General features: G+C 60.1%; 3 protein-coding genes across 18 annotated transcripts; all 3 read left to right on the top strand.

The window, feature by feature from the left end:
• Nucleotides 1-8,994: 8,994 nt before the first annotated feature.
• CCDC124 (coiled-coil domain containing 124) lies at nt 8,995-19,375 on the top strand. 2 transcript variants are annotated; one of them, XM_004422964.3, is made up of 5 exons: nt 8,995-9,018; nt 13,821-13,990; nt 17,961-18,150; nt 18,673-18,787; nt 18,935-19,375. In XM_004422964.3, exons 2-5 carry the CDS (start codon nt 13,832-13,834, stop codon nt 19,140-19,142), a joined length of 672 nt encoding a protein of 223 aa, XP_004423021.1. In that variant the 5' UTR covers nt 8,995-9,018; nt 13,821-13,831; the 3' UTR covers nt 19,143-19,375. The 2 variants fall into 2 exon arrangements, with proteins under 2 accessions (XP_004423021.1, XP_087299692.1); XM_087443566.1 differs by lacking the exon at nt 8,995-9,018 and adding an exon at nt 11,081-12,375.
• An 8,389-nt stretch (nt 19,376-27,764) lies between these two features.
• On the top strand, nt 27,765-56,988 carry KCNN1 (potassium calcium-activated channel subfamily N member 1). 11 transcript variants are annotated; one of them, XM_087443558.1, is made up of 10 exons: nt 33,671-33,729; nt 38,082-38,564; nt 39,297-39,392; nt 41,472-41,890; nt 44,708-44,849; nt 47,759-47,869; nt 48,456-48,583; nt 51,781-51,928; nt 53,071-53,140; nt 55,811-55,874. In XM_087443558.1, the coding sequence occupies exons 2-9, from the start codon at nt 38,163-38,165 to the stop codon at nt 53,089-53,091; spliced, it is 1,467 nt and encodes a 488-aa protein (XP_087299684.1). In that variant the 5' UTR covers nt 33,671-33,729; nt 38,082-38,162; the 3' UTR covers nt 53,092-53,140; nt 55,811-55,874. The 11 variants fall into 11 exon arrangements, with proteins under 11 accessions (XP_087299681.1, XP_087299689.1, XP_087299691.1 ...); XM_087443565.1 differs by lacking the exon at nt 51,781-51,928 and having other exon boundaries at nt 33,598-33,729; nt 55,811-56,988; XM_087443559.1 differs by lacking the exon at nt 51,781-51,928 and having other exon boundaries at nt 54,726-55,879.
• A 924-nt stretch (nt 56,989-57,912) lies between these two features.
• Nucleotides 57,913-64,795, top strand: ARRDC2 (arrestin domain containing 2). 5 transcript variants are annotated; one of them, XM_087443553.1, is made up of 9 exons: nt 57,913-58,311; nt 60,905-61,195; nt 61,289-61,355; nt 61,573-61,720; nt 62,228-62,330; nt 62,414-62,670; nt 62,792-62,954; nt 63,220-63,377; nt 63,627-64,795. In XM_087443553.1, exons 1-9 carry the CDS (start codon nt 58,053-58,055, stop codon nt 63,678-63,680), a joined length of 1,500 nt encoding a protein of 499 aa, XP_087299679.1. In that variant the 5' UTR covers nt 57,913-58,052; the 3' UTR covers nt 63,681-64,795. The 5 variants fall into 5 exon arrangements, with proteins under 5 accessions (XP_087299679.1, XP_087299678.1, XP_087299676.1 ...); XM_087443552.1 differs by lacking the exon at nt 60,905-61,195; XM_087443550.1 differs by lacking the exon at nt 60,905-61,195 and having other exon boundaries at nt 63,220-64,795.
• Nucleotides 64,796-67,353: the final 2,558 nt, after the last annotated feature.

Genomic DNA, 67,353 nt, shown 5'->3' with positions numbered 1-67,353 from the left:
TGAACAAGTTCCGGAGGTGGATGGTGGGGATGGCTGCACGCCAATGTGAATGTGCTTAATGCCGCTGAACTGGACACTTACAAATGGTTATATTTGTAATTTTAAGAAAAAAGGATCTAGAGCCTTCAAAGCTCAGATTCATGGACTTTGAGGATTTGGGGCAGAAACCTCACTCTACGTCCCTCTGACCACACTCCGGGCTCTGACACAGCAGGCAGGACCAGTTGTCCATGGCATCCTCTCTGGGTGAGGAGGCAAATGACCCCAGAACTTAGCGGCTGAAACAACACACATTGATCTCGTAGTTTCCGTGGGCCAGGAATCTGGGAGTGGCTTAGCTGGGCACTGGTGGCTTAAGGTCTCTCAAGAGGCTGCAGTCAAGGTGTTGGCGGAGGCAGTGGTCAGCTCAAGGCTTGACTGGGGCCAAAAGATCTTCTTCCATGCCCACTCATGCCACAGGGTTGCCTCGTGACACGGCAGCTGACTTCCACCAGTTCAAGTGATCCAAGAGAGAAGAACACCCACGACAGAAGCCACAGTCTTTTTTTTTTTTTTTTTTTTTGGTGTAAACACATGGATGTATTTTTCTTACGTAACAAGAAGTCCAGAACTAGGCAGCTACTGGTGTCCCTTCGCCTGCTCCACAATGCCACAGACTTTCTTCTTTTTGGCTCCACCATCTTGCGTGTGTTCTTATTCTCATGCTTGTTGCCTTCTAGTTGCAAAATGACTGCCACATCTCCCGACATCACATCCACATTCAAGGCAGAAAGAATGGGGAAGGAGGAAGCCAGCTGCACCTCCCTTTTATCAGGATAGAAAAAGCTTTCCTAGAAATCCCCACAGCATACTTCCAGACATGGACACCTCTACTTGCAAAGGAAGCAAGGAAGTTGGGAAATAGAAACCATCGTCTTTTAAACCTAACCTTGGAAGTGCCATCTCATTGCTTCTGTTGTGTGATATTCACTAAAAGTGCATGGCTAAGTCCGGCCCACGTTCAAGGGGAAGAGATTACACAAAGATGTGAATATCCCGAGGTGGTGGGGGAGGGGGCACTGGGGACCATCTTAAAGGCTTCCCCTCACAGGCCCCAAAGGCAGGAGTCTACAGGACCAAATCCAGGCAAAGACAGCATGCCCCTAATCCAGCGGGGGGTCTGTTCTAGAGACCTGGGGGCTTTCTCTTTTTCTTCTGGTCACAGACAGTTCTACCTGACCTGCAGCGTTACACGGCGCAGCGGGAAGTGTCTGCCGTGGCACAGACGCCCCCGAGGCTGGCTACGAGGAAACCAACAGTGGCCAATGAATTTAAACGGGTTTGTGGGACTTCCGGAGCAGAACCTATGTCTTCACAGGAAGCAGTAACACAGAAAGGTACGGAGTCAAATGGGGACACAAGTATTGTTCACCACAGCAAGAGTGAGCCAAACGCTGGTCCCTCAAGGGGAGAGGTTTTCCCAGCAGAGTTAAAAAGTTCCTGCAAAGTAGGCTGGGTGTCCCTCAGGTGAACACAGGGATTATCAGAGCAAGGATAACCCCAGTACTTTTTTCCACTCTTGACGGGCTGGGCTTGCTGATAGTGTGCTAATGACCTCAGCAGAAGCAATTTGTTGACATAAGATGGAGATCTGATTTTTACAAGATGAAGTTTGGGATTAAGTAGGTGAGGGAAATGTCCATAGTAGGAGGGGCCTCTAGAAGGAAATCAACTATACTAGTTTCCTGAGAGGGCTGTAACATAGTTTCACAAACCGCCTGGCTTAAAACAACAGATATTTATTTGATTCCCTCAATTGGAAATCAAGGTGTCAACAGGTTGGATCCTGCTGGAGACTCAGAGAGGAACTGTTCCGTGCCTCTCTCCTGGCTTCCGGTGCCTGTCGGCAATCCTTAGCATTCCTTGGCTTACAGCAGCATCACTCCAGTCTCTGCCTCCATCTTCACACGACCTTCTTCTCTCGCTGTGTCTGTATTCAAACTTCCCTCTGCTCATAAGGACACCTGTCATTGCATCAGGACCCACCTTAATCGAGTACGACCTCGTTGTAACTCCACGAAATCTGCAAAGAGCCTATTTCCAAATAAGGTTGCATTCAGAGATGCCAGGGGCGAGGACTTGAACAGATCGTTTGGGCAGGCACAAAGCAACCCTCAGCATCTGCCTTCTGCATTGTTTGAAGGAGTAGCTATTACATTTGTCAGCAGGACCAGGTGGGGAAGGAAGACGCAGCAATCAGCTGTCATCCGGAACAGCAGCTGCGGTCTGTGAAATCTGCTCAAGGGAGTTTCTTCCATTTAAGGGGCAGAAGAAAATCACAGGAGGAAAAAAGATAAGGAAGGGCGTAGTGAGGAAGCTTTTAGCCATTTAATAGAGGGTGTCAACACAGTAACAGCCAAGGTGAGTAGCAGAAGGAAGAGAAAACAGGACTCCGGAATCAGAAAATTAATCTTATCTATCTTCTTGGGTCATCAGCTGGATCCCATGGTCTGGGGAGTTGTGGGTGTGGCTTGTGTGCCTCCTGCTGCTGTCTGTTTCTAGAGTATTCTGTGGAAATTAATAAAAGAACCTTAACTAAATTGGAGCCCAGAAGGCCTGTAGGGGGCGCTCTCACCCCCATCACACCATCAATTACATCAAACAGGAAGAGAGTTCGCTTGCATCTTGGACAGAAAGTAAAACTACTTCACTACTGAAGGAAGATTTCTCTCCCCACCCAGCAACAGCCCAGCCAATGGGAAACATAACAGCTCAGCCAATGAGAAATGCTGCAGCTCAGCCAATGAGAAATGCTGCAGCTCAGCCAATGAGAAGCCGTTACTGCCCTGAACTGCAACTTTCCCCCAATGACTTTCCTTTAGAACAGCCCCACCCTACTCCCCATTTTTCTCTATAAAGTCAGCTCCTTCCTTTCTTTTCTGGATTTGCCTATGGTTTGCCACAGCATGCACATCCTGGAAAGCAATTCTTTTGGCTCATCCCAAAAAAACTCAGAATAAACTAGTTTGAGATGGAATAATAGGCAAATTTGCTTTTTAAGTTGGCAATTCCAAGAATCCTCAAATCAAGTCTCCTGATGGAGTGGACATCCAATGATCAGGAGAAGATGCTGTATGCACTTTTAATTGGGAAACACAGATCCTGCCATCAGCACTCTAGAGTCTTACTTTCATCTTGTTAGTCACAGAGCCTGAGGAAGCTCTCTCCGTCAAGACTCAAAGGCGGGTTTCTCCGGAAATCTTTTTCAAGGACACCGCCTTCTGAGATTTCAGACGATGCAGGGACCGCTTGCGGGGACGTTGTGGACAAGCAGCATGCACGTGTCAGCGATAAAGCACAGGCGTCATGTGAGTCTCTTGCAACATTTGGCACATTAGCCTGTGCTCGGGTACACCATAGGACCGGAAGTGACGCCGCCAATTGCACGAGCAGCCTGTTATTAACTCATAATGCCATAGTCTGTGGATCCAAAAGCGGTTTGATCTTATTGGCAACAGTTTAAACTTTGGATGATGGAGGGTTTATGAGATCTTTGCTAGGTTTCGTTTTTATTTATTTATTTTATTTATTTATTTTGTGAGGAAGATCAACCCTGAGCTGACATCCATGCCAATCCTCCTCTTTTTGCTGAGGAAGACTGGCCCTGGGCTAACATCCATGCCCATCTTCCTCTACTTTATGCGGGACGCCGCCACAGCATGGCTTGATGAGCGGTGCCTCGGTCTCCCCCCAGGATCCAAACCTGTGAACCCCGGGCCGCCGCAGCGGAGCGCGCGCGCTTAACCATTGCACCACCAGGCTGGCCCCTGGGCTCTCTTTTTGATGTGTCGGAGTTTGTTTTTTTTTTTAATCCTAAATTTGGTAAATGAAAAAGCTCTCATAACAGTGTGCAATTAATGAAAATTTGGAGAATTCTAAACAAACCCGATCATTCCTATTGTCCCTGCTTCTGTAGGTGAAGGAGCCAATGTCTGCGATACCTAAGGGCATTCCAGGACACCCACAGGAGTGGAGGCATAAAGACATCTTCAGGGCTGTGTCATTCTGAATTTGGAGCCTGAATATGGGAAAGAGAAATGTACAACAGGTTGTTAGAGAGATGATTTCAGTCATAAAGACAAGCAATATTTACACAGCAATAAACAACAATGTTATGAGGAATTTAACGTTTTTCAAAAGTAAAAGATCTTTTCAAAAAACAATTACTTTTTTTTAGATTCACCATATTCATACAGTATTTGTCTCTGTCTGACTTATTGTACTAGCATAATGCCCTCAAGGTCCATTTGTTACTGCCCAAAAAGGGGGTTCGTCTGCCCGCCACAAGACATGCCAGTAGTCAAGAGGCAAGGAGGTAGGAGAGAAAGGGCTTTTTATTAGAGCTTGCCAGCAAGGGGAAGATGGCTGACTCATGTCCAAAAGAACCATCTTAAGGGGCACGAAATCTTACAGCAGTTATATAGGCCGGTGGGTTATAGGGGAGGGAGTTAGAAATGTTGACCCTCAGGTGTTACAGACAGGGAGTGCCACACGAGATCTTTCAGTTTTCACTGATGATGGCTATTAGCATAGACTCTCTGTTCAGGGGTCATCACATTCCTAAGGAACTCAAAAGAACAAAGTTATCTTATCGCAGCTGGGAGGTACGTGCACAAGCAGGGGTCGTAAAATCCACAGAGCAGTTAGATCTCCTGGAGAGTGCATAGCCAGCTGGGTTAGTGTGTCAGAGGTCATTCAAAGTTACAATAGGGCTTCTTTTCTACAACATGGCTTCCCTCATGTCAACCTTGTCTTGAGCAGGTATCACATCTGTTGTCACAAATGGCAGAATTTCCTTCTTTTATGGTTGAATAATATTTCATTTTGTATATACACACAGCGCATTTTCTTTATGCATTCATCTATTGATGGACACCAAGGTTGTGTCCGTGTCTTGGCTATCTTTCTTTGTTGTTGTTGTTATCTTTGTCCCGTGAGCTGGAGTAAACACTCCGAGAATACACACAGAAAGACAATGATTTCTCCTTTAAACCATCTTTAAAGTTTCCCAAGTGAGGAGAAAAGGGAGAGAAAGGGACAGAAAAAGATGTGAGGGGAGGGGGCTTCAGACGTGACCTTTCCACCATTGAAGGATCGCTGTGATCTTTCTGCTGGGACAGGGGAGGCGTTTCAGTGCAGGAAAACCCATCTGGCAGCCGCACACACGCAAAACAGAGTCAGGACACCTGGTTTCAGCGTCGACTTGGGCCCTTGATGATCTCATCAAGCCATAAGATGCAGAGCCAGCACCTCTTGTGGACACCCCAAAGCCTGAGACAAAGGAAGGGGGGTCTTCCGTGTTGACCAAATGGTCTCTCCATTTAGACGGACACAACAGATCACGGCCTTGTGACCGCTGTTCTCTTTCTGCTCTAAGACCACTGGCCAACGAAAGGCCCCACAGCGGCCACTGTGATGTTCCAACTGCATTCCAGATTGTCCCAGTGGGATGGTGCCCACAGAGCCATGTGTGAGTCAGCCTGATGGCAACGTGAGAGAAGCGGGGGCTGGGCCCAGATGAGGCTCAGCCTCACATGGAGAAGCCCCCACGAGAACACGGCAATGGTACCCGTGCAACCTCGCAGGTCTCAGACACAAAGATAGGATCGGAGGAAATGCCCTTATAGGGTTTTCTCTTCTCTCTTTTCCTTTTCAGATTTCAAAATGGTGATGAGTCTGTCCAAAGGATGCTGGTCTGAGGAGACCCTCAGAACACTTCGGTCACCAGCTAACATCCATGCCAATTCTCCTCTTTTTGCTGAGGAAGACCGGCCCTGGGCTAACATCCGTGCCCATCTTCCTCTACTTTATATGGGACGCTGCCACAGCATGGCTTGATAAGCGGTGCGGCGGTGCGTGCCCGGGATCTGAACCCAGGCTGCCAGCAGTGGAGCGGGCGCACTTAACCACCACGCCACAGGTCGGCCCCCCGGCCACCAGCTCTGACTCGAGGGTGACTCACTGGATCTAGGCCTGTCCTCTCCGTATAGGCATTTCCCCTATGGACACACAATGCTCAAGGCACTTGTAACAAGGTGAACAGTGGTCCCCAAAACTGACGTCCACATCCTGACCCCTGGACCCTGCGACTGGGACCTTATTTGGAAATGGGGTCCTTGCAGATGTCATTAAGGTCAGGACCTCAAGATGCGGTCATCCTGGATTTAGGGTGGGCCCTGAATCCAAGGACAAGCATCTTTGTAAGAGACAGGAGAGGAGAAGACACAAGAAGAGGAGCCATGTGAAGAGGGCGGCAGGGACTGCAGTGATGTGGCCACAGGCTGCGGAACGGTGGGGTCCGCAGTGGCAGAGGCTAGGAGGGCTGCACCCTGAGATCCCTCGCAGGTCCCAGCTGGCGGAAGCAAGGGTCTTGTGGGAATCTCACAGGACCTCCATTTCTGTCGCCACCATCCAGCCAAATGCCACGTGGAGCACACCTGTGGTCACACAGAGGTGGGCGCACCGGCCCATCACCAGGGCTCCATGCAGCGCCTCCAGAAGAGGGTGTTGGGGGAGGGCTCAAGGAAGTGGAGTGCGCTCTGGACTGGGCACACACTGCAGGCGGGGGCGTCTCTGTGTGCTAACACCCTCACCTGGGAGGGGCGAGGAGCCGAGTGGGCGAACACTGCACTCACGCCAGCCAGAGACACGCAGGGAGGGTTGGCCGTGTTTCCCTCCCCAAAGCCCCAGTGCGTGGTCGTATATTCTAGTTGGAAGTCCTTCCAGTTCTTCTAGGTGAGCCCCTGCAGCACAGCAACTGACATACGGGTGGTGTGGTTCTGCACCCGGGAACCGAAGCTGGGCCACCGAAGTGGGGGGAGAGCCAAACTTTAACCACCAGGCCATCAGGGCTGGCTTGAGGTTTGGCCGTTTTTGTGGCTTGAACAAAGCCCTGTTTTTGTCTGTGGTCACACAGACGGAGGGTTGTTTTCGTCTCACTCCATCCTGGCCAGACTGGATGCTGATGTCCCGTGGGGTGATGTTCCACAGGAGGACGCACGGCTCAGCTGTGGACACCAGGCCAACTCCCAGCCGACCACAGTCAGGGCCTGCTTTGTTCTTTCTCGCTTTACACTCACCACCCAGCCTTTGCACATGCTGTTCCCTCTACCAGAACGCCCATCTCTCCCTTTCTTCACCCACCTCTTCTTAAGTGCCACCTCCCCCGAGAAGGCCTCTCTGATCAGGCCGGCTTCCATAACCCACTCCCAATCGAGGCATATCTTCTGGCCACAGTTAAGATCATAATTTTTCGTGGGACTTCCTGACTTTGAGGCCGGGAGACCAGGGACCGAGTCTGTCTCATTTGCCGCTGTGTTCCCAGCACAGGCGTGCAGTGGGTCCCTCATACCTACTTGAGAGTGTGGGCATCTAAGGGCTGTAGAACATCGGGAAGACAGAAGCCAAGAGTCCTCAGGACAGGGAGCCGGGCTGCGGTGGGGGTGCCTGGGACGCAGCAGAAGTCAGCCTGCAGACCTGGCTTGTTCCGGAACGATTCACTTGACCTGCACCCTCAGTTACGTCAATACGAGGCAGAGGCTCCCTCCCCCAGGAAGGTGTGACAAGCCCGGCTCTCTTTTTCATTGTCTTTGTTTACACCTGGCTCCTGACCACTGGAAGGTCAACTAGGTGTTGCCTTTGGCATCTCCTCGCCCCTGCAACCGGATACTCAACAACAATAAATGTTTATGTGATCCCCTTCTTCCTGGTGACAAACACCTTTCCAGGGCTCGGGCTCCATCCTCCAGGCCTCACAGCCACGGCAGAGACAGAAAACAGGCCAATAAACAGACGATGTCAGTGGATGGAAATTAAACAGAGGGCGGGCTGGAGCACCAAGCACCCGCGGAGGCCGGAGGTCTTTCTCAGGAAGGGCCATTGGGGCCACGGCCTAAAGGAGGTGAAGAGCTGACCAAGGGAACAGCTGCGGGCAGAGGGAACAGCACTGGCGACACCCCTGAGGCAGGAGCCTCCCTGGCAATTTGGAGACAGGAGTCGGGCGTGGCTGGGGCTGAGGGAGAATGGGGAAGAGGGGAGGGGAGATGAGGAGGTGGGGGGAGTCTGCAGGGCAATGGGGACCCACACTAGTCCCTAGAGCAAGGCAGGTACACTGTCCGACTGAGGTCCCAGCAGTGTCTCCGAGGTTGCCTTTCAGAGGACAGACTGTGGTCAACTCGTCCTGCCTGAACTGTCCCCAAATCCATACCCTGTTCTCTCCCCACAGCCAGGCCCAGCGTGACCATCCTCCGGCCCCTAGTACTGCCATGTTTTCATATGAGAACACTGAGGCTTAGTAAATGCAGAAAATCTAAAGCGTGGTGCCAGGACAAAGTGGCCCCCCAAACCTAACTGTTGAACAAAATAATAAAGTGCAGAATATTGCGAGCTGTGTGTGTTGAGGGAAGCAATCCAGGAGGAGGGATCGGCGAGGTATTCAAGCCACTCAAGGTTACATTTTAGCCAAATTCAACTCGTGGTCTGCCTGAGCCTGTTTCCCCACGTGGACGGCGCGGAGTGCCTTCCTTTCTCTGCCCCCTTCCCTGTCCCCCCTCTCCCCAGCCTCGCAGGAGGGAGGCACAGAACGTGGACGAGGAGAGCGCCCGCACAGCGCGGAGCGCGGGCTGCGGCGCCCGCTGGCCGACGCCGCCGGAGCACCGGTGAGGCCGAGGCCGCCAGCCTGCCTCCGGGCAGCGGCCGTCTTGGTAAAGGCAAGGCTCTAGATTGTAGTTTCTACCCGCCCCTCCTGGCTCGCCAATATCTGAAACAGGCGCAGCGGAGGAGGCTTTATAAATTTTCCGCTTCCTGAAGAGGAAAAGAAACGGCTCACGACCCTAGCCCGCGTTGCAGGCCAGCGCAGCGTTTCCTTTACCAAGATGGCGCCGGCGCCGGACGTCATCAGCGCGCGCCGCCGGGAGCGCGCCGCGCAAGCTCCGCGGTGACGTCACGGAGGCGCGACCGGGCCGGCGCTGAAGGCAGGAGGTAGGAGCGGCCGCGGCGCGGGCGGAGCCGGGGGGCGGCGGCGCGGCTGGGTGGGCCCGGCGTGGAGGCTCGGGGTCGGACCACCCCCGCAGGAGAGCTGGAGGTGGGGTGCTCGGAGACGGAGGCACTCCCGGCGCCTAGTCTCGCCGGCTCTCTCTGGGGCTGTCCCCATTTACCCGTGCGGGTGACTGAGACCCAGAGGGACAGCGTCATGTTCGAGGTCACCCAGCTCCGGCCCTGCCCCTGAGCAGCGTCCAGGCTTGGGGGTGACAGAGATGGATATGGACGCCCCCCGCCTCTTGTAGTGGGATCAGGGTTGGGGAGATGGACGGCGGGCTGGGGGAGCCCAGAAGGGATAGCGGGAGGGCTTCTTGGTGGAGGCGGCGTTGAACGTCATCTGTTTTTTACTTTCACATCCAGTCAACCACTTGCGTCCCGATTCCCCCTTAAATGTACTCTCTGCCCAGCCAGAGCCACTCCCCGCACCCCTGCCTGAGCTCCCTGCTTCTGTCTCTCACCTCGAGTTCACCTCCTCACCAACCCCAGGGGGCTCTGACCTGCAGATCGCCCCCTGGCTCTAAGCCCTCCGCACCTTCCCATCACCCTGGAATACAAATCCCCTCTTCCCAGCCTGCCTCCCCCACACTCCTGGGGGCTCGGGCCTCCCCACTCCTTTAGGCCTTTTCTTAGATGCCTCCTCCAGGAAACCCTTTGAACCCGCCCCCCCCCCCACAGGCTGGGTCAGAAGTCCCCTCCAGGCTTCCCCAGGGCCCTGCGTGTCCCCATGACATCTCTGATCACGGGTTGTCACTCTCATTGTCTATCTCCCAGCCAGCCTGGGAGTCCCATGCGGGCAGAAGGCCCAGTGGTGCCTCCTTTTCCCCAGAGTCCCACACAGGCTCGGTGCTCGGGGCGTGTGAGTGACTGTGTGTGAGTGTTTGCCACAGGGAAAAGAAAGGCTGTCTGTCTTAGTCAGCTTGGATGGCCATAACAGAATACCGCAGCCTGGGCGGCTTAAACAGCAGAAATGTATTTCTCACAGTTCTGGAGGCAGGAAGTCCAAGATCAAGGCGATAGCCAATATGCTTCCTGGTGTGGGCTCTCCCTGACTTGCAGACAGCACCTGCTCACTGTGTCCTCACGTGGTGGAGAGAGCAAGCTCTGACGTCTCCTGCCCTTCTAGGGGCCCACCCTATGATCCCATTTAACCTTTATCACCTCCTCACTGGCCCTGTCTCCAAATACACTCATATTGAGAGTTAGGGCTTCCACATGGGAATTTTAGAGGGACATAAACATTCAGTCCTGGCCTCAAGAAGGGGTCAGAGAAACCCTATCAGGCTTTGGGGTGGAGTTGGGGGTCATGAACAGTGGGCGTGGGAGAAGGAGTTCTGGGGAGAGCCCCGGTGAGTGGGCCAGGTCACAGGAGGGGACGGGAGGGTGGGTCAGGCAGAGGCACAGCAAGAGCGAAGGCCCTGGGGTGGGAGAGGGAGGTTGGTGGGAAGAACGGTGAGAAGCTGAGTTTGGACAGTGTGTGAGGTAAACACTGAGGGAACCCTGGAAATAAACACTGTTCATTCATTTGCTCAAAACATTGATTGAACCCCTACTGTGCAGGGCACTGGGGCACAGTGGTGGCCAAGGCAGTCCTGGCCCTGCTCTCACGGAGCTCCCAGCCTGGTGGGGAAGATGGACATTTGGTGAATCATCATATAAATGAACATAAGATCGCAACTCAGGCGAGTGCCTCAGAGAGAAGTTTGTGGTCAGAGTCAGGGGGTGTCTCAGGGAAGCCTTCCTGGAGGCGGCAACACCTGAGCTGAACCCTGAAGTTTAAATAGGAGTTAACTGGGTAAAAAGAGGAGTGAAGAGCAGTCAGGTGGAGGGCACAGCAAGTGCAAAGGCCCTGGGGTGGGAACCTGCTTGTTATGTTTGAAAAATGGCAAGGAGGCTAGTGTGGCTGCTGCTGAGTGAGTGTGGGGGACAGGGGAGAGGAGGGTGGGGAGTTTCCTCATCTGTAACTTGGACAGTGACCCCCACTTCTTGGCACTCCCCTGGAGAATCCAGGAGGGGTTTTCCTTGGGGTACGTTGTAGACGCTCAGTAGTGAATGCTTGATTTGGGGGCCATGGAGCAGCTGGGAGGAGCGTGGGATCAGGCTGGCAGACCCGACCCCACAACAGCCCCAGCATCCATGACTGAAATCAGCCCTGCATCCCAGATGAGGACACAGGCTTGAGGGGAGCACTTCAGCTACAACTGCAGAGCCAGGACTCACCCCCGAGGCTCCGCCTGGAAGGGGTGCCCCTCCTTGTGGAGTGCAGGGCCCCGGAGGCCTCAGAGTTCTGATCTGCACTGATGTCACTGAGGGGCCAGCCAGGACCCTGGGGTGGGCAATGGTTAGGAGCACAGAGTCAGGACTGAGGGGCTGGGCCTGTGTGGGAATCCAGGCCCCTCCACTAACCCCCTGTGTGGCCCTGAGCATGTCGCTTACCCGCTCAAAGCCTCAGGCTCCTATCTGTAAACTGGGGCTGAGAGCCCCACCCCTGCCAGGGATGCAGCGGTCAGGATGCCCCTGGCGTGGAGGGCAGTGTGCGTTGGTTATTATCATCGCATGGCTCCATCCCACGCCAGACCTCCTCGGCTCTGCCCAGTGCACCTTCGTAATTCCCAGTGTCTGGCTCCCACCCTCAGCCCACGTGACAGCCAGAGGCGGCTTTGGAGCAGCCTAAATCAGAGTGTGGTTGTGCCCTGCTCGAAGCTGCCTAACAGCTCCCTGGTGCCCACGGAATAAAACCCTTGCTCTTCCTCATCCTGTAAGACCATGCCCTGTCAGCCCCGTGCCCTCCCACCCTCTTCCCCCTCCATCTCCTCCTCACTTACCCACTCCAGCCTCAGTGGCCTCCATACTTCCTATAGCGCATGGCCTCCTGCCTGCCCCGGGGCCTTTGCACCTCCTGTGCCCTCTGCCCAGAAATCTCACCTGTGCGTCCTCACAGGGCTGCCAGGACCCATCCTTCAGGTCTCAGCTCAGCTGCCGCCTCCCTGGGTGTGAGTCGTCACCAGCACACTCTGGGTAAAGCTCTTGGCCCAGTGCATGCAGCTGCTGCACCCGGGAGACGGTGTGAGACTTTCCAGGGGCTCCACAATGCGAGCCCCTGCCCCACGAGTCACACAGCTAAGAGGCTGGAGTGGGAGGTTGCCTGGTGGACCTGAGTCAGGATGGCCCCCACACTCTCTCCCCTTCATTCTTGGATGCTCGCTTGGTTTCTCTAAGGTTCAGCAAGGGGGCTGAGTTGGAGATGTTCCGGGTGGGAGAGAACGGCCCAAGACTGAGGGACACCAGCCCGTTTCCCAGGTGAGGACAACTGAGGCTCGGAGAGCTGAAGGCCCGTGCCCTGGAGCGCACGGCGCGTGCGTCCTCAGTCAGCATTCTGAAGGGTGCTCTCAATTTCTCCGCCGCACAGCCTTCCCTTCCGCTCCGGAAAGGCAGGCTTTCCAAGTGAGACTCCAGGCTCAGCCCCTGCCTCCCGGCCGGGTCCCTTGGCTTCTGCACCTCAGAACGGGAATAAGGACCGTCCGCCTGCTTAAGAATTGGGGGGCATTCGATTGAGTTGGCCCATAGAAAGCATTTAGTGGAGGGCCTGGCGTGGGGAGGGGGCACCTGCCGTCTGTGTGTGTCGTCATTGCCCCCGGCACCCAGCATGGGCCTTGCACAGGCCACCTGCCTGCGGGACAGCAGCATCGCGAATCGCGATTGTTAGAGCATCTCCCCGCCACGCCGCCCTGGGCCGGGTCACTGGGAGCGGTTCACGGCAGCTGTTTACCCAGGAGGAGGGGACTTGGCCTCAGGGCTGGCAGACCTGGGACTAAGGTCTCATGGGTGGCAGAGTGGGAGGGGCCCCACCCAGACTGGCCCGCAGGGGTCCACAGCAGCGTGACTCGTAGGAGCCGAAAAGCGGAGACCACCCGGGTGTCCATCAGTGGACAGATGGATGAACACAATGTGGTCCCTCCACACAGTGGAATAGTGCTCAGGCACAGAGAGGACTGAAGCCCCGACACACGCTACAACATGAACGAACCTTGAAAACCTCACGCTGAGTGAGAGAAGCCAGACACAAAAGGCCACACAGTGTGTGATTCCATGTCTATGAAACGTCCAGAACAGGCAAATCCACAGAGACAGAAAGCGGATTAGTGTTGCCAGGGGCTGGGGGAGGGGATGGGGAGTGACTGCTCATGGGGATGGGGTTTCCCTGTGGGGTGATGGGAATGTTCTGGAACTAGACAGAGGTGATGGTTGCACAACATTGTGAATGTGCTAAATGCCACTGAATTGTGCACTTTAAAATGGTTCGTTTTGTGTTATGTGAATTTTGCCTCAATAAATGTGTGTGTGTGTGTGTGTGAGGAAGATCAGCCCTGAGCCAACAGCCATTGCCAATCCTCCTTTTTGCTGAGGAAGGTTGGCCCTGGGCTAACATCTGTGCCCGCTCTTCCTCTACTTTATATGTAGGGACACCTGCCACAGCATGGCTTGATAAGCGGTGCCTGGGTCCATGCCCGGGATCTGAACCCGTGAATCCTGGGCCGCTGAAGCAGAGCACGCAAACTTAACCACTAAGCCAGTGGGCCGGCCTCTCAATAAATTTTTTTAAAAAGAGAGAACACCAAGTCCGAAGCCCTCATTTTACAGACACGGCCATTGAGGCGTCAAGGGGGTCTTGGCTGTGCAGGTGTGAGTCTGGGGGTGCTGATGGTGGATGCCCCCGCTCACTGGTCCCCGCCCTCCTCCTGCAGCCTGCTGAGGGATGCCCAAGAAGTTCCAGGGCGAGAACACCAAGTCGGCAGCGGCCCGGGCACGGAGGGCTGAGGCCAAGGCGGCAGCTGATGCCAGGAAGCAGAAGGAGCTGGAGGATGCCTACTGGAAGGACGAGGACAAACACGTCATGAGGAAGGAGCAACGCAAGGTGGGTGAGCCCTGGGCTCCCATGCCTGTGGGCGAGGCAGGCAGTCAACATGGAAACAGGGTGGAAGGGGGCCGGGGGATCCTAAGGCTTTGGCCGGAAGGGCCTCAGACATGGAGCAAGGGCAGGGAGGGGGGGCAGAAGCAGAGGCAATGGCTCGTGCAAAGGCCCTGGGGTAGCCAGGACTTGGCATGTTTAGGGGATAGTGAGGCAGCCACCGCCCTCCATGGGCTTGTTTCTCTCCTTTGTGTAATACCAGGGTTGGGCGAGACTGGCAGTTCTCACCCTGGAGTCACTCTGCACCCAGGGGACACTTGGCAAAGTCTGGAGACAGTTTGGTTGTCACAACCGGCAGGTGGAGGGTGCTACTGGCATCTGGTGAGTGGAGGCCAGGGGTGCTGCTCAACTCCCTAGAGTGTGCAGGATGGCCCCCAGCACAGACTTGAGTGGGCCCCAGACGGCAGCAGTGCCGAGGTTGGGAGATGCTGATTCGAGCTTCTAACCTGGGGCTTCCAGGCGCTTCCAGAAGTGGGCAAGGATGGCTGGCTGTCCCCTGATGGGCCCCAGTGCCAGGCACACAGTGGGGGCATAATTGGTGTCTGGGGAGTAGTTCAGGGCTGATGCTGAACAGCTGGGCCCAGTAGGTGACACCAGAGACTCGTCTTAGCCCACCCTCCTGGTTCCCTGGGTGGGTCACACACCGCTGCCCGGAGCCCAGGGGCTGCTCCCTGACCCAGGACATGACAGAAAAAATCGGTTTCTCCATTGGGAAACTGACAAAGGATGCGGAAAATCTTGGTGGCGATGCCCCGTCCCTGCCCGCCCAGTTATGGGGCGCCTGGGCGCGTCTGCGTGCGAGGTTTTCCCACTGTCTTTCTGTGCTGGATCCTGCCTTGTTCTTATTGGACACGTCACTGTGCACCCCGCGCCCCCCCCAGTCCATGGGGGTCTTTAAATTGTCTTTATGACGGTCAACATTTTGACAATATGGGAAAGTTGAAAACCCAAAAGGAAAAACAATGTCCACCAAAGATCCATTACCCAGACAGAAAAGCCAGAGAGCTTTTGACAGTCCTAGAGGCAGAAGCCCAGCCCAGGCCTGGGACCCTGGGGTCATCCCCATCCTCCAGGTGAGGAAACCGAGAGAAGGCAGGAAGCCCGGGTCACAGCGCTGGGGGGAGGGCTGCAGCTGGCCGGCACTAGCCCGAGCCCTGGCTCTGCTTCGGGCTTGTTGTGAGCTTTGAGGGCGGCCAGGCCCCAGGCTGGAGCTCAGAGAGCACCTGTGTGCTGCAGTGAGCAGAGGCTGGTGCGCAGCAGGGGCAGCCGGCTCACAGCGCTACCTGGCCTGCCACAGTAGCCCAGAGCCACCATTCACAGACAGGCTAAATGGCCAAAGCAGGTGGAGGGCCAGAGTTGGCCAGCCTCTGCTCTCTAGAACAGTACCGGCCCCTGCGCCCTCCCAGGCAGGCCCTCTTGACTGTTTTGCATGCAGCAGCTGATGGTTCTTCTTCACCGTTAGTGGTTTCCTGGGGTTTGTCTCTCTCTCCTGCTGACAGGCACGCGGGGCCCGCAGTCTACGCCGTACACCTGGTCCCCCTTTCTTTTCTTACACGAGAGCTGCTTTAGAAAGATATTGCTGGGCCGGCCCGGTGGCACAAGTGGTTAAGTGCGTGCGCTCCACTGCAGCGGCCCGGGGTTCGCCGGATCGGATCCCAGGCGTGCACCGACGCATCGCTTGGCAAGCCATGTTGTGGCGGCGACCCAAATAAAGTGGAGGAAGATGGGCACGGATGTTAGCCCAGGGCCAGTCTTCCTCAGCCAAAAAAAGAGGAGGATTGGCAGATGTTAGCACAGGGCTGATCTTCCCCACAAAAAAAAAAAAAGATATTGCTTCTATTAAAAAAGCAACTCCATGCTTGCTCCAAAACACTAAAAAACAATACACCTCCCCCCTGTAACACCAAAGGCCTTTCTCACCCGATGCCTGAAGCCTGTGCCCTCCATTAAGTGGGGTCCCACAGCCATATTTCCCCCAGCCGACAGGCAGCAGCCACAGGCTGGGCCATAATTCAGCGCCCGGCCCCGAGGTTGGCATTTTGTCTCACTTGTTCCATATTAAGCAGTGCAGCGATGAGCACCTGACTCTCTGGATTCCATCTCCATTTTTTATGAGGCTCATTTTTGATGGCTCCAGAATATTCCACCAAATGGACTCATCCTTCACCCATCACCAGAGGCTGCCAGTCGCTAATTGCCCTTTTTTAAAAACTGCAAGTAACTTTTTATTTATTTTTCCCCCCAAAGCCCCAGTAGATAGTTGTATGTCACAGCTGCACATCCTTCTAGTTGCTGTATGTGGGATGCGGCCTCAGCATGGCCCGAGAAGCGGTGTGTCTGTGCGCGCCCGGGATCCGAACCTGGGCCGCCAGCAGCGGAGCGCGTGCACTTAACCGCTAAGCCACGGGGCCGGCCCCTGCAAGTGACTTTTAAAAAAAATGTTGCTGAATGTCACAGCATAAATGCCTGTGCTCCCTCCTCAGTCCCATGTCCCTAGAGACTCATGGCTGCATGCTGCATGTCCTTCCTGAGTTACTGGAGGCTTCTGGAACTCATTCATTCATTCCACACACTTTCACCAAGCACCTGCTGTGTGCTGAACTGGAAGGCAGCTGTTCACAACCCCAGCCAGGGCCTGCCTCCTGCCTTCGGGACAAACCAGATAATGGGAAGACCAGAAAATGGGGATTTTCAGAACACAAGAAAGAGCTGTGTGGTGGAGAGGGTGGATGGGGAGCCAGGAGCTCAGGATGAGCCAGAGTTAACCAGGGGAGGAGGCTGGCAAGGGCACTCCAGGAGGCAAGAAGAGCTAGTGCAAAGGCCCTGAGGCAGGGCCATGTGGGGGCAGAGTGAGCACGAGGTGTGCTGCACCACGGAGGCTCGGGGAGCCTTGGGAGCATGTTCCCTCTGACCGACGGGGCAACAGGACTGTCCAAGGTACCCGAGTACAGAAGTGGGAGCCTCGCAGCTGTCCTCGCACACCTTTGACCTTTAACCACCCCCCACTTTCTTGCCATGCAGGTGAAGAGGAGGTAAGAGGCCCAGTGGGTGCCCTCAAGCACAACATCCACCTCTCTTCTGGGACACTTAGACCTGCTGTGACAGTGTCACAGCAGGCACAGGGGCCGTCCCCGAGGCCTGGGAGGCAGAGGGCAGAGTTTCGGGCAGTGGGAGGGTAGGCAGGGGTACCTGCGGTGCAGGGCCCGTGGGGGCACTGGGTGGGAGGCGCCAGGACCTTCCAAGCCCACAGCCGAACCGCCATAAGGGAACCAGCACCTCGCTCTGCCCCCCGGAGTGGTGGAGGAGCAGTGGCCAAGGACAAGTCCTGCAGGCGAGATGTCTCCTTGTCCCACTGGCATCAGGGCCTCCCTGGGGAGCCAGGGTGGGGTCAGGCCCAGCCCCTGTGACACATGGCTGGGGACTCCAACCGTGCCTCCCCCAAAGTCTCCTGGCGATCAGGGCAAAACCCCTGCCCCAGCTGGTCCAGAGCCTCCTGTGGCCCCTGTGGCCTTTGGAATCCAACACAGACCCTCCCCGGGGCCTTGAGGCCCCTGTGGCCTGGGCTTCGCCCACACCGCCTCTTCTCCCTCCCTGCTCCCTCTCCCCACTCCAGCCACACCAGCCTCTGTGCTGCTTCTCTGTCGTGCCTTTGCAGTCACCACTGCCACCACTAAGGGCTCTCCCGTGCCCAGCTCTCCCGCTGGCTGGCTCCTCCTGCAGCCCAGGCGGCACTTTTCCGCCCACCTGCCCTGGCCCAGGTTCCCTGTTGTTCCCACAGTCATGTGGGATGGGAGGCCCGTGGTGCACCCAGCACGGGGTCCAGCACACAGCAGGGCTTCAGTCTGCGTTGGCTGAGGTGAAACCTGGATGCCGAGGCGGCAGGGAGGGGTCCGAACCTGACCACCCCGTCCCCCAGGAGGAGAAGGAAAAGCGGCGCCTGGAGCAGCTGGAGCGCAAGAAGGAGACGCAGCGCCTGCTGGAGGAGGAGGACTCGAAGCTCAAGGGCGGCAAGGCCCCCCGGGGGGCTGCTCCCAGCAAGGTCACCCGCGCCCAGATTGAGGAGACGCTCCGCCGGGACCACCAGCACAAGGAAGCCCCGGACCCAGGTGGGGCCGCGGCGCACTCTGGAGCTGCCCTTTTACCCGCTAAAGGATAGGCGGTGGGCCCCACCCTCGCCCCCAGAGAAGCTGCCTGGGCTCTGCATGGGGCGGGGTGGGTTGGCGGCGTCCTGGCAAGCCTGGCTCAGAGCACGGGCAACACGGGTGTACACACGCATGTACTCACCTGCTCTGCACCCGACCCCAGCTTGTGCCGCCCGGGGTCGCCAGGTCGTTAATGGGGTGCCCCTAGGCTGAGGAGACAGCAGCCACGTCGGGGGCGCCTCTTGTGTGCTCCGCTGCAGGGAAATTAGGAGGGCAGCACCGGCCACCCAGTAGGGCTGTCGTGGGAGAGCTTCCCAGCTCAAGGGGCGTTTCTCTCCTCCCCGCATCATTCTTTGCCTGCCCGCTTCCTTCCCTCCCTCCCCTCGCTTCTTCCCTCATCGTGTCTCTGTCATCTCCCTGGAACTCTGCATATCTGCGTATCTCTCTCTGTCTCTGTGTATGATTCTGTCACCCGCCCGCCCCCAGCCGAGAAAGCCAAGAGCCACTTGGAGGTGCCGCTGGAGGAGAACGTGAACCGGCGCGTGCTGGAGGAGGGCAGCGTGGAGGCGCGCACCATTGAGGATGCCATCGCCGTGCTCAGGTAATGGGGCGGGGCGGGGCGGGGCTTTGGACCTGGGCGGGGCTAGCCCCCCGGAGGTGGGGCCGGGCCTCCAGGGGGCGGAGCTAGTCCTCTGGGGGCGGGGGCGGAGCCGCCCTCCAGACCCCTGACGCAGGTGTCCTGCCCCAGCGTGGCGGAGGAGGCGGGCGACCGGCACCCCGAGCGGCGCATGCGGGCGGCCTTCACCGCTTTCGAGGAGGCGCAGCTGCCGCGGCTCAAGCAGGAGAACCCCAACATGCGGCTGTCGCAGCTGAAGCAGCTGCTCAAGAAGGAGTGGCTGCGCTCGCCCGACAACCCCATGAACCAGCGGGCCGTGCCCTTCAACGCCCCCAAGTGACCCCGGAACTGAGGGAGCCGCCCCGTGGGCGGTCAGCGTCGTGACCCCACATGCCCTCCCGCTGGGGCATCTCCGAGGGTGACAGAGAGGTTCAGGGCCCCGGTGCGTGTCCTGGCGGCGACGTGGCATCATCGGCCACTCCTGCTCGAGGGTCCCTGCTCCGAGTGACACCTCCCTTCTCACGCGCGCAGAGCCCTGGGCTGAGTGCCCAATAAAGGCTGTCGGTGAGGCAGCGTGTGCGCTTGAAATCCACGTGCGCAGGCGGGGGGGTGGGGAGAGGAGAGCTGGAGTGAGGGAGTGCCCTGGCACAGCCAGAGAAGTCACAGGCCCCCAGCGTCCCTCCTGGCGCAGCAAGCTAGCTGAGAGCCGTGGCTGGCTCCCATGGCGCCCCCTCCTTTGGGGGCGCTGGCCCTTTGCCCAGTGAGGGGCCTGTCCCACTATCCACCGAAGCCTTGCTGGGTTGTTGCAAGTAGGCAACTCAGAGAGGTTGAGGCACTGGCTCCAGCTCACACAGCATTTCAGGGACAGAACTAGAGGAGAGCTGGAGGCGAGTTGTTGGCATCCTGACATTCTGGTTCAGAGTCAGGCAGGGCCAGGTCACATACTGCTTGGGGTCAGGAAATGCTGGCTGCTCTGCTGTTATTCCAACCAGGAGGCATCTGGGGGAGTCCTGGCAGGCTTCCTGGTGGAAGAGTTCTTCAGAGTGGGCCTTTGTGGGCGATGAGTCAGATTCCATCACAGAGGCAGGGCACGGGGCAGGCAAGGGCCTGGGGCTGGAGCAGGCAGGTGGGTCCGGGTAGGAATGAGCGTCCCATCAGAGGCCAAGTGTCTGGGGAGGGTGGGGTGCCATCTGAACTGGGTGCCAGCTTCCTAGAGCTTGGTCAGCCTCACAGAGTGGGCAGAGAGGGCCGCCTCTGGGGGTGGGCCCACATGTGTGGGTGGGGTCCAGGCATTTACCAGGTCACTGCTGTGGCTGCCACTCAAGTGACACCTTCCCTGTGCCCACGAGGTTGTCTCTCCGGCCCCTGGCCCCCATTCTCCCCACTCTCCACTCCCCTCTCAGCTTCTCCAATACAGTAGGCTTGTTCCCCCTTGGGGCCTACACCCTCTTGGTTCCTCCTGCCAAGAACACTGTTCTCCCTGATCTCAGGTCTCGGATGCAGACCTTCTCAGATGGCCTCAGCTGTGTGGGGCCAGGCTCTGCCCCAAGGGAGGAAGGTAGAAGGCATCGTGGAGGGAGGCCTTGAAGGATGCATAGGAATTCTCCCTGCAGACACAAGAGACAGAAGAGACCAAAGGAACCACACGTGCAAAGGCCTGGAGGTCACAACTCTCCTGTTCAAGGAAGGGGTGCCATTAATAATTGCGTACAGCTGAAGTGCAGTATGGAGGGGCCTGAAACGGTGGTAGGTGGCATAAAACTAACCAGCATGTCCTGAGTGCTGGCTTAGTGTGGGGATTACCCCAGGAACCCACCCTGAGACAAGGACCAGAGGCCATGTGAGGCATGCAGGAAGGGCTCCATGGGGGTTAGGGAAGTGAGATGGAGGAAAGGAGCCCCGCAGAGTCCCTGCCAAGGAGTGGGGGATGGGAGCTGTGAGAAGCATCTGCTGGATACTGAGTGCTGGCCTGGCACATGGTACTATCATTTCACTGAGCCCTGAGGCAGCCCTGTGACATACTGCTTCCCTTTACAGATGGGGAAACGGAGCCACCTGCCTGGGGCACACAGCTAGCAAGCGCCCAGAGCTCGGGGGAAGCCAGCAGGGGCAGTGGTAGGGCCCAGAATTGGGGCCGAAGGTGTCAGCCAAATAACAGGAGCAGGAGCCCAGATGGCTCCTCACAAACGGAGGCCTCGGCCTCTTACCTCTGGGGCCTTCGGCCAGGGCTTTAATGGGTCTGAGCCTCAGTTTTGTCTTATATAAAATGGGACCAAAACCAGTATCTAACCCTATGCTATCTCAAGAATCAGCGGAGATGGTGCCTGGGAAGGGCGTATCCTGAAGAAGGGCTTTGTGCCGCCAGCCCGTGGCTTAGCGGATAAGTGTGCGTGCTCAGCTACTGGCGTCCCGGTTCCGGATCCCGGGTGTGCACGGACGCACCGCTTGTCTGGCCATGCTGGCGCAGCGTCCCACATACAGCAACTAGAAGGATGTGCAACTATGACATGCAACTGTCTACTGGGGCTTTGGGGAGAAAAAGGGAAGAAAAAAAAGAGGATTGGCAATAGATGTCAGCTCAGGGCTGGTCTTCCTCAGCAAAAAGAGGATTGGCATGGATGTTAGCTCAGGGCTGATCTTCCTCAAAAAAAAAAAAAAAAGGGCTTGGCAAAGGAGCCTCCTGCAAGGCCACGTTGGGGTCTTTGTGGCCGGGAAAGGAGGGGGATTAGGGAAGGTCGGGGACCAATGGTGATGAACTCGAGGGAAGAAGCCATCTGGGCTGAGGACGCCAGGCCGAGGAATGGGGCTTCATCCCAGGGCAATGGGGAGCCAGGGCTGGTGTGTGAGCGTCGTAGGAAGGGTATCACAGCTGCGCGTGGCAAGCTCTGCCGGGAACCTGTAGAGGGATGGCTGGTGGATTAGAGTGAAGAGGACGGGTTGAGAGCACCGCCTTCAGTCCTGAGACACAAAGACGTTGGTAGTAACTTTTGTTCCCTTCCACAGAAAAGCCCCTTCTCTCTCCGGCCCCGCCCCCGCGGAATCCCGGGCTCGCGCTTGCGCGCAGGCAGCAGGGAATCCCCAGCTCCGAAGCAGCGCGCGGGAGGGGGCGTGAGACGGGAGTTCCTTGCGCTCCTAGTCCTCCACGCGCGCGTTGCCAAGACGACCTCGCGGGACCGCGGGGGACCCCCCGAGCGCGCACTGCGCCTGCGCCTGCGCCGGGGTGCTCTCTTCCCGCGCCAAGGCTGTCCCGTCGCGCGCGAGCCAGGCAGAGAACGCCGCGCTCAGCGCGCGTGCGTCGACTCCCGCCCTGTGAGCCGGGGAATCCTCACCCGCCGCAGGGCGCACTGGGGGCGGAGCGGGGAAACCGGCTCAAACCCGGGTGGGGTTCGCTGAGGAGGTGGCGGGGGTGGGAGCGAGAGCCGGGTCTTTTCGAGCTTCCCGCTCCGGCCCTCGCCGTCGCCTTGGCAACCCAGCGCGCGGGCCGCAGTGCGGGAGTGGCGCGGGCCTCGGGGAAGCCGGGCCGCTCTGCACCTTGCGTGGGGCTCCGCGCCTGCGGCCGGGGTTCCCCCTCGAGGGCCCCGGGGATCGGCTGGGGAGGGTGTGGAGAGGCGAGGAGACGGTCGGCGCCGAGGGAGCCTCCAAGCACGGGGAGAGGGCTGTGGGGGAGGGGAGAATGGGGAGAGAAGAGGAGGAGGGGTGGGTGCCGGAGAAGGTGGGGGAAACGCGAAGGGTCGGGATGATAGGGAGAGGGGGACAACAAAGGAAGAGAGGGGAAACTTGGGGAGCAGCCAAGGGACACGGACAATGTGACGGAGACAAAGAAGCCCATGAAGGGGACACTGCGGGTGTGGGGGTGACGGGAGGGGAGGCTGGGGAGAGGGCAGGCACCTTCAGGACCCCTCCTTCCGCAGTTTGGGCTGGAGAGGGAGGGAGTTTGCTGCCCCAGAAGATCGCGGGCTAGAGTTTCCGGATTTAGAAAAGAAAAAAGACACCGAGTTGAAGTGGACTTTCAGATAAACAAGGAGTAATTTTTAGAAGTATGTCCCATTCCGTGCCCTGCCTTTTGTCTGGCAGTCCTCATCTTGGTTGCCTACCCCCACACCGCCTGTTCCTTGAGCCTTTCTGAAAGCCGTGGGGACCTCGCCGGATGATGCCTTTGTCTCCCACCTCCCTGGTGCCCACAGCCTTGCGCGCCGCGTGCCTCCTATGCTATCTCCCCTCCCCCTGGCCTTGAACACCAGCCTGAGGGCGAGTCCTGGCCAGGCAGTGAAGTGCGCAAAAGCGCGGCACCCGCTTACGCCTCCAGGGCCCTTCTCTCTCCCATAACCCTCCCACCCCACCCAAACTCTCCACCATGGGCATGGCCCTGCTGAGGTGACATGTCCCTGCCTGTCCCAGCCGCCATCGCCTCCTTCAGGGCTCTCTCTAAGCCTGCTACCCGGGGAACCCCCACCCGCCGGGCTCCCCCTCAATCTCTGGGCACGTGAGCATATAGTAGGTGCTCGACGAAACCTCGGAGGGGGATTTTGTGGACGCAAGCATTGGGGAGGGTTTGATTTCTCAGCATGAGAGCTGCGTTTTCCCTCCCATGGGGGCACATACCCTCTCTAGGCCTTCGTACCCTCCAACAGAGCGATTTTCCTTTTATCTTCTCCTTTGGTTTCAAAACGTGTAAGATAATAAAATATTATGGAAAAGCTAATAACAGAGGAAGGTCAGCCTCCAGGGCCTTTCTCTCTCTTCACTTCTCGTCTTTGCATTTCATACTTTTTTGCCATCTGAACACTCCAACAGTCACGCCTTGGGCCTGGCGTCTGCTTAAGAGGCCAGGAACTCGGGCCCAGCGATCATTTTCCCCAGCGGCATGTTATTCTGGAAATGGCTATGCGGTCCCCCGGGGCGGGGGCGGGGGGGGCATGTGGGTGCACCTTGTGTTTAGTTCTGATGTCCTTGGTAATGCCCCTGCAGAAGCAGGTCCTGGATCTTTTGTGCCATGTCCTAGGGGTGCTTTCCAGGGCGCTAGCTGGGCAGAGGGTGGTGCTGTCCCGTTATTTGGAGCTGGCTAACTCCTGGGGTGGTGCTGGGTCAGAGCTGGCCTCTCCTCTCATCAGCCAGGCCGGGGTTGCACGGGCCCCACATTCCCCTGCGGGAGGCAGAAGGTGAACAAGTGAACAGACCACACCAGGGACTGAGGGCAGCAAGGATAGTAAACTAGAGTGACATGCCCAGAGAAGAGTGAAGTGCCCAGAGAAGGGATGACTCTAGGCAAGAGGTGACATTGGACCAAGCTCTGAAAGACAGTAGGGGGTGAGGAGACCCAGGGAAGGGCGATCCTGGCAGAAGGAACAGCAGATGCAAAGGCTATGAGGCTGGACCGCTTAGGGCAGACGCTGGGGGTGGCCAGAGTGTGGTGCGCAGTCTAGGGAGACAGTGGAAGGGCTGGGACAACGCTGGAGTGGAAGTCAGATGGCGCGGGACTTTGGGGGGTCGGGGGGAGGGAGTCAGGGTCCTCCTGTTGGTGCAAGGAGGAGGGTGCTGGTTATGCGGGGCAGGGATGTGACGAGTCATATGAGTGAGGATGGAATTCTGTGGCTGCGTCAGGAAGAGACTGTGCGGAGACAATGGGGACAAGACGAGCTGTGGGACTGGGAGGGGTGTTCTGGGGGCTCGATAGGGCAATTGTGGGGTTCAAGGGGCAAGGAACCGCCCCCACCATGCGCCACCTTGTCACCGCTGGCTCCCGACTCTCCCTCGCTGTGTCCGACCTAGGCACGGGCCTCAGCCTCCCCCCACGGGCGCGGAGTCAACCCCATGGAGGTGCTGGGTGGCGCCCCTCTGTCGGATCCCCGCGGTTCCCGCAGCCCTCCTGCTGTCAGCTCTCAGCCTCCATAACACAGACCCCGGAGGCCCCCCGCCCCTTTGTTCTTTTCCTCCACGCACGGTCCCGGTCACGCTGGCGGCTCTCTCTGAGCGCGTCTCGCACACACAAGGAGGGGGATGCGCTCCCAGTGGTCCCCCACCCCGCCCCCGCGGTCCGCGTCCCCCAGCCCTGCCCGCGCCGCGGAATTCCGGCCTCGGGACCCCGCCCGGGGAGCGCATACCTTTCACGAGATGCTCTCGGCGGGGAGTGGGGGGGATTTGTAGGGGGAGGGCTATTTTTAGAATGGATGGAAGAAAAGAGGGGAAAAAGACAACAACAAAAGAGGATGGAGGCTCGTAGAAGCCTTCTGGCTCCCAAGAGGACACCCCCCTCACCCCCGGCCAAGACAGAAGGTGGGTGGGGGTTCAGAGACGGGGCGGGCGGGGCGGCGGAGGCAGGGGCGGGGAGGGAGAACACGGTGGTCTGGGAAGGCGTCACGCTTCCCGCAGTGGAGGGGGAGCAGAACAGCAAAATGCAGCCGGCAGCCCCACAGGCTCCCGAAAACCGCAGGGACCCCCAGGGGTGGGCGCTGTGCAGTCGCTGGAGGGAAACCGAGGCTCAGAAGGCGGCCTGGGCAGGGCCAAGGTCACGGCAGGGGCCGAGCCGCGGGCTTCCCCCTCCTCATCCCCTGGAGACCCAGCCCCCGGGAACAGCATTGTTCTGATTTGGTAGAATGACCTTCCCAGTCCCGCCGCCCAGGCCTCTGCCATTCACGTTCAGCGGGGTCCCCAAGTCGTGCAGGGAGACGGGGGACGTCACAGCCCAACCCTGACATAGAGGAGTTTTCTGTGGTTTGTTTTCTGGCCACCCCGGGGTCCCCCTCCCTCACTGGGACCTTCCAGCCTGGGCAACGTCACCAGCTGCCCGAAGCCTCCGGGTTCCCCCTGGACCCCCCAGGCCCCAGAGCACGCTCAGGGGCGCGGGGGCTTAATTGCCTTCCTCTCTCTCCCCGGCTGCGCTCCTTCCCCGAACACCGGAGCGAGGCCCCCAGAGTCACGGGCGCTGGGCCCCGGCCAGGGGCTCCCCCTCTGGGTCTCAGTTTCCCCATCTGTGAAATGAGAGCCGGGGGCCGGCGGCTGCAGAGGGGCCTCCGAGCCTTTTGAGCTTTCCCGGAAATTTGCAGGCGCGCCCCTGGGGGAGGGGCTTGCGCGAGACCCGGAGGGGGATTCCCTCCACCCTCGGCGAGCGGCGGCGCGGGGCGGGGGGCGCGGCGGCGCGGCCGCGGGGCGGGGCCCAGGGCGCGGGCGGGGGGCAGCGCCGCGGCGGCGTGCACCCCCTCCGGCCCGGCTCGCACGCCCCGGCCCGGCGGTGCGCTTGGCTTGGCGCTCGGGCCGGCGCGGGCCCCGCCGCTGCGGCCGTCTCGGCCGGTGAGTGGGCAGGGGGGTGGGTCGCGGGGCGCAGGACCCCGCGGGGCTCCCCTTCCCCTTGGTGGGCGTATGTCGGGCAGGGTGTGCCGGTCTCGGGGGATTCAAAGGGGGAGCTGCGGAAGGGAGGGAAACCCCCTCCATTTCTCCCCCCAACGCCAAGCCCCGGCTCAGCTCCAGAACCGCCTCCCCCTCGGAAGGCTCTCGCGCTCCCGAAATTTGGGATGTGCAGACATCCCCTAACCGAGGTGAAGGTGGGGACTTGGAAACACTCCCGCGCCATCCTCAGTGGGGGGGGGGGGACTGGCCCCGTTGCCCCCTCCCCTTCTCCCCCGCCTGTCTCTCTCTATGTGTGGCGGGGATTCCCGGGCTGGCCCCGCTGCAGAGTGGAAGGGAACCCCCCACCTGCCAGCCTACTGTGCGTTGAAGCTCATGCTCTGCTCTCTTCCCTAAGCTTCTCCCCCACCGCCAACCCCCCAGTGACGGGGAGATGGGCCGAGGCCCAGAGAGGGTTAAAACTTAGCCAAGGTCACCCAGCAGGGCAGGGCAGAACTGGGTTTGTCGTGGACTCACTAACCCCAGAATCCAGCTGGTGGTGTCAGGCCTGGGTTTACCGGTGAGGGTGGGGTGTGAGGGGCCTGTCTGGGGGCCCCACAACGGGGGACGGGGGTTCCTTACTCTCCCCAAGTCTCTCCACCCTGCTGGAGGCCGAGGCATGACTGAGTGGAGAAGCCCCTGCCTGGGTCCCTCCTCCGGGCTCCCAGGGCCCTCCGCTTCCCCTAGTGCCCCCTCCCACAGCCTCCTCAGGCTGCCCAAGACCTCGAAGGAAATGGGGGGAGGACTTCCAGAATAATCTGCACTCTGACGCACTGGCATGCTGGGTGACCTTGGACAATTGCCCTGCCCTCCCAGGGCCATAGTCAACTCCGAGGTCCCCCTGGCTGGAACAGGTGGCCATTGGCCCCACCCCAGACCCCTGTGGAAAGAAAGGGCAGCTGGGAGGTTCCCAGCTGGCAGTGTTTCTCTTTCTAGCCCTCCCCACCATGGGGCTACGCTCTGCTTCCTTCTGCCCCCTCCTCCAGGGCAGCCCCTGGGTACTGTGTGCTTGTAGGGGGATTCTGGAAAGAGCCTGTGTAGCCGGCGTGAATGCCATGAGGGACCTCAGACCCCAGGGCAGCTGCAGAGGGGGAGGATTTGGGGGTGGCCAAGAAGATAGCTGGTGCAGCCAGGGATTCCAGGGGTCCTCACGCCAGCTCCCCCCCTCACCGCCCAGGTCTCCCCATGGTGAGGGAATTGGTGGGAACATGGGGGAGGAGGACAGGGAACAGCATGGGGAAAGGCAGACAGAGCCTTTAGTGTGCAGTGTCTGGTGGAAGGAGGTGGGCCTCCAGGGAAGGGGCCTGGCATGGGAGAAGATGTCAGCCGGGGCTCACCGAGGGCCCTGAGGGAGAAAACAGGGCCCACTGGGCAGACAGCGCCACTCATCTTACGTTTCCTTAAAACTCGCAAGGTTACCCAGCTCGTGGGAGCACAGATCTGCTCTGCAGACCATTGCAGTCTGTGGGCTGTCCGCACCCCCCGCCAGGGCCCTGCCTCCACCCCACACCCCACGTCTGGTCCTTACAGGTCGAGGGGGAAACAAAGGTGGCCGCAGCCCCCGCCGGCCACGTGGTGACCCAGCAGGACTGAGGGACAGGCTCTTTGGTGGAGACTCGTCTGGGAGACCCTTGCACCCCAGGGTGAGTGAATCTCAGACTTGCATCACCCTTGGGGGTGTGGGTGGCCCAGGGGTTGGATAGAAAAATTGGTGACTTAAAAAAGTGCCAACGTTTGAAATAACGCTAACAATATAGTACTAATAATAATAACGACTCTGCTTTCTAGAGCCCCCTCAGAGTCACTGTCCACTTTCTCTCGTCACCGGTGGTGGGGAACCTGCTCAGAGAGGCTGCGTGACCCTCCCGGTGTCACATAGCCAGAAGGGGGCAGTTGAACCAAGTGGAAGGGCCCTGACCCCCCCAGTTTCCACCACCCAGTTCCCTGCTCCACCCAGTCAGGAGCAGCCCTTAGGGACTAGCTCCTTTGCTCCGTCTTCTCCTGTGAACATTGACTGACATTCTGGGGTCGGCAGGAGCTGCCGATGAAAGTGTGGAGAGGACAGAGGCGCCAGTCCCAGACGTGTGGGGTCATTTAGTCCATCGACAAACACCAAGCAGTTACTATGTGCCAGGCCCTGAGCTGGGCACTGGGGACGCAGTGGGTGCTGAGGTGGGCCCAGGTCAGCTCTTGTGATATGTGGGGGAGGACAAGAAAACATGGTGACGTATTAGAGAATAACCGGGGTGGGGGCAAGGGGGAGGCTTCCATAGGTGGGCAGAGGGGCCTCTCCAGGGAGGTGACCATCAGCTGAGACCTGAAGGAGGAGGAGGAGCTGGCCAAGCAAGAGTTGGGAGAATAGCATACCAGGCAGAGGGAACAGCATGTGCAAAGGTCCTGAGGCAGAAAGGAGATTGGCACGTTTGAGGAACAGTGAAGAGGCTGGTGTGGCTGGAACAGAATGAGCAAGGTGGAGAGAGGAGCAAGATGAAGGCAGGGAGCTCTGCAGGCAGGGGCTGAGGTAACGGAGTAGACTGCAGACCAATGAGGAGCCATGGAGGGTATATGAGCAGGGGAGAAACACGGTCTGATTTATGATTTTCACAAGCTCCTCTGGTTGCCGTGGAGAGCTGGGCTTGTCAGGGCAGGAATAGAAGTGGCAGAAGGCCATAAGGGAGGCTGAGGAAGCATCTGGGTAGAGTCAGCTGGGCCAGGACCAGAGTGGGGGCCTCGGGGATGGAGAGAAGTGGGCAGATTCTGGAATTGAGCTGGGCATGGAGGATGGACTGTGTGTGGCCCGGTTTCTGCCTGATGCTGACGAAGGAAGGAGTCATTGTGCCAGGGGAAATCTGGGAAGGCATCCTGGAGGAGGTGTTCTTGCTCTTTGAGCTGGGTCTGGAAGGGCACGTAGGAGTTCGCTGGTGGCCAGCTGGAGCTGTACCTGGGATCTAACTGTACCATGCCATGAGGGCCACGGGGAGCCACTGAGCACTTGGAGTTAGGAGCAACATGATCAGATTTAAGCAAGGAAAGATCCCTCCGGGGAGCCTGGCAGAAACTGGAGTGGAGTCAGAGAGGCCGGAAGGCGCTTCTGAATTGGTCCAGGCCGTGGTCAGAACAGCAGCCACTCGGAGCATCCAGTGAGCGCTTGCTGTGTGCCTGGCACATTTGAGGGGGATTAGCTCCCTGGCCCTTCCCCCTGCCCTCAGGGGCCCTCACTGCCCTGCTGAGGAGATGATGCTCAGAGAGGGACAGCCCCTTGTCCATGGCCACTGTAGGAGTGTCCTGGGGCTGTGGTCACAAATGACCACAGCCTGGGGGACTTAAACCAGGGGACTGTATTCTCTCGCAGCTCTGGAGGCCAGCAGGCTAAATCTGGATGCGGGCCGGGCCACGCTCCCTCCGGAGGCCCCAGGGGAGGGCCCTTCCTGCCTCTTCAATCGCTGGGGGCTCCTGGTGTCCCTTAGCTTGTGGCTGCATCACTCCAGTCTCTGCCCCTGCCTTCCCATGGCCTGTGTGTGTCTGTGTCCTCAGCTGGCCTTCTTATGAGGACGCCTGTCATCGCGTTAGGTCCCACCCTGATCCAACATGACCTTTTTTAATACAACTACATCTGCAAAGACCCTGTTTCCAGATAAAGTCGCATTCTGAGGTCCTGAGTGGACATGAGTTCTGGAGGGATGCTGTTCAAACCAGCATCGCCATGCTGTGCTTCAGAGTGAAGCCTCTGCCCCCAGGGCCTGTGCAGAGGCAAGGGCTGCAGGGGTGGGCAGGGAGGGGCAGCCTGGAGGGAATCCAGGGCCAAGGATGGGCAGGCCTGGGGTCCAGGATGTGGGGCTCACCGGCAAGGAAGAGTTAGTCTGGAGCCTTCCAGCCTGAACATGAGGAGGGAGGGGACGCTGGTGTCTGGGGCAGGGAGGCCACTGCCAGCAGAAAGGACAGGACAGCCCCAGGTGGGTCCCCTGTGGGTTTGGCAGCAGCTCCAGGACCCCAGCTGCACTGTGGGGACTCCGTGCTTATGACAGAGTCAATTCCCTGGCTGCTTGTCACCCCCAGGCTTCCACCTCCTCCAGAGCAGGGACAGAGGGCTCGGTGGCTGCCCATGGCGAGGACCAGGGGTGCCAGGTGCAGCCCTCCCCACCCCTCCCCGGCCTGTCTCCTCCGTGGGCTGTCTGCAAGGGCCGGGTGTACTTATTTACTGACTCAACATCTGATCTTGCTCGCTGTCGTGAAACATGACTTTGGGGAATTTTGTGTGTCTTCGTCATCACAGTATCCCCACCTCAGGGTACAAACATTGCATACAGGAGATGCTCAGTAAATGCTGAGAATGAAGGATGCTTCTCCGAGTCCCTGAATCCTGGAGGGGCCAGGAACAAGCCCCCTGAGATGCCTGCCCCAGCTCCCCTGGCCTCCTCTTCCTTCCTGCCCCAGCCTGTTCACCCACCCTAGGGGCTTACCCTCCATGAATTCCCTCTGCTCGGTTCTCCCGCACACAGCCCTGCGGGGAGACCCTGCCCACCTCTGTGACCCGCCCCACTGTTGGCCTGTTCACTCTAGCCACCGGTCTCCCTTCTCTTCCTCAAAAGCGCCCCCTCGGTCCCCCCTCGCTGCCCTTGCTGTGCCCTCCACCAGGTGCACCCTTTCCCCACCTCCTCCAGGGCCGGCTCCCTGGCCCCTTTCCAGCGTTGCCTCTTCTGAGAGGCCTCCCTTGACCACACTAGTGAAACCCTCCTCATCCCCGTTCCTGTCTTTCTCAGCTTCGTTGGATCTGTTTCCAATGCATTTGTGTGTCTGGGATTCTTACTGGTCCCTTATTGGAGAGGGTCAGTTCCCTCTTCTAGAAGTTCAGCTTCAAGAGGGCCAGGTTTGTATCTGTCCCAGACTCTGCGTCACAGCACCAGACTCAGAGAAGGGCTCGGTGGGTATGTGAATGAATGAACCAATGAATGGGTGAATGAGTGAGTGAACACCTTCCCCGCCCTGCCGTCCCCACAGTCACAGGAGACTCACGGGCCAGCCTCCTTCCAGGCAGCTGTCGGTGAGACCCAGGATGGGTCTGAGATTTCTGTGGATGCACAGCTGGAGGCTGGGGGAAGGGGGCCAGGCCGTTTCCCCTCAGGCCTCTGCCTCTGGCTCCTCCAGCTCCCGTGAGGTTCTCCCAGGTCGCCTGCAGCTGCCCTGACTTGCAGCCTAGCCCTCAAACTTTTGGAGGAGAGCGGCCACCGCTCCCCTGCCCAGTCTGCAAGACATGTCTGAGGTGCGAGTCCTGGGGGCTTCCCAACCCACAAGCTCATTTGCAGGCTCTTCTGGTCCCTTCCACCCTACCATGAGCTGAGAGAGACTCTGTCTGGAATGGAGACTCTGGCAGCCCCCACCCGGAGCCCACCTCTGTCCACGCCTGACCCCCATCGACACTGCCAGCCGTGTCTCAGAGGGGTGAGGTTCAGGCAGGCCACGGGGCAGACTTGGGCAGGAGGGGGTTGGTCACCAGGTCGACCATCCTAAGTTAAACCCCTTGGAGGGGGTCCCTGATCCCTCAGTGCGGGGGAACCCAAAGGGGAAAGAGGGATCTTTCCAGAGAGAGAAGGTGGGTGCAGAGCCTGGGCAGGGCAGGAGGCCTGGAGGGGTCTCTGGGGGCTGTGGCCAATGCTTTTGTGAATTTCGGGACACTTACATGTTGGGCTTGAATTCAGAAAGTGTCAGATGCTGCAGGAACCCCACAGCAGCCTGTGCAGGCTGGGGTCAGCCCATGGGCACAATGTGAATGCTTCTCGTGGGGCAGGGACCTGGATGTGGGGCCAGGGATGGGGGCGGGTTGTGCAGGCTCCGGCCATCAGGGGCTGGGGCAGTGAATGCGGTGCGGGGATGTATGCCAGATCCCAAGGGAGACGTGGGTGGCTCCATCACATTGTGCTTTAGAGAGAGCCCCCAGCAGCCCAGGCAGGGGAACAGCAAGTGCAACACCTGGAGGGTGAACGGGCTGCAGGGAGCCTGGGGAGGCCTGGTGGGGGCTGGCGAGTGGATGCGGGTGCAGGAGGGATGGCAGCTGCTCCTGCGTGCCTAGGAACACATCCCTTCAGGGTCACCACAGCCCAATTCCTGGTGCCCCTGTGGATGCAGCGGGGCGTGGATGGTCCCCAGGCCTTCACTTGCCAACCGCCACAGCCCTGGGCACTGTCACTGTGGCCAGGCCTTCCTCAGGGTGTCCCCAGCAGGCTGGGATGAAGAACAGGCTCTTGAGAGGACAGAACTGGAGCCCCATCTGCCAACCCCGGGCCGTCACCTGGCCCTGCTTAGCCTCACCACTGCCACTGGCTCACAGGACCACCCCTGCTCACTCACTCACTCCTTCTGTCCAGCTATTTTCTGGATGCTGCAGAGGAAACAAAACATCAGCTGCCCTCAGGCAGTGACGAGCAATCAGATGTTCCTGACCGGTCCAAAGCTCAGAGCTAGGAAGAAAACAGATGGGGGGCTGGGAGACAGATGAGGGGAGCTGCTGCCCCCGGGAGCCCCCAGGCTGGGGCCCACAGAGCCAGACGCAGTCACCCCCAGGCGGGTGGGGGTGTGGGGGACCACAGGGTGAGGCCGAGCTAGTGAGGCTGCCTGGGGAAGGAGGAAGAAAGGACTCCCCACTGCCCAGTCCCCAAGGCTCCTTGCAGCCGCCATTAACGTTGAATGAATGTCACCCAAGGCCACCCTCAGTGCTAGGGGAAAAGGGCACACAGTCCCCATTTTGGAGACCCCTAAAGTAGCTCCCGCTGTCCTGCCATCCTGCAGTTGGTTTGGGGGGTTAGGACTGGGGGAGGCTGAGTCCCAAGGAAGGTGGCCTTGAACCCATCTCCCGAGCAGGCACCACTGAACCCCTAGAAGCCCCCACCCCTGGCTTCTAGGCACCCCCTACTTGGCAACATCCTGCTTCCCCACCCCAAGGCTCCCCCATACGGAGGAAACGTCTGAGCAGGTCATTTCAGGAGGGAAGTGTCCAGTCGTTTTGCAAAGTTGTCCCCTCAGCAAGTGCGCGTGGAACCATCAGCCCCCAGGCGCGCAAAGATTGAGGGGTGGCTGGAGTTGGGGACCCAATTTTGGGAAAGGGGTGGCTAGGAGGTCCCGAGGGCTGTCGCGGGACGGGAGTTGCCGCTTCGCTAAGGTCCCCTCCATCGCGCGGGGCAGGAGAGCGAGTTTGAGGACCAGCCTTGCGCTGAGGGGGCGAACCGCGCACCCGGGAGCGAGGCATCTTTAAAGGTGGGCGGGGCTTGTGGGGTCGCCAGGGGCGGTGCCAACCCAGGCTCGGCCAATCGGCGGCGCCGCCCGCGTCGTGCCGCCCCCTCCTCTCCCGGCCCGGGCGGGCACTCGCCCCCCAGCCGGGCCCGTGCACAGGGCGGCGGGGGATGCGCCCGGCCCCGCCGCCCCCGGGCCCCGCGCCCGCCCGCTGCTGCCTGCCCCGGCCGCGGCCCGGGCCCCGGCTTCCGCCCAGGGGGCCGCGGTCGCGCGGGACCCTCTGCACTCCAGCGTCGTCCGCCCGCCCGAGCCGAGCCCCGCAGGTACGGGGTGGGATAGGCAGGGGCACCCGGGGAGGGAGGCACGTCCCGGAGGGAGACGCGGTTTGGGGCCGGGGTCAGGAGGGAAGGTTTCCGTGGGGTCTGGAACCCAGGCGACGTGGGGAGTGGGGGATGTGTGTCTGTGCACTGCCTGAGTGAGTGAAGATTCACGAACTCCCCTGGGTTTGATTTGGGGGTGGGCAGAGCAGTGAGTCCCTAGACTCCATAGATACGGCGGCGCGGCGGAGGGGACTCTCCAGAGAGGGGAGCTCTCGGGGTGGAGGCAGTGACCCAGGACTGACTTGGGAATGGGAGGGACCAGACCCTCACTACTGGTCCCTAGATCCAGCAGTTAGGGGCGCCCGGGCAGGGGTCGAGGAGCCGGGCCCTCAGCCCTCCTTGGACAGAGGTCGGGGTACCCAGCGCAGGGCACTGCACCCGCTGTTCTGGAGGGCGGGGCCGCAGATGTGAGTGCTGGAGGCTGGGGGCCGAGCCGGAGATGCTGATGAAGATGGATGGGAGTGGAGGGGCTGTGGAGGCCCCTGTGAGAAGGGCAGGGCAGGCTAATCGCACCCTGCTGGCTGCTGGCAAGTTGCTGTTGGGTGGTACGCCTGAGGGGATCGGGCAGTCAGCCAGCGCCTTGCTGCACCCCTCCAGGGCAGCCCATGGGATCCTGGTCCCCCTGCAGAGGTAGGGCCCAGAGAGTGCTGGGGGAGGGGTATGTTGGGGTCCTTCCCCACCCTCCTCAGGAACACATGACCCACTTCTTGCCCACACATCCTGGAAGGTTCTGCAATGTGCTGCTCTGCTCGTGGTTCCTGGGAGCGGCAGGGTGGGCATTTCACCCCACGGGGGCTCTGCCTTGGAGACTGATGGGCAGGGGGCACCTTCTCCTGGTCCAGCTCTGAAGGACGGAGCGTGGCATCAGGCAGCAGCGTACTGGTGGCCAGGTGCTAAGCATTTTCCCTGTGAGACTTCATTCCATTCTGGCCACCAGCCCTACTGGGTGGGCACCAAGATGCCCCTTTATTGAAGAGGCAGCTGAGGAGGGGCAAAGACTTCATCCTGGCTGGGATGCCCCAGGGTCCCTCCCAGGCAGCCACTGCATCCAGCCCATTGTTTGTGAAAGGGCCTGTGGGGCCTGGTGGATTCTCTCACTTCCTGTTGGGTGGGAAAGGTCAGAGGAGCCAGCCACCCTGCTCCATGTCGCCTGCCCACCCTCCTCCGCTCCTCAGGAGTCCTCCTGGGTCCTCTCTGCTCTGCTTGGCCTACAAGGTTCCCGCACAATGTCTCCTGGCATGGAGTGAAAGGGGAGACTCTGCTCATCCCCCTGCCTCAGCCTTCAGGGAACGGAGGTCTCGTGCCCCCAGACACACAGAGAGTTTTGGGAATTCCAGAAACCCTCACAACCAAATGCAGCCCCTAGGTGTTCCTAACCTTCTAGGGGAACTCCTTGGTGAACCCAAGGGCCTTCACCCAGAAAAACACACTCTTTCGTGGACAGCCAGACCTTGGCTGGGGTTTCAGAGGGGCTCCTGGTTCTTTGGGAATCCCTGAGGGCCCAGGGACCCCAGCATTAGGCCCACGTTGCAGCGGGGGAGGAGAAGGTGGCCCTGGGAAGGGCTGGGGTCTCTTGTCCCCAGGGCCCTCTGGTCCCACTCAGCCTGTAGGAACAGTCTGCCCCTTTTTCCTCTGGGATCTCAGGCAGGCCAGTCAGTCTTTTCATTTCCTCTACAGTCGTGGGAGGGGTCAGGCGCTCATCACACCTGTACCCTGAGCTCTGTGGCCCCTCAAGGGCAGGGCCAGGCTGGCTCCCTTTCCAGATGGCAGCTCGTTGAGGCTGGGCAGATCTGGCACCCACTGCCCCAGACAGCACTAACTTGTTCTCTGCCCTTCCTGGCTGTGTGACCTTGGACAAGGTGCTGAACCTCTCTGAGCCTTGTGTCCCGTCTGTAAAATGGGAGCAGGAACGTCACCTGCCTCGCTGAGTGATAATAGGAATTAAATTCGATGATTCTGATGAAGAGCTCAGCCCCCAATCAGTGCAGGTACACGTTAACATGATGGGCACTGGGAAGGCCCTCCACTCCTCTGCCCTCCCAGAAGTCACCTGCTGCCTGTCCCCCCCCCCCACCTCCTTCCTGCCCAGGGCACCTTAGGACGCAGCTGCCAGGCCAGGAGGAGCATGGCAGACACTCAGCTGAATTTGGCCTGTGTGTCGGGTGGCTGAGTCACATCCCCAAATTGCATCTCCATCAGTGCATTTCGGAAGGTCGTTTGCAGTGCCCCCACCCCCTCCCAGTCCTGGCTGCCAGGCCACCCGCCTCTCCCGCCTGTGCCCCCGAGCCCTGGGCTGGGACCTTCTGCACCTTCAGGAGGGATGGTGGGAGGGGTGCCTGCAGGGGCTGGGCTGCTGCGAGTGTCCTGGTGGCAGGCAGAGGCTGAGCCCAGGGGTAGAGTGTTACCCAAGGATGGAGAGAGAGATCAGAGCCAAGGTCGGTGTTATAAACTGTGAAGTGCTGAGCCTGCGGGAGGCCTGGCCTTGTGAACTATGAAGTGTCAGGCCACAGGTGGCCATGGCCTGGATGATGTGATGGGTGGGAGTGGTGAGGGAGGGGACGGTCCTCAGACTCAGGAGGTCCCTCAGCTGTGGAAGCAGTGTTTCTGGTGCTCTTGCTGTGGGCTGGCACCAGTGTCTGGAGCCATGTAGTGAGTGGGACGGAGACTGTCTGGGGGCCCAGACAAGGGCACAGGTGGTCCTGCAGTGCGTGGGGCAGATGCCCTGGCCAATGCGGGCTGTGTCTTGCCCGGTAGCATGGCTCATCTCGGCGTGTCCTGGCGCGACACTCTCCGTGTCTGTCACCCCCAGAGCGCGGGTTCAGGGCCGGGAGGTGTCCTGTCTGTGCACACATCGCCCTCCCAAGTCTGGCACATGGGCCCCCCGTGCATGCTGGCCTGGCCCTTTCAAAGGGGATGACACTTGACCCACTGGCTGGCCCTGCCTGGTTTGTTAGGAGAAGCCCAGGAGGCAGCCCGGACCAGAATCTGCCCTGTGAGGAAGTGGTCCCTTCACAGCATGGTGCCTCGGTTTCCCCACCTGTAAAACTGGCCAGATCCCAGGACCTCCTTCTTTGGGGTAGTGTGAGGACTAAGGAGAAGCTCTGTGTGAAGGACAGAGCCTGGAACGAAGTGGATGTTCAGTCGGTGTCGGCCGGGGAGGCAGCGGGGGTGCATGTGAGGCTGAGACAGCAGGCTGGGGCGGGGGACGCCAAGCGGGGCAGGGGAGGGTCTGGCAACTCAGGATGCGGGAGACTGGACCCCAGGCAGCCTCATCATGGCCATGTCACTGTCATTGAGGTCCCTGCTCTTGCACGTGACGCCACATGACACTGCCCTGTGCAGGGGCAGAATCCAGGGATGTCAGGGTGATCAGTCAGTCTGCTCCTTGGAGCCTGGCAGGGAAACTGAGGCTGGCCCGAGGTCACAGGGCTACGCCGAGCGTGTCTCACGAGGCCCTGCAGAATTAGTTCTGGGACCCAAGAGTTAAATCCTGGATTGCCACGTTGGTCCTGGAATCTGTTCAGAGATCACGGCCCCTCCACCCAAGGCAGGAGGGAGCTGAGGGTCTTGTAGCCACAGCCTTGGTCCCCAGTGTTGCTGCAGCCATACCCTGCGTCTGCATAAGTCTGCTTAGGCCTTTGGACAACTCTCGTGGAGCACCCAGAGGCTCAGTACGGTGAGGTTCACTTGTCCAGGGGCCTGGAGCTCAGAAGGAGACAAACCTGGATTGGAACCGCCTCCCGCCTGCTGCACATGTACATGGCTTCTAGTCCTCCCAGGCAAACCTGCTGGCAGATTCCATCGCCATCTCAAGGCATTCAGAAGTGTTTACTGATGGTCAGCTCTCTGCCAGGCATTGTTCTAGGTACTTGGAGACACTGAAAGTCAGTGGGCAAAGGTCCAGTAGGAGGGTGTTCCAGGCAGAGGGCACAGCAGGTGCAAAGGCCCTGAGGCAGGACCAAGCTTGTTGGGATTGGTAATGGGGAGGTCAGTGTGGCTGGAAGAGTGACTCTGGGGAGAGTGAGAAGGATGAGGTGGGTGGGAGCCAGACCACAGAGCACCTTGTGGCCACGGTGAGGAGTTTGGTTTTTATGCAGCGGCGCTGGGGAGCCATGGGAGGGTTTTGAGCAGGGGAGGGACATAGGCTGACTTGGGTGTATCTGGGATGGCCAACCCACGTGTCAGCCACTCTGGATTCATGACCTCCTGAGCCTCAGAATGTTCTGGGGTGGTGGCAATGGTGCCTGGCCGGTTGGCGGGGCCCTGACGTCGCTGTGTCCCCTGTGCCCCTGCAGGTCAGCACAGGAGCCCAGCCTCTGAGCCATGCCGCGCCCCGGGCGGCCTGCAGCAAGCCCGACCCCGGCACCCACATAGTCATGAACAGCCACAGCCACAGCGGCTGCGGGGGGCGGCCACCGGGCAGTGGGCTGGGTGCCCTGGGCCGAGACCCTCTGGACCCCGAGGCCGGCCGCCCCCCGCAGCCCCCGCATGGCCCGGGCCTCCAGGTGGTGGTGGCCAAGAGCGAGCCGGCCCGGCCCTCTCCCGGCAGCCCCCGGGGGCAGCCCCAGGAGCAGGAGGAGGAGGAAGACGAGGAAGAGGATGAGGCGGGCCGGCGCAGGGGCTCGGGGAAGCCTGTGAGTGTGGGCCACCGCCTGGGCCACCGGCGGGTGCTCTTTGAGAAGCGGAAGCGCCTCAGCGACTACGCCCTCATCTTCGGCATGTTCGGTATTGTCGTCATGGTGACCGAGACGGAATTGTCTTGGGGCGTCTACACCAAGGTAGGCACCCAGGGAGGCCTAGGGGGCCCCTTGGGCTTGGGGTTGGGGACCACATCTGCCCCAGGAGAGGACGGTGGAGGATGCTGGGGAGGCTCTGGAGGTGGGGAGCGGTGCAGGGGGCTGCCGGGCCTCTCACTGTGCCCACTCCTGGGGGTAGCAGGCAGGCTGCAGATGGGGGCAGAAGGTTCCAGCCCATTCCTTCTGCCCTGTACCACGGGGCCACACCCTGGCTTAAGGTGGGGAGGGGGCTGCCCCCAGGACAGGCCTGGGCCAGAGAGTGGAGAAACAGCTTCCCCGCTTCAACAGTGGTCATGGCCCGGTTGTGAGCCTGGCCAGGGGTCCCCGAGTGTGTGTGAGGACGGAGACAGGGCAGGGCCATGTTAACCTCTAAACTGTGAAGTGCCAAGGCTGGATGAGGCCAGGCCTTATAAACTGTAAATGCTGGGACCACAGAAGGCCAGGCTTTATAAACTCTGAGGTGTTGTGCCTGCCTGAGGCCAGGCCTTATAAACTGTGAAGTGCTATGTCTGCCTGAGGCCAGGCCTTATAAACTGTAAGGTGCTGTGGCCCTTTGAGGCCAGGCTTTATAAACTGTAAAGTGCAGAGCCTGCCTTGCTGTCAGCCCAGGCCCAAGGAGTAAGGACAGGAGCGTTGCTTCTTGAGCAGAGCGCCCAGGTGGGGTCAAGTGGGCCGCCTGCCCCCCTCCTCCCACCGTCTGCTCTCTTTGCCCAGGAGTCCCTGTGCTCGTTTGCTCTCAAATGCCTCATCAGCCTCTCCACGGTCATCCTGCTGGGCCTGGTCGTCCTCTACCACGCCCGGGAGATCCAGGTCAGTGCCCAGCTGGGCCGGGCAGCCCCGTCCTGGGCCCCAGAGCTCTCCACACCAGCCACCAGGGACCCCAACCCCCTAAAACATAAAACGACGAGTAGACTCCTTATAGAAAAAAAAGACCTCCGTGAAGACCCTGTCTAGGTCACTCGAGATTTCCTTGGAACGCGTGTTTTAATTTTCACTGACGTTTGAGAGAGCAAGCGGCTGGTGCGGGAGTGGTGGTGAGTGGGGCTGGTCTGCTGGGCCGTTTCTGCAGCTCTGGGGTCCTCGGAGGTTTTGCCACGGGAAGCAGTGTGTGTAGCGCCAGGCCCCTTTTCCTCTTTGATTGAATGCCGAATTTGGAAAGATTTATTACATACCAAGGAGTTTGTTCTCTTGTTTCGAGGATTAATCAAAAGCAGGTTGGACTGAGGGAGAGCCAGCTCAGGGCGTGTGGGGCGGGTGTGCCCATGGAGGGCTGACGTCACTGGCCGGGGCTGGCACCAAGACCCAGGGATGCCGGAGGTCGACAGATCTGGCTTCTGACCTTTGGCCTCTGACTCCTGACCTCAAGGAGCCATGGTCTGGCGGGAGATGGGTGTAGGAAAATCCTGCCTGGCTCGCACTGTGTGCAGACATTCGTGGGGACACCCAGGGTCTGGTGCTCAGGGGGACCCTGGATGTGGTGGGGGCAGCAGAGAGGCAGTCGGTGACTCCTGGGCTGGAAGGAGGCAATTGTGAAGTTACAGGCACGGGGGACAACAGTCTGGTGGCTCCTCAAATGGTTAAACACGGAGTTACCACGTGACGCAGCAACTCACTCCTAGGGAGAGACCCAAGAGACGGCGCCCACGTCCACGCAGAGGCTGGTACACGGGTGTTCGTAGCAGCACTGGTCACAACCACCAAGAGGCGCAACAGCCAAGGTGTCCGTGAACTGCTGTCGAATCAGTGCAGTGTGGTCTGTCCACACGGTGGACTGTTGTTCAGCCAGAGAGGAGCGAAGGCTGAAGCTGTGGCGGGGCTGCCTTGACGAAGCGCCCCAACTGAGTGGCTTGCGGCGCAGACACGCTGTTGCGCGGAGCCCTCACGTGGCCTTTCCTCCGTGCCTTGTGTCTCTTCCTCTGCTTATGAGGACGCCAGTCCTGTTGGATCAGGGCCCCCCCTTACAACCTCATTTAACCTTAATCACCTCTTTAAAGGCCCTGCCTCCAAATACAGCCTCATTTGGGGGGTTAGGGCTTCCACACGGGGATTTTGAGGGTCACAGTTGAGTCCGTGACACTGCACCCTCTGGCCCGTCCCCACGTTCATGTCCTTCTCCCATGCAAGATGCAGTCACCTCATGCTGACAGCCCCAAAGCCGTCCCCATCCTGCCTCCACTCAAGTCCAGAGTCTCGTTTCGGTGTCATGTAAGGCAGATTTGGGTGAGACGGAGGCAAACTCCTCTCCACCTGTGAACCAGATGGGTCGTGTTCCTCCAAAATAAAGTGATGGGACAGGCCTGGGATGGACATTCCCATTCCAGAAGGGAGAGCTCCGCAGGAAGGAGGGAGGCGCGGGTCCTCAGCGAGTCTCAGAGCTGGCAGGGCACATTCTGTTGGATTGGAAGGCTCGAAGAGGGCCCTCTTTGGCTCGGGGCTCCCCTTCTGGGCCCTGGGTGGTGGCCTTTTGTGCTGCCTCCTTCACTAGCGTGGCGTTTTTGAGGTCTGTGCCCATCGTAGCACAGGTCAGGGCGGAGTACCAGCCCGGGGTGCTGGCCGCACTGTTGGTCCTTCGTCCGCTGAGGGACAGCTGGGTGGCTTCCACTTTGGCGATTATGAGCAGTGCTGCTGTGACTGTCGTGCACGAGGGTTTGTTCCGACTCCCACGTTTATTTCTCTTACCTACACGCCCGGGAGCAGGGTGGCAGCGTTGTTGGTAACTCTAAGTTTTGGGGAGTGCCCGTCACACGTTTGGTTTGAGTCGTGGCCAGCCCCGAGAGCTAGGGAGCGTCCCCTACAGGCCACGTTTGTCCTGGAGGCCGAGCCCACGGGTCGGCCGGGGTCTCGAGGGGGCCTGGGCATGTGTCCGAGACCCACGGCCATCCTCCGCAGCTGTTCATGGTGGACAACGGGGCGGACGACTGGCGCATCGCCATGACGTGTGAGCGCGTCCTCCTCATCTCGCTGGAGCTGGCTGTGTGCGCCATCCACCCGGTGCCCGGCCACTACCGCTTCACGTGGACCACGCGCCTGGCCTTCACGTACGCGCCGTCGGCGGCCGAGGCCGACGTGGACGTGCTGCTGTCCGTGCCCATGTTCCTGCGCCTCTACCTGCTGGGCCGCGTCATGCTGCTGCACAGCAAGATCTTCACAGACGCCTCCAGCCGCAGCATCGGCGCCCTCAACAAGATCACCTTCAACACGCGCTTTGTCATGAAGACGCTCATGACCATCTGCCCGGGCACCGTGCTGCTCGTCTTCAGCATCTCCTCCTGGATCATCGCCGCCTGGACCGTGCGGGTCTGTGAGAGGTGCGCCCCCCACCCCCACCGGGAGCCCCAAACCCAGGCCCCGTCACCTGACCCCCGACCCCAGTGACCCCATGCCCACCCACAACTTCAGTGACCCAGGCTCCCCCGGCCATCGCTTCCATCCCCTGACCCCCAGCCCCTGCGATAACCCCCTCCCTCTGTTCCTGGCCTCAGGGACGGTCCCTCACATGCAGCCCCTTCATCCTGGGGCTCCAGCTTTGTGTCCCCAGCCCACCCCGACCCACACCCCTCTGAGGGACCAGCCCTTTCCCCTCCCCCTGCCCCAGGGGGTCTTAGGCTTCTCCCCCCGCCCCTACTGCAGGCAGCTGACCCCTGACCTCCACCTCTGACCTCCGGCCCAGGGTGGTGGAGGCAGCAGGAACAGGGACCCCCCACCTGCCTGTCTCCCCCACAATTTAACCTGCTCTCCTTCTCCCCTCTGCCCACCCCGACGGACTGTAGGGAAAACATGTGAGTCCTCCCCTGGGCCGGCCGAGCTGTGTGCTGTGTGCGCAGAGCTGCCGTCCTGCCCGCCCGCCACCGCCAGGAATTTAAGATTAGCTGCTGCGAGGGGGAGGGGCCGCCAGGCTGCGGGGGTCAGGCCCAGGGCTGCAGCCTCGGGGTCCTTATCTCCCAGGTCGGGGGACAAAGGGCTCAGCTTGGGCGTCTCCTCCGAGAGTCCAGTGGGTCTAGGCTGAGTGACAACTGACCCAGCTGTGGGCACCCAGCACGGGGTTTGCCCTGAAGCGCCCTGGAAGGTGGCGGGTTGTCAGCCCAGTTTACAGATGAGGAAACTGAGGCTCTAGGGGCACAGGGGTTTTCCCAAGGGTCCGACTCCTGCTCGGCTTCAGAGACCCCAGGGGGTTCCTGGAGAGGGAGCGGCCCCACTGGGCCTCTTGGGGTGCCGGGTGCCTTGTCCTGGGGCACCTCCCCTGCCTTGTGCCTAGCTGGGGAAGGCCCTGGAGGGGTCTGTGGTGGCTGGTGCTGGGACTGGGTGTCCTGGGGGGTTCCCTGGGCTGGACCTGCCCCCCCCAGACCCTAGGCCTCACCCCTTCAAGCCCCACGTCCACGGCCCTTGCCTCGGCCTGACGTGAGGCTCATGGGGGGTGGGTGAGGGCCCAGCTCTTCCTGTCATAAGGCTTACCGTCCTGGGGTCACACGGGGTCTCCTTGGACCCCTGATACACCCCACACCAGTTCCCACAGCCCCTCCCCACCCCGTTGGGCAGGTCAGGATGGGGTCTAGGGAGTGGGAGAGAGGTGCCCTCGTCAGGCATCCCTGAGTCATTGCAGGGGTCCTGGTGAGGGGGCACGGGGCAGGGCCAGGGGGCAGCCAATCCTAAATTCCGAGCCCCGGCCACTGCTTGACGCCCCCTCGCCTGCCTCGCTCCCCCCGCCCCGCCTCCTGCATGCCCCCACTCCCAGGTCCTGGGTGGTCCTCCCACACCCTCCAGAGCTCCCGCCGGGCCTGGGGCTCCCCGCCAGCTGCTGGAGGCCCCTCTTCCTGCCTCCTGGGAGTGGGGTGCTGGTCTCCCAAGAGGTGGAGGCCTGGGCAATGTGGGGCTCAGGTGCCTGGGTGAAAGAGGGGGTTCAGTCCCTGTGCTCCTCAGCAAGCACCTGGAAGCCCAGGCTGGAGGGGCCTGGGGCGGTGTCCGACCCGCTGTGGGCGGGGACCCCAAACGTCAGACCTGCTGGGAAGGCCTGCATCTCTCCCGCTGTCTTTTGGTGTCTCCGTCTCCGTCCCCTCTCGAGCCTCTGACTCCAGCCCCGTCTGCCTGGAACAGCCCTGCTGCGGCCGGGGGACCCCCCCACTGTGCCACCTCAGTTGATCTCTAACCTTGCACCCCCACCCGGGGAGGTTTCCACCCATGGGGATCAGGTGGCCTGAGGCCTGGGATGGAGGGAGCCAGCGGGAAAGGGCTCCGGCCCCTCCGGGTTGCAGGGGCCCGTGCAGGTGGGAGAGGGCTGGAGCAGAGCCTCGGGGCCCAGACCCGGAGAGCCAGCCCTCCGGCCCAGCGGGGCTGACCACAGGCAGAGGCCGCTCATTTGTGTCGTGTGTGACCAGGACAAAATCACGTCCTTTGTGAGGCCTTGGGGTCTGTCCCCCTGGATACCAGAAGTTGAGCCCCAGGCCTTTCTCCGGGGCCAAGCGAGCTGCCCCTCCCTCCAGACCCAGAAGACCCTCAGGCCCAGAGTTGGGGGGACGGGGGCCACCCTCTGTACTTTGCCTTTCCTTCTTTTCCTGTGTCCCGGGGCATGACTCTCCAGCTTCCTGCCTCCCCGCATAGTCCTCCTCCCTCCTCTGGGCCTGCTAGCTGGGGAAGTTCTTCCTAATGTCTGACCTAAATCCTCATCTCCACTCCCTGCCGCTTCTGGTGCCCATGTCCACCCGTGTTGGCGTCTGTCTATGTGTCTGTCTTGGGGAGGGGACTGTGTGCACACACGTGGACACAGTGGATGCACCCTCACCTGGGTCTCTCTCTGCCCTGTAACCGGGGCTGGGGAGGCCAGGTGTCATGGGCAGCTGCTTGGGGGTTCGGTGAAGGGAGAGGGCTGGAAGGGATGCTGGGGAGGAGGGTGCGGGTGCTCCTGTCCCGTGGAGCCCTTAGGAGCATACGGGGCTGCCTGGGCCCTGATCCCCTCCCTCCCCGCAGTGGCGCCTCTGTCACTGTGACCCCTCAGAGGGATCAGCTCCCCGAGGTCGAGGCCCCCACGCAGCTGGGTGGACCCGGGGCCCTGGTGTCCTGGCGCTGCCCCAAGGGGTGTGATGAAGGCAGAGGGAGCAGCGTGGACTGACCGGGCCCTCCCGCTTCCCCAGGTACCACGACAGACAGGAAGTGACCAGCAACTTCCTGGGGGCCATGTGGCTCATCTCCATCACCTTCCTCTCCATCGGCTACGGTGACATGGTGCCCCACACCTACTGTGGGAAGGGCGTGTGCCTGCTCACCGGCATCATGGTAAGGGTGAGGGCCCTCGCACACCCCCCGCGATGGGGAGCTCTCCCCATGGCAAGCTGTACCAGGTCAGGCTTCCTCCTTGTGTCAGCCCGCCCCTCCACTGCCCTGCTCCTTCTCCCATGTGTTGTGGAATCCGCACCCGCAGGCATCTGGGGCTGTCTCCTCTCAGCTTTTTCAGCCCAGATGTGCAGCACCTGCTGTGCCTGCCAGGCCAGATCTGAACAGAGTGTCGCTGTCACCCCTCTATTCTCGGTCCACTTAATTCGCAGCCCTTGGGTCCAAAGTGAGGGCTTGGAGCTTCTGTGCCTGTTTCCCCGGTGGCAACCACGGCCTGCTTCCTCTGCTTGTTGTAAGGACTGAGTCCATTCATTTCTGTGAAATGCCCAGAACCGTGAATGCCCCGGACACCCCGTCAGCCTCCTTTGAGCCGTGCCTTCGCAACACGATTCCCCACCCTGGCCTGACTGTCGGGGTGTCCTGGGACCCTGCTGAGCCCCTATGATGTGACTTGGTGGGCCCAGGCAGTCCCCCAGCTCCCCCAAAGACTTCTTGAGTCCGTCTGTGGGTGTGGGCGACCTTTGACATCTGGTGCCTTCTCTTTTGCCTGATTCGATCATCAAGTTCCCTGCCCATCCCCACCTTCCAGAACCTTCTTTCTCTCCAGGCTTCTTTCATCTCCTCCACAAATGCTTTTCCGTGTTTTGGATTATGAGTTCGATGCATGGTGGGAACTCTCCCCACCCCCCAATTAATAACATGCAGATTTGTGAAAAATCAGTGAACACCGACGGGCGAAAGGATCCAGCCTGCTCCCTCCCCAGGGCCCAGGCCAGGCCGCTCCCCGGAGGGTGGCCTCTCCTCAGCACAAAGAGAAGCATTTGTTCTTGAAAAATGTGACACCTTCCCACCGATTCCTTCCTCCTGCAGAGTGCGGGGGCATCTTGCGGTGGCTCAGCCCTGCCCCCTTGGCTGCATGTAGACTGTCCCTGGTTGTCACTGTCTCCTGAAGCCGCGGCTCTGTCCCTTCTTCACCTCTAGTCTGCTCCTGTTTGGACGCAAGCTGGGGGTCCATGTCCTCTGGCTCCCCCGGGGCTCCCTTCTCAGGTCCAAACAGATAGGGCCCCTCTCTTAGATAAATGGCATCACGCATATTTACTTATGTGAATGCACAAGAGAGCGGAAGGGAAGAAACTAAAGATTGGGCAAACCCCCCAACACCCCTGCCCCCAGCAGAGGAACTTTACAAACGAACCAAGAGAAGCCTGCAGGTAAGACGAAGTCAAACCCAGAAAGCCCACAAGGAAACAGAAAAGCCGTGTTCCCTCCTCTGTGACTTGGCTCCTTCCGGAAAATTCTTCCATGTCTAGCCTGCAGCTCACTCCCTGCCCTCGGCTCCAGCACACACACCCGTGTTCACGCCGGGGTCCATGTCTAGCTCTTCTGTTAGCTTTCCTCCTCCATCCTTCCCAAGTGTGTACCCTCTTGGTCACTACCCCATGGACACACCCCCCCCAGTGTTTCACCAGCCATGCGCTTACCCATTTTTGAACTTCAGGGCATCCCAGCGTGGTCTCCTCCAAGCCCAGTGTGTTTTGCTCAACACGGCATCCGTGCTGTTGTGTGGAGCCGGCAGCTGTTCTTTTTCCTTGCTGTGTAGTATTCCACGTGGAGTTTTCCCACGTTTCCTTGTCCTGGTTGATAGGGCTTATCCTGAGAAGGGGCTCCCAGGACCCCCCAAGACCCTTGTCCTGCCTGGGAACCTGTGACAGGGTTTCCTTGGGGAGCGACTTTGTGCGCACCCCACCCAGGCTTGGCGTGTTGGCATCCAGACCCACCCAGAGCAGTCTGGTGGAGTCCCCGGCCCTTGCCCTGCCCTCCCCATAAATGTTTCCTTCTGTCCTTGAGAAGAATGGAACTGCTGCTCAGGCGCCCCACCCGCAGGGGCCGAGCCTGGGCCTCTGGCTCCTTCCATCCTGTGCACAGCAGCCGCGGGAGAGGGCAGCAGCTGGCGGGTGAGGGCCGGGGTGAGCCTCCAGCGCATGCGGGGAGCCATCTCCACCACCCCTCACCTGCCCCTGCCCCTGGTTCCCACCCCTCCTGGGGCTGGTGACGCCTCCTGGTGTCCTAGGCTCCCTGGCCCCCGCTTCTTGGCGGCAAAACTTCCCTCCTCCCTTCCTCCTGTGTTGCTTTCGCTGCCTCCCACCCCACTTCTCAGCCCTCTGCTCCCCCCGAGTCCTCTTCTTGCCCTCTCTGTCTCACAGCAGCAACCAAGGGGACAAACAAGTCCTCTGTGACCTTCCCTGGCCAGGGTCTGGCTGCATGTGCAGCATCCTGGGGAGGGCGGTGCATCTAGCGGGGAGCCTCCACGGGGAGCCCCCCACGCTCCCCACCTCCTGGCACCCACACTTTGCCTCCTCCCTCCTGTAGTGCCCCGCGCTGCTCTCGCCTCTCTCTGACCCTGCCTGCTGACGCCTGTTACCGCTCGGCCACACGTCGGCTGAGTCTTTGTCCCCAACACCCAGTCGCTGAAGCCTCGATGGGAGTGTTTTCAAACTCTCCCACCTCCATGGTCGTCAGCCCTGCCTGTGCCTGCAGATCCTGCCCGTATCTTGTACCTTTTTTATCTCCAAGCCTCAGTTTCCCCCTCTGCCCAATGGAGATAAGAGTTGTCCTACCTTCCAGGGTTGTTGGGGATTGAATGGACTAATCTGTGGGACGTGCTCCCCAGATGTTCGATGGGCTCAGGAGCCAGTGAACCCGGAGGGGTGGGGTGTGCCAACACTGCAGACTTGGAGGGCAAGGGCAAGGGTGGAATCAGGGCAGGCTTTCTGGAGGAGGGAGGGTGTCCTGCCCACGGCCTGGGACCTCCGTTAGGTGGGACGCTGACGTGCCCCCTCCACCCCACGCAGGGGGCCGGCTGCACGGCACTCGTGGTGGCCGTGGTGGCCCGGAAGCTGGAGCTCACCAAGGCGGAGAAGCACGTGCACAACTTCATGATGGACACTCAGCTCACCAAGCGGGTAAGGATGCCGGCCCCACCATGGCCACCTACCCTCCTGGTCGGCGAGGGCAGACCCTCCCCCCTTCCCCACAGGTCACTGCACTGCCCTGTGCGTGCCAAGACTGCTGGGCTCTGCTGCCCACGCAGCCATCCGTGAGCCATGCACAGGGACATGGTGATGGCCACAGGTGTCCATCTCTGCCCAGCCACAGCCCAGCTGTGGGCCATGCAGCGTGAGGCAGAGGTTCTGTGGCCCGGCAGCCAGGTGCAACTTACAGGCTGTCTGACCCTGGCAGGTTGACCTCTCTGTGCCTCAGTTTCCCCATGTATAAAATGAGGAAGATACTGGGATATGTAGGTTCACTGAGTTAACATTTGCAAAGTATGTAGAAGGGGCCTGGCCAACGGTGAGTGATGTAAGTGTGTTAGGCACTCATCCACGCACACACACATGAACACACGCGGCACAGATGTGGATGTGCAAACATGGTCCTGCCTTAGAGTCTCGGGACTCCAGATGGGCGTTTCCAGGAGTTTCTAGAGGTTTCCAGAGCCTTCCGTAGTTTTGCACCTATCCTGAGAAACTGTTCTTTCTCTGGCCCCAGGTAAAAAATGCCGCTGCTAACGTTCTCAGGGAGACGTGGCTTATCTACAAACACACCAGGCTAGTGAAGAAGCCAGACCACGCCCGAGTTCGGAAACACCAGCGTAAGTTCCTCCAAGCCATCCATCAGTAAGTCCAGCACCTTTCCCACTCAAGTTGCTGTGTCACCCTGGCACAGAGGCAGCCATGGCCCCCAGGAGGAGGCCGTAGGCCCGGCCAGGCATCTCAGCGTGGCCTTGTCATTGCCACTCCCATGCTAGGTGGTCACTTGGGGCCTACAGCTTCTGTGCAGCGTGGGATGGTGGGATGGTCAGAGGGAGGCAGGTGATGGGCACAGCACTCATTCAGGACCTCTGATAAGTCATGCAAACCAGCCAACATAAGTGGCAGGAAGCATATTTTATTCTCTGGAATAGCCAAAATGACTTTACCCCTTGGACTTGGAAGCAATTTCCCCTTTTTGCTTTGGCTGCCAGGAAGCTCAGAATTAAATTTAAGGCCCGATATGTGATCATGTGGGGTAATTAGAAATTACTTAATTTCCTCTGTTGTCCCATTGTTCTGAGAATTATTTAATCAAGTGGTTCTCATCCTTGGCTACTCATTGGATTCACCTAGGGGGCTTTTAAAAATCCCACAGGCCACACCCAACACCAGTTACAGTAGAGTCTGAGATGCAGCTAAACTCAGGTTTAAGTTCCTCAGGTGAGTCCAGTGTGCAGCCAGAGTTGGCAAACTTTTTCTATAAACAGCCAGATATTAAATATTTTAGGCTTTGTGGGCCAGAAGGTCTCTGTCACAACCATTCAACCCTACTGTTGTAGTGGGAAGGCAGCAAAGATGAATGGGTGTGACTATGCTCCAGTGAGACTTTATTTTCCAACACAGGCAGCTGTCCAGATTTGGCCTATAGACCATGATATGTCCATTGCTGTCCACTGGAAATACCATGTGAGCCACATATATAATTTTAAATTTTCTAGTAGCCACATTTAAAAAAAGTGAAAAGAAACAAGTGAAATAAATTTTAATATATTTAATCTAATATATCCCAAATATTATCATTTTACGTGAGTAGTAATCATCATTTATGTGAGTAATGTAAACATCATCAATGAGATATTTTAGAAAGTTTTTGGTACTAAATCCTCAAAGTTCACTGTCTGTTTCACACGTATAGCCTGTTTTACTCAGACTAGCCACATTTCAAGTGCTCAGCAGCCATATGGACAGCACCCTGTCTAGAATTTAAATAGCTCCAAATTCTCTGGAGTGGGGCACTCAAATATAAATTACAGTTGAGTCACGTGGTACCCGATTTAAAATAGTAAAAACATGTTTTAAGGCACTTTTCAGAATGAGCCCATAGGTTCCCAACTCTCACATCCTGGGCAACCCCATTCACAACTGGGCGCCCTACACGAGTCAGATGGATCCCTGCCCCAAGAACCCCCAGGCCAGACTCAGGGGCCGATGAGTCAGAGAGCGAGGCAAATGGTGTTAGGGTCTGACTAGCAGGAAGGCAGCTGTGTCAGCCATGGGAACAGAGGTGGAGGCAGCACAGAGAACCCCAGTGTGAGCAGTGGAGCAGGGCGGTGGGCTGGCAGGAGACCCCAGCATGTGTCTGGGGAACCGTGGCACCTGGGGCACCAGAGGGTAAATGAGTGTGACCATGGAGAGACCAGGCCATGGGACAGGAAGCTCAACCAACTGGACTTTAATTTTTTAATCTTGTTGAATCATTTTTGCCTCTTTGAAAAAAAGCTTTATTGACATACAGTCAACTGCACCTATTTAAAGTGTACAAATTGATCAGATATGGACACACCCATGAAACTATCACCACAGTTAAGATAATGAACAGATTCATCACCCCGAAAGTTTCCTCGTGCCCCTTACATCCTTGTCTCTTAGCTAAAGTTTAGTCCATTTACATTTATTGTGTTTACTGTACCATCCTTGTCTTCTAACTAGGCAGTTTAGTCCATTTATGTTTACTGTGTTAACTGTTAGAATTGGGCTGATTTCTAACGCTAACAGTCCCTACTTCACAGGACTGTGGGGAGGCCCAAGTGGGATGATGTGCAGAAATGCCCGGCACAGCCCCTGCACAGAGCAGGGGCTTGGTATCGCAGGGACCCCCCGACCCCTGCTCCCTGCCTCTACTTCACCATCACCTAACAAGCAGGGAGAGGGGCTGGTGCCCCACTCACTCGACTTCTCTGTGCCCAGGTGTTAGTCCTCGTCCTCATGAGACCCCAAGGCCCTTGAGGAACCCTCCTTTTGACCCTTCCGCAGTTGTTAGCTGAACACTGGGTCCCAGGTTGATCTCTGCCACCTAAGTGGGCAAGTGACTGTGCTGGTCTAAGCTTCATTGTCTCATCTGTAAAGTGGGGGTGACGGTAATGCATCTTCTGTAGGAGGAGGACGTGGGGCAAACACGACTGAGTGACCAGATGACTCGCTTGTGCCTGCCTGTCACACAGTATTTTCTAAAACCAGGAACTGCCCTGGTTGCTGTCACCACCCTCAACATATTCATTCGGTCATTCCACAAGCATTTCTTGCACCAGCTGGTGTCCCAGGCATGGGGGACACAGACATGGCCCTGCCCTGGACCTTGCTCCAAGGGATGTTCCAGAAGGTTCTTTGGGGGAAGTGGGGGGGGTGAGAACTGAAGGAGAGCCAGGTCTGGGGAGAATGCACCTGCTCTGTGAGTTACCCGTCCCTTTGTTCTGGAGCAGGACTGTCTCCCTCACCCTTAGGTCCCCCTGCACTACCACCCTCAAAAAAGTGACTCTGCTGAAATCAGGCAAGTTTGAACTAGGGCCTGAAGGGTGGATAGGATTTGGGTAGGAAGCTGAGGGGTGGGCAGGCATACCAAGGAGTGTCCACAGCCTGGGCAAAGGTGGGGAGGCGGGAATGCGCATCGTGCCAGGGAGACTGCAGGCATGAGGGAGCCATGGCACGGTCTTGAGCTGGAGAGAGTCCCCATGATGGGAGCGTCCTATGAACACCAGTGAAAAGGAAGAAATGGTGGCAGAGAGAACGGATCCAGGAGCACAGCATGGGTTGGGGGAGTGTCTGCATTTCCTAGGGTTGCTCTAGCAAAGGACCACAAACTAGGTGGTTTAAAACAACAGAATCTGTCTCACAGTGCTAGAGGCGGAAGTCCAAACCCGAGCTGTCGGCAGTGTCCTTGTCCCTCGGAAGGCGCTCGGGGCGGGGGTTCTGCCCAGGCCTCTGCCTGGCTTCCGGTGGCTCAGGCGTTCCGGCCCGTAGACGCCTCGCTTCAGTGCCCCATCTTCACGGCCTCCTCTCCACAGCTGCACATCGTCCTCCCGCCGTGTGCGGCTGTCCACGTTCCCGCCTTCTCATAAGGACGCCCGTCAGTGGATTAGAGCCCCCACTGACCTCGTCTTCGCCTGGTTAGATCTGCAAAGACCCTATTTCCAAATAAGGCCGCATTGTGAGGTACCAGAGTTAGGGCTTGGACGTATCTTTCTGGGGAACACCATGCCACCCGTAACAGGGCAGTTCCAGAGCAGCCAAGAGCGACTTCCCCAGGAGAAGGCACGCAGGGCCGCTCGGCACGCCCCTGCTTCCTCTCCAGGGCACCCCAGGCCTCCCAGGCTGGGCCGTCCGTACCCGTGTCCCTGCCGACGCGGGCTGGCCCTCTCGGGCCGGGCAGCGTCTTGGGGTTTGGGCGAGTGAGGCAAGTCCTGCGGAGACGGCCTCCCTGGGCTGGTGTAGCTCCGGGAGGGATGGAGAGGAGTGGGGGACACACTAGCCAACCCCCACCCCCTCTGTGGGCAGCTGTCCGGGGGCCCGAGGCCTCGGAGGCTGAGGGGCTGGTGCAGTTCAAATCTGCTGCAGGGTTCTAGGCAGCGGCTTTGCGCCTCGGCCTTGGCCTCGCCCTCGGGAACCGGCGCGGGCAGAGTTTTCCAGAGTGAGGGCCGCGTCTGGGGCCGGGCCGGCCGGCTCACGTGGAGCGGGACTGCAGGGCAAGGGCAGCTGCCTTTGTCGGGCGGGCGCTGCTGGAGGGAGGAGCCGGCACCACACCCTCGGAGGCTGGGCCCCTTCCCGGGGCAAGGGCAGCAGCCCCCGGGCCGGCCTGCCTGCCTGGCCCCGGGGTGGCACACGTGGGAGGCGGCAGGGCCAGCCTGCGCGGCTGTGCTGAGATGACAGTTGCCTTGTGGTTTCTCTCTGCTCCGCTGGGTCCTGCCAGAGCTCAGAAGTAAGTCTTTTCCTGGGGGTCAGGGTGCATGGTGGTCCTGGGGCAGGGGCACACCCGCGCAGCTCGAGGAGCCCCACCCCAGCCCAGGAGGCGGCCAGGGCGTGTCTGTGCCCCGGGGGTTGGCAGAGACCTCACCTGGGCCTGGAGGCTCCAGTCCTGGGACATCCTGAGTCATGCCGTGTGGACACGGCCAGCTGGTGGGCACTGGGGGTGGTGGTCTCGCTGCCCCCATGCGCCGGGAGGGAATGGGCTGCAAGGACCCCACCCAGCTCCCGCCTCATCCCCAGCTGCATGTCCACAGAGCAACCCCAGGGGGTGGGTGCATGGAGGACCCCCTTCTGCAGCCTCCAGCCAACCCCGCCCGCCCCCCGTCCCCCAGGCTCCGGAGTGTGAAGATTGAACAAGGGAAGCTGAACAACCAGGCCAACACGCTCGCCGACCTGGCCAAGGTGAGCAGGGCGGGGCAGGGCAGGGGTGGTGGCTCCCCAGGCTGGCAGGGGCTGGTCAGGCCCCTGGAGGAGGATGGGGGATGTTCAGCAAAGGACAGGGCCCAGCTTCCACCAGGGGAGGGATGGCACTGTGCCCACAGGGCAGGTGGGTGACAGGCAGGGGGTGCAGGGCAGGCAGGGGTGAGCCACCAGGGGACACCTGCAGGGGTCCACTGTGACCAGAGGCTCTGATTGGGAGAGAAACACTGGGGATCCACATCTGTGTGTGAAATCTACTGTAACATTGGCAGCTATTTTATTTTTTAAAAAATTAGTACCTAATTAAATAGCTTTAATGAGAATCTATAATTAGTGGGCTAAGTTAGTGAAGTGGTACTTTTGTATTTAGGTATATCTACACACAAGCTCTGAAATTTAAGAGAAAAACAAAATTCTTTTGCTATGGATATAAATTCAAATTATAGCATCAGTAGAAAGCTTATTTATATGGCAATTAAACATCTTTCAGGACATGAAAGTCGATTTCAAGAGTTCTGTAGGGGCCCGGCACGCACGCTCCGCTGCTGGCGGCCCGGGTTCGGATCCCAGTGCGCACCGACGCACCGCTTGGCTAAGCCGTGCTGTGGCGGCGTCCCACGTAAAGTGGAGGAAGATGGGCATGGATGTTAGCCCAGGGCCAGTCTTCCTCAGCAAAAAGAGGAGGATTGGCAGATGTTAGCTCACGGCTGATCTTCCTCACACACAAAAAAAGTTCTGTAGGGTCAGTTTGTTATAAATAGGTCTACTTGTTGTCTTTGCTATCAGGTCCTCCCCTCTTTCCGCTGTTTATCCCTCCGTTAGAAGACGTGCTGGCAGACCTGACTTGGGCAGGCTCTCAGAATGTCTCACACTCTTCCGAGCTCCCTCCTGCCCCGTGCGCCCAGCCGCATCAGACCTAGCTCCTGCGCGCTCGGCTTGTGGGCCGCCCCTGGTTGGTTCATGAGGCTGGGCTTGTTGAATATCATCTTTGGGAAATGTTAGGTCCTGTTCTGGTCTACTGCTTATGCCCCGGGCATTCTGGACTTACCCTCTTCATTATCAAGAGAATGCAATATAATTTAATATGAACTACATAGATGTAATTTGGAAGGGAGCATTACAGAAGAAAAAAACACTCAAAACCCTGAAGAAAGCCTTCAGTTGGCAGTGGAGAGCGTACATAGGAATCCGTGGCCAACGAATTCCCGGTCATAGGAGATGATAGCTATGAGTACATATAAAATGCCTTTGAAAAACTCGGATCCTAGGTATTCTAATTTCAGTTACCCATATCACACTTCCCTCCTAATGGAATTTTTTGAATTTTTAAAAGTTATTTAAACCTCGTAACCACGGTGGTATACTCTCAAAATACACTTAAAGGCTTCTTGAAGTAAGTCTGTAATTGGATTGCATTATATGGGTTTCTAATTTTTAAAATTTAACAAAGTTAAAACATTTTCCAATGTTAAATTTTAATGCTTTCCTTTCCAAGGTTGCTGATTTAATTTTCTCTCTCTAACAAAAATAAAATATACATTCTAATAAAAAATTTTTTAAACTTCAGAGAAGGCCAAAAAGAACCATCAGAGGGCTGAATGCCTCCAGATGTGGCCCTGGGGACGGTGGCCCCATAGGCAGGTGGGATCAGGGTCAGTGGCCCTAGGAGGGGCCCCGAGGTGTTTGCCCACCCTGAGGGGCGGGGTCGGCCTGCCAGTAACGGAGGCCCGGGCGGGGGCAGGGCGGAGGCAAAGGCGCGGAGGCTGGAAGGAGAGCCTGCGCGTGGGGCGCAGCAGGGAGGAGCTGTGGCAGGCGCCTCATCCTGTTTCCTCCGGCGGAGCGAGGGCTGGGGGTCTGCCCGCACCTCAGCCCCGAGCTGCTCCGTCCATCCTCCGGTTCGAGGAGGGAGGTGGGCTGCGATCCGCCGAGTGGCTGCCCCCCCCACCCCCCGCCTCTGGGATGAGAGACGCGGGACGGTGTTCTAGCACCGCCTGGTGGCGAGAGGGGCGTCTGCACCGGGGTCTGTCCCTGTGGCCGGCCTCCCCTTCCGCCGCCGGGGCCCACCTGGCCTGTGGCAGAACCGGCCCTGCTTTCTGGGTTGTGGGGTGCAGCTGAGGTGGTGGGGACAGCCCGCTGCCTGCTGTAGCAGGAATTGTTGTGGCTGTCGTGTTCCCCAGTCTGTGACTGGCTCAGATCCTTGGGTGGTCACCTCTCCCCAGATCCATGTCCCCTCCCCAGTCTAATGTGGGGTGCAGGGGGCAGTTCACACCTGAGCCTCCTCCCCCCAGCCACACCCCCAGCCTGGAGCACCACCGGCTGGAACCTCTTCCAAGTCCCCGGGCCTTGGTTTTCCCGGGGAAGGCAGCACCCAAGACCACCCTTTGCTTCATGTCCCACGTGGCCAGTCCATCCCCCTGGGGCAGCTCCGGCCACGTCCCCCAACCCGGGACGTCCCTCAGCCTCCCCTGGGCTGCTGGCCCTGAGCCCGGTGTTAAAGACCCTCTCTCCCTCACCTGTGCCCACTCTTCCTGGGAGTCCGGCGAGAGAACTGCAGGGCTCGTGTCCTCAGTCACCCCTCATTTGGTCCCCATGGCACCCGTCTCGGTCCCTCCCTCTCTCTCTCTCCTCTCTCCCACCCTCTGTCTCCGGCAGACGCAGAACGCCATGTGCGACCTCATGTCCGAGCTGCACGCCCAGCACGAGGAGCTTGAGGCCCGCCTGGCTGCCCTCGAGAGCCGCCTGGACGCTCTGAGCGCCTCCCTGCAGGCCCTGCCGGGCCTCGTCGCCCGAGCCGTACGCCCGCCTCCACCTCCCCTGCCCCCCGGGCCCGGCCCCCCAGGCCAGGCAGCCCAGAGCCCCCCACGCAGGGGGCCGCCCGTGGCCCCCTGGGACTGTGGGTGACAGCCCTGCCCGCCAGCAGACCCCTCAATCTTGGCCATCGTGTGGCCGCCGCCTCCGTGCCGTCCAGGGAGCCCTGTGGAGCGGCGCCTCCTGAAGTTCAAGGAGCCGCAGCTGAGTTGGGCTGAGTGGACCCGGGCGCGGCCCACCGGGACTGTCCAGGCGAGGGCAGGGCTGGCCACTGGCCACTTCCTCAGATGGGGCTGGGGAGCCCGGAGCCTCCTCTGGTCCCCGGGCCCCCCGACTCTCTCCAGGCCCCCAGTGGGCATGGAGCAGCCGAGAGGGGGGTCCTTGTCAGTGCTGAATAAAGCAGGACCCACCCAGTTGCTGCCTGTTGTGCGTGGCTGGAGGACACTCATGGTCACCACGTGGAGGTGGACACTCGAGGGATGTGGGGGTCAAGGAGAGCCCGTCCCCATCACCATCCTAGGCTGGCCATCTCCCAGCCTGAGCTCAGTCCGAGACACCTCCCTGAGGACATCTGTGCCAATGCCACCTGGCCCCAATAGAGGGAGCCTTCAGGGCGCGAGTCCCAGCCCTGGCCCACAGGAGGCAGCAGATAATCAGGACGTCCTGCCCTCTGGCTGGTTGCCTTTGCTGGAGCAGCCACTGTGAGCCCGGCTCCAGCGGGGCCATGGTCGCGGTCTGTGACGTGAGTGAGGAGGGCCATTCAGTCTTTGTTGGGCATGTATTGAGCACCTGCTGTATATAGGGAATGTAATGTAAATTACCTCAGTAATTTACCTCGGTAAATTACTGACTCTTCACCAGAACCTGGCCAGGCTGAATGAGGAAACTGAGACTCAGAGAAGTGAAGCCACCTGTCTGGGGCTGCAGAGCTAGAGGAGTGAGCCAGGATTCAAACTCAGGGGCCCATAGGACTTGGTGGAGGGCTCCCCATGGGGGGGTCATGAGTAGGGGAGGGTGTGGTGTGATCCTGGGGTTAGAGAGGCCCCCCTGGGGTGGGCTGGAGGGGAAGGTCCCTCCAGGCCTTTGGCTCGGGGTGCTGGGGTCAAGCAGGGGCAGCGGGCACTTGGCCGGTGCGTGCCCCAGGTGGGGAGGGGAGCCCTGGCTCCAGGGGAGGCTAGTCTGGGGCCAGCGGAGAACCCAGGCCCTGGCGGCCTCTGATAAGGCCACGGCCACCTGGCTTAGGGTGATCGGTTGGGCGCGAGAGACAAGGGTCTGGGGAGCTGCTGGTGGGCTGCAGTCAGACCTGGGTTCAAGTCCTGACTCCACCACCGCCCGTGGCCTCTGGGCAGTGGCTGCCCCTCTGGGGGCCTCAGTTTCCTCATCTGTAAGATCTGGTGAGGAGAATAGAGCACAGTGTCCACGCTCGGGAGCACTCAGTCTGATGGAGGAGGCCCGGTAAACGTGGCAGACACAAACACAGCCACCAGAGCCATGCAGAAACAAGACCAGAGCATGACTGGGCGACGCTGAGGTGACATTTGGGCGTGGGATGGGGTGGGAGAGCGAATCCGGGGAAGGGCGTTTGTAGTAGCAGAACAGCCAGTGCAAGGGCCAAGAGGCAAGACCTGAGCTCAGTGTGTGGGGAACAGCCAGGAGGTGGCAGGGAGACCAGTGGGGAGGCTGGGGCGGCGCCGGGGCCAAAGGTGCAGGGTGGAGGACGACCGACGGCAAGACAGAGCCTGGTGGCCGCCTCCGCTGCGAGTCGGCCACATCCGCCCCCGCCCGCCTCTGACTCAACAGCGCCAACCCTACCAAACAGGGCGGGCCCCGCCCTGGGGGGTGGTGAAGTCAACAGCGCGGGCACGCGGGCGGGACATCCCCGGCGGCCGGTGCGCGTCACCGGGGCGGGCGCGGAGGACCAGGAAGTTCGCCGACTAGCGCCTGCCGGGGGCGGGCGGCGCCTGCACGAGTCCACAGAGACCAGGACAAGCTCGGAGGCGCCCGGGGCTCGAGCACGAGGGCTGAGAGCCGGGAGGTCTGTGCGCCCCGCGAGCGCGCCCTCCCGCCGTGCGCGCAGGCCCGCGCCATGCGCCCGGGGGGCGTGCGCAGCTTCGCGCTGGAGCTGGCGCGGGGCCCGGGCGGCGCGTACCGCGGCGGGGAGCGGCTGTGCGGCCGGGTGCTGCTGGAGGCGGCGGCGCCGCTGCGGGTGCGAGCGCTCGAGGTGGCGGCGCGCGGCGGGGCGGCAACGCACTGGCTCGAGGGCCGAAGCGTGGGTGTCAACGCGGTGTCCTGCGACTTCGCGGCCACCGAGACGTACCTGCGGCGGCGGCAGCTGCTGCTCCGAGGTGAGCCGCTCACCCCTCACTCCCCAACCGGGATCCCCCGGGACCCTCTCCCCAGGTCTGGGCGCCCCTCTCCAGAGCCGGGAGCCTTTCTACTTAGAGGCTGGGAGGTTGGTGATCCTTCTCAAGAAGGGGGGGACCTCCTCTTCAGGGTCTGGACCCTCCCACCGGAACACACATCCTCCCACCTACCCCCCTCCAAAGCTCTCTTTCCCGGGAACCCCTTCCAGAGTCGGGATGCCCTCGACCTAGAAGCTCTGCTGTGGGGACCCCCTATCCAGAGTCTCGGGGAACCCCTGGGTGGAGCCGGGAGATCCTCTTCTTTGGACCACACCATCCCCCTTTAGCCCCAGGCCTGGGGACCCAGAAGACTCAGATTCCCACAGAAACCCCCGTCTCACGTTCCGCCAGTGCCCCTCCCTCGGTTAGCCCACAGTGTTGGCAGAACCAGTTCTCCCCCGGGGTAGGGGTTCTGGCGGGGTCTGCGGGTGAAGGGTCGGAATGCCTCCCGGCGGAGCAGGCGGGGTGGGGCACGTCAGGCTGGGAGTCTTAGGTCTTGGTCGTGTCCCTACCTGCTCCGGACCTCGGTCCCCCACCCTCAGGCCACGCGGCCAGTCAGGATTAGACCAGGGACCACAGAAACCTTGCTGTGTGGCGGAAGAGGGTGTCAGCCTCTCTGGGCTGCCCTGGCTGCCTCCTCCCGGGTGAGCCAGACCCCGCTCTACCCGTCTGCAAAGTGGGCAGAGGCAGAAGGCAGCTCAGACCCCGCCCTCGCCCGCAGCCTCCTGCAGCCCCCCTCCTTTCCAGCCTGCACACAGCGGTTGCTCTGCCTACGGCCTGGCAGCCTGGTCCCGACCGCCCCAGGTGCGGGGACTCTTGCCTGACCGCTGTGGAAACCGAGGCGGGGCCGGCGAAGGGCGGGGCAGGAAGGGGCCCCGGAGGCACTTCCCTTCCCCTGCGGCTCAAGGGAAACTGGGGCTGGTCTCCCCCTGCAGTCCCCTGGTCCTAGCCACAGGCGGCTTCCTTAAGACACTGGACCCGAGAAGCTTGCAGAGCTGCTGTGTGACCTCGGGCGTGTGACCTCCCTAGACCTCTGGGGACCCATCTGTGAAATGGACTGAGGGAGGCGCTGGTCCCCCAGGGTCACCTCATCCCCCATCTCCTCCTGGGTTTATGGCCTCCTGTCCTCCCTCTAGGCTCTACTTGGCCCTGGGAGAAGGTCCCAGCCCCTTATTTCAGTCCCAGAGCCACCTCTTCCAGGCAGCCCCCCCAGGCTGATCAGTTAGTCGACAGTCTCTGCCCCTCCATTCGGTCCTGCTCTGACCCCTATCACGGGCTGCAGGTAACGGTGTCAGGTTGTGGCCGTCCCCCACTCGGGGTGCCAAGGCCTCAGCGGGGTCCCAGCATCGCCTGAGCCAGACTCAAAGGGGACCGCCCGCGAAGAGGGTGGGTTCGAGCAGCAGTGCATCCCGCTGCCACCAGAGGGCGCCGGCGCCCCGCAGACGGCGAGGAGGCAACTCCAGCCCTAGAAACCCTTCCGTGCGGGTCTTCTCTGGGGAAACTGAGGCCCAGAGAGGGGTCAGTACCGCCCCGAGGGCCCACCGCAGCCCTGGCCCCGGGGGTGCCTGGCGTGTTCCCTGCAGTCGGCTCTATGAGGGGACCGGGGCTGCGGGTGCCCAGAGCGGGCACAAGGCCAGGCCTAGGGGGCTAGTAAGAACTTGCCAGAGAGCTGAAGTAGGGAAGGGAACGTCGGGTGGCAGGAACAGCTTAGGCAAAAGCGCCGGGGCGCGACCTAGGGGCAGCGTGTCGGGAGCGGACTGAAGACGCCAGAGCGAGGCTCTGGGCGGGGTCGAGTTGGGGCTACACCGTGATTCATGCACAACCCTCTGGGGTCGGGCCTGATCTCCCCGCTCTACAGACGTGGACTTAGGCTCCAGGAGATTGTCGCTAGCCCCGGGTCACCCAGCTGAGCGGGGTCCGAATCAGAGGAGGGGGGCAGCAGGCGCCCTAGTGGAGGGAGGCCCCCTCACTTCCTCCTCTCTCGCCCATTGCACAGAGGGGGAAACTAGGCACAGAGGGGTAGTCCTAGGCTCTGAGGGCCCCGATTGAGGCCAGGCCGTTCCCCTGCAGCTCGAGCTGAACATGCCTCGAGTCACGCCTGCAAGTGGCGGCTCGTTGGTGATTAAGCCGAGGGGCAGAATGGTCTTGCTGGGTGACTTCAGGCCGTGGCCCTGCCGCCGGGCCCCAGTTTCCCTTGTTTATCCCCGGGAGACCGGCTCTGGCCCTGTTTCACCCCAGGGTCCACGACGGCTGAGGGCAGCCAACTCCCAGCCCGCGAGTTTGTTGTTTTGCTCCACGCCTGGGCGGAGCCACGCCCCTCGCCGCACCATTGGTGTATTCCTTTCCGGGGGCGTGGCCAGAGTTTCGCCCCGCCCCGCCGTGCCGTATAAAGGCGGCGCCGGCGCAGACCGCAAGGAGTCTCAGGCCCGGTCAGCGAATGCGCTTGCGCACGACGGAGGGTTAGCGTCCAGAGGCTGTTGCGTACGCCCATCGCGCCGCCGCGTCGCGGGTTCGAGGCCAGGTTCGCGCGTCGTAGGTTCGCCTCTGGGCGGGATGCTGTTCGACAAAGTGAAGGCTTTTGCGGTGCAGCTGGACGGCGCGAGCGCGGGCGCCGAGCCGGTCTTCAGCGGCGGCCAGTCCGTGGCCGGCCGAGTCCTGCTGGAGCTGGTGGGCCCCGCGCGCGTGGGCGCCCTGAAGTTGCGCGCGCGGGGCCGCGCCCACGTGCGCTGGACCGAGTCGCGCAGCGCGGGCTCGAGCACCGCGTACACGCAGAGCTACAGTGAGCGCGTGGAGGTCGTGAGCCACCATGCCACGCTGCTGGCGCCAGGTAGGGGCTGAGGACGCCCGCGAGGCGCACATGCTGCGCGCTCCGGGAACTCCGCGCAGCCACTGAGCCGCCCCCTCTTGCTCCTACCCGCAGACACCGGTGAGACCACGACGCTGCCTCCTGGGCGCCACGAGTTCCCATTCAGCTTCCAGCTGCCCCCGTAAGTAGCTAGGGTGCAGGGTTGTGGACGCTCCCTAAACCTGCAGCCCCTTCCAGGTTTGGGACTCTGCTGCTCGGGATCTGGGGACCTCTGAGCCCCAAGACTGTCTCTCCGGCTGGACAGTGTCTGTGTGTGTCTCATCCCCCTGAGTCTATGGGCATCCCCCCCCCACCCCCGGCTGTGTATCTCGCTCCTGAAACCCATTCCTCCACCCCAGGACCCTGGTCACGTCGTTCGAGGGCAGACACGGCAGTGTCAGGTATTGCATTAAGGCCACCCTGCACCGGCCCTGGGTCCCTGCCCGCCGGGCAAGGAAGGTCTTTACTGTTATCGAGCCTGTGGACATCAACACGCCTGCCCTGCTGGTGAGTGCCTGTGCCCCGCCCCCGGAGGTGGGATGGGAGCATTGCAGGCAGGGGTCTGGCTGCTGGGTGACCCGGACCACTGCTCACCCCTTCACACAGTGGGGGCCACAGCTGGGCCCTGGCAGGGAGGGAGGCAGGCATGGGAATGCCTATGAAGTTCAGTGGAGCCAGGTGCAAATCCCAGCTGCACCAATTTGCTGTGTGGCTCTGGCCAAGTTTCTCACCCTTTCTGAGCCTTAGATGCCTTGTCTGTGAAATAGGGCACAACCAGGACTTGCAATAATAATGGCTGACTGAGCACTAATTACACACTAAGTGTCTGGTTGTTTATTTACAGTTTAATGAGATGGGTCGTAATTCTGGATCCATTTTATAGATAGTTCCTAGGTTGTTACCAAGAAACCAGGAAATTAGTCCCTGCCCCGAGTCCTCCCTCGGCGGGGGGTGGCTCGGGAGCTCCGCAGGGTCTATGGTTTGCACAGAGTGACCTGTTCGTGTCCCCACCAGGCCCCTCAGGCAGGTGCCCGGGAGAAGGTGGCCCGATCCTGGTACAGTAACCGAGGCCTCGTCTCCCTCTCGGCCAAGATCGACAGAAAAGGCTACACCCCAGGTAGCAGGCGGGAGGGGCTGGATGGGGCCGGGCCGGTGCCGGGCTGCAGGCGGGGCACTGAGGCCTGCTGCCCTGCCCCGCAGGCGAGGTGATCGCCGTCTTCGCGGAGATCGACAATGGCTCCACGTGCCCGGTGCTGCCTCGGGCGGCCGTGGTGCAGACACAGACCTTCGTGGCCCGAGGCGCCCGCAAGCAGAAGCGGGCCGTGGTGGCCAGCCTCTCGGGCGAGCCCGTGGGCCCCGGGCGGCGGGCGCTGTGGCAGGGCCGGGCCCTGCGGATCCCCCCGGTGGGCCCCTCCATCCTGCACTGCCGCGTGCTCCACGTGGACTACAGCCTCAAGGTGGGGCGTCCTGCGCACGGGGGCTGCGTCTGCTCGGTCCCCCACACGGGAAGGGCCCCTCTACAGAAGGAGGCTGTGGCCGAGGCTGCCCGGGCCCCTCCCTTATGGCTCGTTCCCCCAGGTCTACGTGGACATCCCGGGCACGTCCAAGCTGCTCCTGGAGCTGCCGCTGGTCATCGGCACCATCCCCTTGCACCCCTTCGGCAGCCGCTCGTCCAGCGTGGGCAGCCACGCCAGCTTCCTGCTGGACTGGGGGCTGGGGCCGCTGCCGGAGCGGCCTGAGGGTGAGCTCCCTGTCGGGTCCGGCCGCAGAGGGTGGGCGGGCAGAGAGGTGGTGCCGGGCTGACTCTCCATCTGCCAGCCTCGATGCCCCCGTCCGTAAAAGTGCACAATAACGGTCACGTTCGCCCCGGAACTCCCAGAATCCCAGCCTGGGGGCACACAGCCCGCCAGCAGCCCCAGGACGGGCACAAGCCACCTCCCGGCCACTGCCCCCAATTCCGGGATGCCCTCCTTCCACCAGCCTCACCCACCCTGTCTCGCTTCCAGCCCCTCCCGAGTACTCGGAGGTGGTGGCAGACGAGGAGGTGGCAGCTGTGGGGCAGAGCCCCGTCCCACAACTGCAGGCCCCTGACACGAGCCTTGAAGGCCCGTTCTTCGCCTATCTCCAGGAGTTCCGGTACCGCCCACCGCCCTTGTACTCTGAGGTGAGCTGGGGGTCCAAGGAGCCCCCATGCCCTCCAGGCCCTGGAGCCAAGAGGGGGTGGGAGACACAGAGGAGTTTTAAATGTGAACAGAATTCGTGTCCATTCGTTCAGGGCCCTCAGCCGCCCTGCACCCCGTCTGCGTCGAGTGTTTCCCCCAGGGCTGAACGTGGGAGTCTCGGACGAGCGGGGCGGGGTGGGAGGCTCTGAGCCACCGGGCCCCCTGAGAACTGATGGGACTCTTCTCTTCAGGAGGATCCAAACCCACCCTCACAGGCCACGAGGCCACGCTGTGTGACCTGCTGATAGGCAGGTAGATCCATCGAGGGGTGAGGTTCACGTGTGCGTCCGGCCGCCGTGGATGTGGGAGTCGCTAGAAAAAGGGCAGACCGGCCTGACTGCACTGAAGTTGGGGAAACCGAGTCTCAGAACCAGCAGGGCTGTACTGACGTCACATGGGACAGAGGAAGAGCCAATCTGGAACTTACCTGCACTGGTCCTCATAAGGCATCAAATGCCCCGTGCAGGATTCGAGACACTGTACTACCTGTCTGTGCCAGCCTGTGGAGAGGGCTGGGGTCCCCCAGGAACCTCCAGTCTGGGAGACACACAGCCAGACATAAATAGTTCCAGTCTTGTGGGACCAGAGGGAGGTTCCCGGAGCTGGAAGAGTCCAAAGGGGGAGTAGAGAAGGCTTCCTGGAGGAAAGGGCATTTTAGCTGAGGCTTTGGCATATGAATAAGAGCTCAGCAGGCAGGCAAGCAAGAGGGAGGAGAAGTCGGAGAAGGTCAGAGCTGAGTGATGTTTGGAAACTGGCCCCTTTGTTTTAGAACTGGGGCTCAGAGGGCGAGTGCCTCAGCTGAGGCCACCGCTGCAAGGTTCAGAAGGCAAGAGGGCCCAGGAATGAGGCATCCAGGGAAGCAGGTCATGGGAACGATTGGGGGGCCTCTGAGTGGCAGGGGCAGTGGCATCAGCATTTGCAAGCAGATTCCTGGCGCAGGCTGGGGCTGCCTGGGTCGCCTCCGAGGGCCCCAGGACCTGAGAGCCGCCTGGGTATTGTCAGGGCCCGGGAAACCCAGGTTCAGAGGGGGACACGCCAGACCTGGCTACATAAGTTCCAAAATGGAAACGCAGGGCCCCTTGTTCAAGACTGATTAAGAATTTGAAGACTGACAGCAGAGCATTAGGGTAGGCCCCAGGGACTAGAGGACAGCCCCCACGGCAGGGGACAGCAGGGCCCGTGTGCTCCCGAGACCCAGTGTGTCCTGGAGGGACAGCGTGAGGGGCCACTGGGCAAGCCCCTAGTGCAGAGTCTCAGCCTGGCTGGGGCGGGGCCCCACCTGGGACTCGGCATTTCTGATGAGCCTTAAATCCATCTCTTTTGTACAATTACTTTTTAAAAATAAAAACGTGGAAGAAGACGAGGAGCCTGTTTGTTTCTTTCCCCTCAACTGCCAAGGAAGCTGGGGCGGCCTTGACCGCTGTCCCAGGTCAGGGTCTCGGGGGATTAAGTTCAGGCAGTGGAGGGCTGAGGGGCCCGTTGTCCAGAAGGGGAGACCCAGCTCCAGTGGGAGCCAGGGCCTACGCACCCCCCCCACCCCACCCCCGTGCAGCGGCAGAGGCTGGGGCACGGAGGTGGAGGGCAGACAGACCCTGTCCCTCGGCAAAGAGAGGAGGGGGCTTGGCTGGGCAGGGGTGCCGGTGCAGGGGGATCCTGCCCATCTGAGTCTAGGCTGTTGTTTTTATTGAGGTGCAATTCATATACCATAAAACACACCATTCTCAAGTATACAATTCAGTAGCGTTTAGCACATTCACAGTGTTGTACAACCATCACCTCTGTCTAGTTCCAGAACATTCTGTCACCCCAAAGGAGACTTCCTAGGCATCCCCCTCCAGCTAATCCACTTTCTGTCTCTGTGGATTTCCCTGTTCTGGACGTTTCATATGAAGGGATCACACCCTGTGTGGCCGTCTGTGTCTGGATTCTCTGGCTCAGCAAGAGGTTTTCCAGGTTCATCCACGTCGTGGCACAAATCACGGCTTCAATCCTGTTTCTGGCTGAGTAATATTCCACCGTGTGGCCGGACCACACTCTGTTCATCAGTCCGGTGCGGACCGCCATCCGGGGCACTTCCTCGTCCCGCGATCGTGCCGAGGGCAGCTGTGGACATGTGCCGACCCTTCGTGTGCATACTCACTGGGCTCTCAGGCAGCCCTCGGGGGGTGGGGCTGTCACCCGTCTGAAGCCGCAGGTGGCTCGCCCAGGATCCCACAGTCCGGAAATGCCACTCAGAACCGCCCCTGGGCCTCTAGTGTCTACGCCCCCCCCCCGCCACGTGACACGTGCTCAGGCTCCGCCCCAGACCCCGAGGCCCCGCCCACAGGGGGCGGGGCCCAGTTAGGCCCCTTGTCTGAAAGCCCAGCCTGCCCGCCTGGCGGCCCAAGGCGGTAAAGGTTAGCTGACAGTCGGGCTGGACATTGGCAGGGCCGAGGGGCAGGGATGGGGGCAGGGGGACCCAGGGGCTGGACACTGGGATATCTGAGTTCAGGCTTTGCTCTCTGTGTGACTCTGGGCAGATCACTTGCTTCTGAGCCTCAGTTTCCCCATTTGAGACTCTGGGACACCTCCCCTCCACAGGCTCAATCACGCCCCTCCCTGGCCTGAGTTTAGGCCCTGATTTTCAGCTGCTCCCGGTCCTGGGGTCCACTCAGTGCCCCCTGACCAGCAGTGTCTGCTCTGGGCAGCTCACCTGGCCTCAGGCTTGAAGCCCGCCAGACGTGGCGATCTCTGGGGCCGGGCAAGGGGAGATGTTCCCATGGCACAGTCACCTAGACCCCAAATTGGCATCCTCAGGAGGGGGTGAGTTCCCCGTGACCCAGGGTGTTCGAGATGTAAGATCTGCGTTTCCAAACTGGGAAGAGTCTAAGATGTGTATTGCAACAGCAGATGTGGGGAAAGTTCACAAAGTTTCTCCCTGGCGAGCTTGGGGGACAGGCCACCCGTGTCCCCAGGACTCCTGCGTCTGCAACTACAGGGAACCTGATCCCAAAAAGCGGCTGAGTTTCTGGCCCAGAGAAATGACAGCCAGGACGGCGTGGCTCGGCAGTCCGGAACTCAGGGAACTCCCTGAGCACAGCGGGGCACGTAGGGCCCAGAGCAGGGGAGCCAAATATTCTCCTCAAATAAAATCGCACCCCTCCCCGGGCCCCTACGACGTCCCACCCCGTCCGCTGCCAGCTCCCCCTCCGTCTCTGGCTGCTGCTCAGACACCCTAAGCTCGTTCCCACCTCAGTGACTTTGCACATGTGGTTCCCTCTGCTGAAGGCTCTTCCCTATGACCAGCTCCTCTTTATCCCCTAGCCTCAGCTTTTCAAGGACACCCCAACCTCCTGGCTGGAGTCGCCACCCCCTATGACTCCCTCTCCCATCCCCCTGTCCTGTTGTCTTCATAGCCCTCATCACCCTCTGAAATTCTTATTTAGATATTCACTTGTTTGTCTGAGCCTTTGAGGGCGGGGCTGGGTCAGGGCTGTGTCCCTGGCCTTAGTGCATCTCGGGCATGAGGGGGGTTGTTGACTGACTGAATGACTGGAGAGGATTTCCCTGCTACTCTGGTGTGGACGGAGATTCTGATGGGGTGGGAGTGTCGCCACCTGGCATTTGTACCCCCTAGAATCAGACCTGTCACCCTTTCAGAGAGGCAAACACCAGGTCTCTGACTCTCGATACTGTCTCTGTCTCTCCCAGTCTCTGACTTGCACCATCTTTGTCTCCCTAGCTCTGCCCCTCCGTGCTGCTTTCGCACTGTCTCCTTTGCTCACTGTTTCTCTGTCACTGGCTCTCATTGTCTCTGGCTCCCCTGTCTCTGTCTCGGGTTCACCATCTCTGCGTCTCCGTCTCTCTCACTATCTCTCTGTCTCTGTCTCTTGCTCACCGTCTCTCTTGGTCACAGCTCTGTGTCTCTCTCAGTCTCTG

Source organism: Ceratotherium simum, chromosome 18, assembly GCF_057802395.1.
Source record: "Ceratotherium simum simum isolate JZ-2026a chromosome 18, ASM5780239v1, whole genome shotgun sequence".
NCBI classification, from domain to species: domain Eukaryota; kingdom Metazoa; phylum Chordata; class Mammalia; order Perissodactyla; family Rhinocerotidae; genus Ceratotherium; species Ceratotherium simum.
Note: the sequence above shows the minus strand (reverse complement) of the source record. Positions and strands in the feature narration are given on the sequence as shown.

Excerpts from the sequence above, each read along its gene's own strand:
- CCDC124 (XM_004422964.3), top strand. The coding sequence starts at position 13,832 with ATGCCCAAGAAGTTCCAGGGCGAGAACACCAAGTCGGCAGCGGCCCGG. Across the intron at positions 18,151-18,672 it reads CAAGGAAGCCCCGGACCCAG|CCGAGAAAGCCAAGAGCCAC; the intron begins GTGGGGCCGCGG and ends GCCCGCCCCCAG. Across the intron at positions 18,788-18,934 it reads GATGCCATCGCCGTGCTCAG|CGTGGCGGAGGAGGCGGGCG; the intron begins GTAATGGGGCGG and ends GTCCTGCCCCAG.
- KCNN1 (XM_087443555.1), top strand. The coding sequence starts at position 38,163 with ATGAACAGCCACAGCCACAGCGGCTGCGGGGGGCGGCCACCGGGCAGT. Across the intron at positions 39,393-41,471 it reads ACCACGCCCGGGAGATCCAG|CTGTTCATGGTGGACAACGG; the intron begins GTCAGTGCCCAG and ends CATCCTCCGCAG. Across the intron at positions 47,870-48,455 it reads ACACTCAGCTCACCAAGCGG|GTAAAAAATGCCGCTGCTAA; the intron begins GTAAGGATGCCG and ends CTCTGGCCCCAG.
- ARRDC2 (XM_087443549.1), top strand. The coding sequence starts at position 60,451 with ATGCCTCGAGTCACGCCTGCAAGTGGCGGCTCGTTGGTGATTAAGCCG. Across the intron at positions 62,331-62,413 it reads CAGAAAAGGCTACACCCCAG|GCGAGGTGATCGCCGTCTTC; the intron begins GTAGCAGGCGGG and ends CCTGCCCCGCAG. Across the intron at positions 62,955-63,219 it reads GCTGCCGGAGCGGCCTGAGG|CCCCTCCCGAGTACTCGGAG; the intron begins GTGAGCTCCCTG and ends TCTCGCTTCCAG.